The sequence below is a fragment of the Jaculus jaculus genome, chromosome 8, assembly GCF_020740685.1.
Source record: "Jaculus jaculus isolate mJacJac1 chromosome 8, mJacJac1.mat.Y.cur, whole genome shotgun sequence".
Classification (NCBI taxonomy): domain Eukaryota; kingdom Metazoa; phylum Chordata; class Mammalia; order Rodentia; family Dipodidae; genus Jaculus; species Jaculus jaculus.
In genome coordinates, this window is record NC_059109.1 from 110,114,558 (window position 1) to 110,186,646 (window position 72,089).

Below are 72,089 nucleotides of genomic sequence, written 5' to 3' on the forward strand. Positions count from 1 at the left end.
TTCAAAGAACCAACTCATTTTTAATTGTTTTTTTAAAAATATATTTTTATGTATTCATTTTGGAGAGAGAAAGAGATAGAGAGACAGAGAGAGAGGGAGGGAGAGAGAGGGAGAGAATGGGCCCATCAGGCACTCCAGCCACTGCAAACGAACTCCAGATGTATACATGCCCTTGTGCATCTGGCTTATGGGGGTCTTGGGGAATCAAACTTGGGTCCTTTGGCATTGCAGGCAAATGCCTTAACTGCTAAGCCATCTCTCCAGCCTTTTAAAAAATATTTTTATTTTGTTCATTTCTTCCCTGATCTTGGTTCTTTCTTTCCATGTGGTACTTTTAGGTTTCATTGGTTCTTGTTTTTCCAAACCCTATAGGTTTATGTGATTTATTGGGGATGTCTCTATTTTTGTGAGATAGGCATTTAGAGCTATAAACTGTCTTCTTAGGACTGCTTTTAATGTTTCCAGTAAGTTTTGGTATGCTGTATTTTCATTGTCATTCAACTCTAGAAATTTTCTTCTTTCTTTTTTGATGTTTTAATAGCCTTTTTATTGCTCAATAGTGTGTTGTTCCATATCCAGGAGTTAGTGTATTTTTTGTAACTTGTCTTGTTAATTTCTAGCTTTATTTCACTGTGGTCAGGTAGAATAAAAGGAGGTATTTCAATCTCCCCAAATTTGTTGAGGCTTGCTTTGGGTCCTAATATGTGATCTATTTTAGAGAAAGTTCCATAGGATTCTGAGAAGAAAATGTATTCTATAGTGCTTTGATTGGATGCTTTGTAAATATGTTAGGACTGTTCGATCTATCGTGTCCTTTAACTCAACATCTCTGTTTATTTTCTGTCTAGGTGGTCTGTCTTTGGTGATAGTGGGGTTTTTGAGTAGCCTACTATTATTGGGTTGGGATTTATCTCTCTATCTATCTAGTGGGTTGCATTTCTCAAAATTAGGTGCACTTATTTTTGATGTGTATATATTCAAAATAATAATGTCCTCTTCATAAATTTGATTGGTATGAAGAACTTAAAAAAATCTCTTCTGAAAAGGAGATATAAAGGGAAGAGAAAGGAAGGGAGGAGGGTACTTAATAGGTTGATATTGTATATATGTAAGTACAATGATTGAGATGGGGAGGTAATATGATGGAGAATGGAATTTCAAAGGGGAAAGTGTGTGTGTGGGGTGAAGCGGGGAATTACCATGGGATTCTTTTTATAATCATGGAAAATGTTAAATAAAAATTTTAAAAAGAAAGAGGAAACGAAGAAGAAAAAAATATCTCTCCTGATTAATTTAGGTTTTAAGTATATTTTGTCAGATATTAGAATAGCCATATCTGCTTTTTTCATAGTTGCTTGTTTAGAACAACTTTTTCCATCCTTTTACCCTAAGGTAGTGTCTCTCTTTGACAGTGAGTGAGTTTCTTGAAGGCAACACAAGGACACATCCTATATTCTGATCTAGCCTGTTAGTCTGTGTCTTTTTTTTTTTCATTAACAAAGAAAACAATATTTTTGTCCCAAGGACATACATGTCCCCCAAGTTCAGCAGTAGTGAAGTCTAAGGCTAGATGGTTTTGAAGTACCACACCCATGAAAAAGTTCATTGTCTCTGGAGAGATTCGAGGCTGCTGGTCACTGGAGGCATCCAGAGACAGTGTCAATGCCCAGGCCCACCAGCAGAGGGATGACGATCTCTTTCAGTTGGTGCAGGCAGTTGACGCACGGGGAGTTTGTAGATTTTTTTCCTGTAGAGATACACCTGTGAAGCAATCAAGACTGGGGAACAATAAGTGGGAGAGGAAATGTTTATGTATGGGGTAGTTACTCCTTTTGCACAAAAGGAGAGCTGATGTCTTGACAAAGCTGGTCCTGATTGTGGAAATATTGAGCAGGCATTCAGCTCTGGTTGGCTTAGAGCTGGACAGGCAGAAAGACATAACTTGACTGGTATCAAAGAGGGCAAGGCCTGTCCTTTGCAGAGCCAGGGACTCAGAGCACACATGGAAAAACAGTTCTTTGGAACTGGGCAAGAGATAAGAAAATTTTTCTTCTCCTTTTTTTTTACCTTCAGGGGTTCAGTCACCCTAGTTCTATCCCCCTGCATTTCTCTCTGTCATGAGAAGACACTCTAACTGCTATTAGATGGCAAAGGATGAAGACTTCAGATCCTTACTACTTCCTGCTGAATGGGACACAAAGTGGTGACTTGTTGCAGTTAGAGAGTCTCTCCCAGAGAGGGGAACTATTCTAATGGACCCCAGAGTGTAGGAAGATAGTCTTGCAAAAGAACATTGGGGAGAAAAAGTAAGGAGTGAATGAGAAGTGAGCACACAGCAAACTGGTCCTTTTTGACATTGAAGGAATCCAGGTAGATAAGTTTGGATTGTCTCAGGACCATATGAGTATGAGCTAGCTGAGATTTTCTTCCAGAACTGTTCATTAAATGGGACAGTAATATTTGATGTAGCTTGTGAAACAGATGAGATATTAGCAGAGTCATCAGAAACATATACACAACATTTAACCTTGATAATAGAGAGCCATTGGGTGTCATTAAAGGCTGTATTAACATAGTTTTTTGGTCTCAGGATTTATTTATATATTCTAGATTTGAAAATAAATAACCCTTTTGACATCTATAGGTGCTTTTCTTTATTATAGAATTAAAATTATGGGGAAAAGATATCTTAATGTCTTCTTTGTTTCCCCTCTTAGAAAGCATTTGTTGTATTTCTTAATAGGCCATTTATATATTTAAGGTATTTTTTAAATCTTTGGTTATACATTTCTCTCTGAGTGTTTAAGACCATGCAAATAGCCAATATTTAATTAAGGATTAATTTTGGAGGTCACTAATGGCTCTCCAAAGAGGTTTTAGGGAACCAGGAGTAACCATATAGCTTACTGATGCTTTCTGGCTGTTTGGAGGAGTCAGGGCTGTGCTGGCCAAGTAGTTTTTCCTTCTCTGGGAAGTCAGGAGGGTTTGATTGCTCCTCAGTTGTGAGTGTTTCAGACTTTACACCAATTTTGTTTGGGTCTCTGTATCCTCGCTGCTCAGGAAGACAGGTGACTTCACAGGGGCCCAGTGTAGACATGTCCCATCATCTCTAGTGGCCTCATGACCTGGAAGCACAGGCTAAAATATTGGCCTTTCTGTTCCCATGATTCCAGTTGATTTTGGCTTCTATGTAGGTGATTAACCCACGTAGAAAGGAAGTTACACCAGCCGGGATGTATGTACATATAGAGCACATTTGATCACTGAAGTAGAATTAGAGAAAGGCACAAGAGCTTCTAAAATCATTTTGTCCAATCCTTTAAATTTTTGTTGTGCTGTGGCAGCATAAGCCATATATCTGAGTCATAGGCATTAGGCACATTTCACACTTTAAATACCTAACATTTATAAATATAGGCAGAACCTGTTATCAGTCTTGAATAAAAAGGTACCAATTGATTTATAAACTAATTAATTTAAACTAGAATTTGTCAGAAAAGGACAAGTAAAAGAGTATAAAGTCTTAGCACTTGTGTTTGAAAACATCTTTGATCAGTTCAGGTACCTGTGTGGGTACCAATTACCCAGAGAACATTGGAAACCGAACCAGAGCTTGAATATTATTTTTCTCAGATGAGGACCACTGTTTGAGCATGAGACTATACCTTAAAGGAGGGAATATGTCTTAAGAGTTAATTTTGTTATAAGCACTGGACTTAAGAGGTCAAAAATTGAACAGTTACTTTACATTCAACAGCGAAGAATCTGGTCTTTTTTGAGCCAAAACAGCTAGATAAATTCTAATATAACCCTTGATAAAATTTGATAAAGCTTAAGCAAGCTATTCCAACATATTTTAGCCTGAAAATTAGTTTTTTGTTCCTGAAGATTTTGTAAACAGTTGAAAAATCTCTAACTTTAGGCATGGTATTTAGGTTTAGCCTGAAAATTCTTTCCTAGACACACACATCTTTATACACATACTTTAACATTCTGATCTAAGAACCACTGAAAAAGCATTTTTAACGAGCATTCCCTACATTGAAAATTACCTTCCCAGTTCCTTCAATCAACTCATTTTACCCAATAATTAGCCATCTTTTTTATAAGACTATTAAAAGAAACTACACCAAATTTATTAATCCCATTTCTCATTGACAAGCAAGTAAAGACAATTTTATGTCATTAATACCAATAAGACACTTGGAAGTGATTTTATTAGGAGTATCTAAGGCAAATTTTGTTGCTATCTTGTGGCAGGCTGGCCTAGAAGTCAGGTCAGTTGCTTCTTCCTTTTAAGTAACAGGACATTACAGTCTTTTTTTCTTATACCTGACAAATTATAAGTCACCACTTCAGAGAGAATTCTGTTGTTTTCAATAATCCTTTATGTAAGTTGCAGTTGACCTGGAACATAAACTCAGTAATTATAGTTATGATATCATGTAACAAAGTATGGCATTGTTTACATAAATCTTCAGTTCACCAAGGCTTTAGTTAAACGTGACCTTTCTACTTTTCTTTCTTGTCGCTTGTGCCTTGGTGCTGGTGCTATGGCAGCAGAGCCAGGATGGCATACACCTTTAGATCAGCCCTGCCCTGCTCCCAGGCTCTCTCCCAGGCTCAGGTCTAGTACACGTGCAGGGAACGGCCGAGACTGGCTGAGATGACTGCCGGAGTCCAAGTCTGGCTACCCAAAGGGAGGGGCATCCCAGGGACCACCGGGGAGCTGCTGGGAAAGGAGGGCCCCTACATGGGGGTTGAAAGGAGGGGAAGGGGGTCCCAGGACTGCCTGGGCTGCTGGAGCAGGAGGCCGAGACATGGCGCCTGCACTGGCCGAGGCACCACTGTCTGGGCAAGCCTGCAGTTTTGCCACTTAAAGGGAGTGAGGGGAAATTTCCTTCCTGAACTTTTTATTTCCTAGTGTCTGGGCCACATGGATGCCCAGAAATCATCCAGGGGGCAAACCGGAGGATTTCCCAAAAGGAGCCGGCCTTCCTCTGAGGGTGCTTAATTCCCTTAAATTTTAGTAGAGCCTGTGATCTACGAATCTGTGATTCCTTTTGATAGGAGACAATATTAAGGGAGGAAAAGAGAAAAATAGCTTCCATCTGATGGCGGAAAGAGAAATGGATAGAGGGTTTTTGCCGACCCCCAACAGGCTATTGGGGTCTAGGCAGAGGATGGCTGCTCTTCAGTCAATACCGAAGAGTGGCCTCGGCCAAGAGACATCAGTTGCCAGTGTCTGGTCCCACACGATAGCACAAACTGAAAATAAAGGAGGATAAGGAGAAACCTGCCAGCCCCCCAAAACGTGGAGGCAAGGCCACATGGGCTGATGTGTCCCAGTGCCTCTGGGAGAACCCTCACCTACCTTGTCCCTCTCTTAGGGCCCCTGTTCAGGTTCCAGCTGTGGGTTCCTGGGTTCTTGCTCTGGGGCTAGCCACGGTCCCCCAAAGATGCCCAGGCAACCTGAGTGGGTGAGTGGGCAAAAGTAAAGGATTTTGGGAGGAGTTTCAGTGTGAACAGCTCTCTCAGTCTGTGTCTTTGAATTGGGGAGTCGAGACCCTTCATATTTAGACTTATTATCGAACAATGTGTGTTAATCCATGTCACATGGATGATTTGGTGGTGTTTGGTGTCTCCTCGGTCTTTCTTTGCTCAACAAGTGCTCTAGCTTTGGTTACCTTTTTTCCTCCTTGAATATGCTTATTCCTCTCTTTGGTGTGTAATATTCCATTTAGTATTATCCAGCGAGCTGGTTTAGTGCTCATAAATTCTCTTAGTCTATTTTCATGATGGAACATTTTCTTTTCTCCTATTATGAGTGATAGTTTTTCTGGGCACAGTAGTTTGGACTGGCATCTTTGGTCTTTTGGTTCTTGAAATACAACATTTTATGCCCTTACAGCTTTTAGTGTTTTCATTAAAATATCAGCTGTTATTCTGATGGGTCTGCCTTTGTATGTGACAAGATGTTTCTTTCTTGCAGCTTTCAGTATCTTTTCTTTGTCCTGAGTATTTATCATTTGGACTGTAATATGGTGTGGATATGACATGTTGATAAGACATCAAGCAAGAAAAATAAGCTTGAAGGTCAGAAATGTATGAGGATCAACCTAGCATGATTATATTTTATTTCTGAAGGTGGATGAAAAATTTCTGCTATTTATTTTATTTCTTTATATATCTACATTGCTTCTTAAAAATTAGTCCTTACATTTTAACAAATTGGATGAACACAGAGAAAGAAATGAGCCCAAAAGGGCTGGGGAGGTGACTCACTGGGTCAAAGTGCTTGCTGTATAAGCATGAGGACCTGAGCTCTATCTCCAACACTCATGTAAGAACCTGGGCAAAGTCTTGGAGCCATGGCTTAGCAGTTAAGGTACTTGCCTGGGAAGCCAAGGGACCCAGGTGAAATTTACCAGTAGTCTTGAAAGCCAGATGCACAAGGTGTCTGGAGTTGTTTGCAGTGGCTAAAGGCCCTCTTTCTCCCTCAAATAAAAATAAATAAATAAAATATCACGCGCGCACACACACACACACACACACACACACACACACATACATTTGAAGAAGCTGGGCATGGCTGTGCATGCCTGTAACCCCTGCACTGAATATGCAGAGATGGGAGGCTCACTGGGGCTCTCTGGTCGACAAGTCTAACTGAAACAGGGAAAATCTGCCTCAGTGAGAGGTTCTGTCTTGGGGAAGTAAGGCAGAAGAGTGATAGAGGAGAACACCTGACATGTTCCTCTGGCCTCCATGCACATGCACATGAGTACACACATCTGCATGCACACATGCACACACCACCAAAAAAATAAGCCTAATAAAGACATTTGTTATATCTTTTAAATTTTATTTTATTTATTTGCAAGTGAAGAAACAGAGAACAGAGAAAATGAGCATGCCAGTGTCTCCAGCCACTGCAAATGAACTCCAGATGCATGTGCCAATTTGTGCATCTGACTTTTCGTAGGTACTAGGGAATCAAACTGGGTTGTTGGGCTTTGCAGGCAAGCACTCTAACTGTTAAGCAATCTCCCCAGTCCTGTCATATCTTTTATAGATTTCTAACTTAAAGTAAACTCTTGGTTGTGTCTTGGCCAAATGGCTCTGTCCATCCCATGGTTATCCAATTGCTGATGGAGATTGGATTGGGAGAATTAGCTGTGTGGTTATTATTTCCAGCTGTATTTCTGGTGATCCAGACACACAAGGAGACATTAATTAGGTCAAGGGATTGCTGTTTTAGAACCCTCAGTAGTTGTCGGTATAGGCATCTCGGTAGTTTCTTGAACTGTTGAGCCATGGCCTGTTGAGCCTGGTACACCTGATACACGTGGGACACCTGATACACCTGTGACACCTGGGACACGTGATACACCTGGGACACCTGATACACCTGTGACACCTGGGACACGTGATACACCTGGGACACCTGTTACATTTGGGACGCCTGATACACCTGGTACACCTGTTACATTTGGGACACCTGATACACCTGGGACACGTGATACACGTGATACACCTGGGACACGTGATACACCTGGGACACCTGTTACATTTGGGACACCTGATACACCTGGTACACCTGTTACATTGGGGACACCTGATACACCTGGTACACCTGTTACATTTGGGACACCTGATACACCTGGGACACCTGGTGAACCAGGTTGTTGAGGATGTACTTTTGAATATGTGTCCGTTATGCAGCATGACTTCTTGTTCTCACAAAGCAAGATGTACCTCTCCTTATCCAGACAGCGAACTCTGCAGTATCCTACATTATTGTCCCAGCATCTACGTTGGAAAAGGCCAGCTGCAGGGAAAAAAAGATGGCCAATTTTTTAACTTTATTATCAATAAAACATTTGATTCAGTTAAAAAATTTAGGGACTGGAGGCATGGCTTAGCAGTTCAGGCACATGCCTGCAAAGCCAAAGGACCTAAGTTCAATCCCCAGTACCCATGTAAGCAGGATACACAAGGTGGTGCATGCGTCTGGGTTTATTAGACATGGCTGAAGATCATGGCGTGCCCACTCTCCTTAACTCTGACTCTCTCTTTCTCTCAAATAAATAAAAATTTTGAATAACTTCTGCCATCTAGATGAATATGGTGACAAATTTTAAAAATCACCCAGGGAGACAAAAAAGAAAACACGAGGAAAATGTTAAAATTGTGGCAGACGCCCTAACATACTGTGAGGGAAAGGGAAGAAGGGGAGGGAAAAGAGTGAGAGAGCACACACATAGAGCTGATAGGTAAGGCTAAATTCTTATGAAGGATGAAAGGGAGCCAGGAGTTCGAAGCTACCCTGCGACTACATAGTGAAATCCAGGTCAGCCTGAGCTAGAGCAAGATCCTACCTCAAAAAACCAAGAAATGAAAAAAAGCAAAAAGAACAAACTTGTTTGTTCCAGGCAATGAGCAGCAATGTCTAGTCTCTGGGCTTCAGAAACTGCTGCGAGTATTTGAGAGGCTTCAGGCAGGTGGACAAGTCTAAAGTGTGACAGACAAGGAGCAAAGGCTCACGAGATGAAAAGTCACCTCAAGGAGCAGAGCCAGACCTCACAGTCCCTTTGGGTCATGAGTGATTTAATGTTTGTTTTCAGAATGTGATGTGAGCTCTGTGACTTCACTGTGTTAAGCCTGTCAGGATTCAGCAGCTGAGCTGAAGGGCTGGGGAGGGAACTTGGATGTTCTAGAGTGACTGGGGCCAGGGACGTCAGTGCAGAAGGGACAACATGGACTCAGAGTCATGTTTACATAGAAGACAGAGAAATAGGAGAAGTTAGATCAAATACTCGATTTCTGAATGGAGGGGGAGGTCAATAGAGACACATGCCATTCACAAAATGAGTGAGACTTGGGGGCAAGGGGAAACAGTGGGCTCAAATGTTTGCATTGGGCATGTCACATGATCATCCTGGGATGCGAAGAAGGCAGTTGAATGAGTATGGGATCTCAGAAGAGAGGTTCCACTACAGATATATTTTTTTGGTGGGTGGTGGTTGCGGGAAGAGATGGCTTAGCAGGTAGGACTGGTTGTCATATAAGAATGAGGACTGGAGTTTGGTATCTATCACATACACAAAAAGCCAGATATGGCCACACATGCATGTCACCCCCAGTTCTGAGGAGCGGCGGGGGCGTAGGGGGAGTGCAGTGCGTGAGGACAGGAAGATCACAGGAAGTCTCTGGTCAGGCAGTCTGCCTGAAAAGTAGCAGTTTCAGGTTCGGTGAGAGGCTCTGCCTCAAGGAAACAAAGTGAAAGAGAGATAGAAGACACTCAGCTATCTTCTCTGACCTCCATATGTGTGCATACCCGATGTGCCCACCTCCACACAAATGGCATGAACACACACACACACACACACACACACGCACATTGGAGTCATTGTTTATATGCATTCATTTAATTTATTTTTATTTTTATTTTTTTTAATTTATTTTTTTTTTTAGAGAGAAAGAGCCAGAGACAGAGAGAGGGAGACAGAGAGACAGAGGGAATGGGCATGCCAGGGCCTCAGTCACTGCAATTGAACTGCAGACGCTTGAGCCACCTAGTGGGTGCGCGCAGCCCTGCACTTGCCTCACCTTTGGGCTTAGTGCAATTGGAGAGTTGAACATGGGTCCTTAGGCTTCACAGGCAAGCACCTTAACTGCTAAGCCATCTCTTCAGCCCTGCTTATACATATTAATGCTACAAAACTATGGAATAAGATGAGAAAAAGAGAATGGCAGGATTAAATTCTAGTGAGTTTCAATATCAAGAGGTCAGAGAGGAGAAAACACATTCTACACAACCAGATAAATCAGAACAAAACTGAGGTGTTAGAGTCTTGGTTATCCTAAATTAGACCCTGGGTAAAGAATTGAGCGTCACAGTATTTCAGTTGAGAGACATTCCCCCTCTGCCTGCAACCGCTGTAGAAATGGGGACGCCAGGCATGAAGAGGAGGTGAGCTATAGGACCAGGTGTGTTGTCGGAGCACAAAGAACCCCTTGCGGAACTCAGCCGCCATGCTGCGGAACAAGCCAATCATCCTGTGGAGGTCATAGGAACTGGAGTGTGCATCCGTTATCCTGTTACCAGCCCTGACAGGTGATCCCAGGCTGAGCTCATTTCCTGCCACTTCCAGAATGTTCCATACAAGAACATTTCACAGGCATCTGGCAGAGAACTGAGGATGCTGAAAATTCTGGTCAGGTACATTGAGTGATGTAGGGAATGGGTGGGGTTAGGGGTGTGTTTTGTATAATAAAAAGTATTAGGGAGCTGGGAAATAGTAAAGTGATTGCCTTACAAGATTTTGATGCTTGATGCTCAGAACCCATGTGAAAATGCCAGGCATGTTATACATGCTTGTATCTTCAGTACTGGGGAAAGGGAGGCAGGCAGAACCCTGGGGCTCACTGGGCATCTAGTCTTGCCTAACTGGTGACTTTTAGGCCAATGGGAGACCCTGTCTCATTAAAAGTGAACAGAGCTCCAAAGAAACAACACCCATGGCGGTTTCATTACATTTAAAGCAAACAATATGCTTCCTATACAACAATAATTTTACTATAACCCCAGTTCTCGGGAGGCTGAGGTAGGAGGATCACTGTGAGTTTTGAAGCCTGGGCTATAGATTGAGTTCCAGATAAGCCTGGGCTAGAGTGAGATCCTGTACCTTGCCTGTGTTCTCAAGAGGCTGAAACAAGAAGACTTCAAATTCAAGGTCAGCTTGGGTAACACAGTGAGACCCTTTCCGAAGGAAAAGTCTCTAAGGCATATTGCTCATACATTGCTGACCATGGCTCATTTATAACTGAATTAAAGCGTCTAAGAGTAGCCAGGTGTGGTGGCATGTGCCTTTAATCGCAGCATTCAGGAGGCAGAGGTAGGAGGATTGTCATGAGTTCGAGGCCACCCTGAGACTAAATAGTGAATTCCAGGTCAACCTGAGCTAGAGTGAGACCCTGCCTTAAAAAACCAAAATGAATAAAACAAACAAACAAACCAACCACAAAACAAAACAAAAACAAAAATGTCTAAGAGACACAAACCCATATATATATTCCTATACACAAGGGTATTGAAGAGATGGGTAGCACTGATTTGCAGAGTGAACAAGTCTTTTCCAGCAGAAAAGCAATTTTTTTCTCTAAAACTTATTTAATCATAGCAATTTTTGATGCATAAGTCAATGGCAAATATTAATTTTCAATAGCACAGGTAATTTTCAAAACTATCGTTATTAAAATGAAAGAATAGCTGGGGGGTTGGAGAAATGGCTTAGTGTTGAAGTGCTTGCCTGTGATGCCTAAGGACCCTGGTTTGAAGCTTGAATCCCCAAGACCCAAGTAAGCCAGATACACAAGGTGGCACATGCATCTGGAGTAAGTTTGCAGTGGCTGGAGGCCCTGGCGTGCCCATTCTCTCTCTCTCTATCTGCCTCTTTCTTTCTCTGTCTGTTGCTCTCAAATAAATAAATAAACAAAAATATTTTTTAAAAAATGGAGGAATAGCTGGGTGTGGTGGTGTACACCTTTAGTCCCAGCACTTGGGAGGCAGAGGTAGGAGGATCACCATGAGTTTGAAGCTAGCCTGGGACTCCAGAGTGAATTCCAGTTGATCCTGGGCTACCTCGAAATAAAGAAAACAAAAAAGGGGGAGTAAGCTTTTATAGCGACCTAAAGTCAGAAGCTCCTCATTGATGACTTGTCTTTCTACACACACTCACTCTCCTAGCCTTTCTTCCACCCAAACTTATGTCTCTTCCACAGTGGCTCTGCAGAATACAGTGAAGACTTGTGTGACATTCTTAAGACAATGAACTAAGGCTTCCCTCTGAGGTACTTCTGGGACTCAGAATTTAAGATGGTAAAAAGATTTAGACTAATGTGATAAGATAATGAATAGCTAAAAGTAGAAGGAGGCCCAGGGAACACCAGGCAGTTGTTCAGAGACATTTGGAGCGGCTCAGAGCACAGTGGAGACTATGGCCTTTGGAGAAACATCTCAGAGGATGCTTTAAATCATTAGATGCCCACAACAAAAGAATCCCAGGGAATGGAACAGGGGCTCCAGAATAAGACCATTTCTGCTGCTCTGTATTGGCCCGGAATGTTTCCTGCATCATGACTTTTTTCCACTACAGACCCTTGCAGCCCATGTGTAACAACTCACTCTAAGTCCATTATCCCTCCTGTAGAAAGTCCCATTACCTTCGGTCATCTGAGTCAGCAACCCACAGAAAATGAAGGTCAGCGTTGGGAGAGTCATTGCTCCTGGATGAGGGGAAGCTCTCTGTCCCAAGGAACCCAAAATGCTTTATGCAGCAAAAACCACAAATTTCTACATTTATGGGCCTTATCATGGGTGATGAACCAGAGATGGGGAGAATGCCATGCCATCTGGATCAACAAACCATTCATTTGCATCATCGAGTGTGCATGACACTGTAACATCCATTTCTAGAAATTATTAGCTGAAACTGCAGCCTTGTGAGACAGTGCATCACCCGGTAGGACTGTGTGGTCTGATGGGAAGAACCTCCAAAAGGAACTTTTTCTTTTTTATAATTAACAACTTCCAGGATTGTAAACAATATCCCGTGGTAATACCTCCCCCCACACTTTCCCCTTTGAAACTCCACTCTCCATCATATCCCCTCCCCCTGTGAATCAGTCTCTCTTTTATTTTGATGTCATGATCTTTTCCTCCTATTATGAGGTTCTTGTGTAGGTAGTGTCAGGTACCTTGAGGTCATGAATATGCAGGCCATTTTGTGTCTGGAGGAGCACGTCGTAAGGAGTCCTACCCTTCCTTTGGCTCTTACATTCTTTCCACCACCTCTTCCCCAATGGACCTTGAGCCTTGGAAGGTGTGATAGAGATATTGCAGTGCTGAGCACTCCTCTGTCACTTCTCAGCACCATGATGCCTTCTGAGTCATCCCAAGGTCACTGCCACCTGAAAAGAGAAAGTTCTCTAACAAAAAAGTGAGAGTAGCATTAATATATGTGTATAAGCATTAAGAGAAGTGCTTACTGGGCAGTCTTGTAAACATAGTATATACATTTAGCCAGACATCAGCAGACATTATACCTCTAGGACTCATGACTACCCCTGTTGTAGGTTTTCAGTATCAGGGATGTATTCCTTCCCATGGAACATGCCTCCAGTCCAATTAGAGGGCAGTTGGTTTCCACCATGATTGATATGCCACTATTGCATCTGTTGGCTCATTTGGCTTTTTTTGGCCAAATATAAGGCTTGCAGTGTCCACAGTGGAGATTCTTCACTGGTGACTTTTCTTTCTCCCATTGAGCTGCATGCAGTATAGCTTTTTCCAGCTTTCGGTCAGCAGGTCTACATGGAGGTGGTTTTCAGCTCAGTTCCAGCAGGATTTCTCAGTGGCCTTGCAGCCCAAGTATGTGGAGTCTTCAGCAATAGTGTGTTACCATCTATTCCTGGTGGGAAGCCAAGGGCCTCGGCAATGGCCCATAATGTTTTGGGGGCATCAGGGACCTCCTTGGCCAACAATTCATTGGAAGGTATCCCATCCCTGGCACTGAAAATTTTCTGGTAACAATCTGTGGCTCCTGAGTGTTTCATTGTCCAAAAATGTAGGTTTCTCTATGATTTGTTTATATCCTCTTACATTTTGATTAGCCCTCCCTCCAACATTTCTTTGCTCAGTCTTCCCCTGACCTCACTTAGGCCTTTTCAGCCCTGTTAGTCTGTTCTTCTACTTACATATATACAGTACCATCCTATTAAGTACCCCCTGCCTGCGTTTTTTTTTTTCCCCTTTATATCACCTTTCTAGCTTGCTGGCATCTGCTACTGAGTTTTCTTCCTACTTACACAGAAGTGCAATCATTTGAAGCTAGGATCCACATATGAGAGAGAACATGTGATGTTTGGCTTTCTGGGCCTGGATTACCTCACTGCATATAATCCTTTCCAGATCCATCCATTTTTTTTTTTCCTGCAAACTTCACAACTTCATTTTTCTTTACCACTGAATAGAACTCCATGTATAAATGTGTCACGTCTTCATTATCCACTCATCAGTTGAGGGACATCTAGGCTGGTTCCATTTCCCAGCTATTGTGAATACAGCAGCAGTAAACATGGTTGAGCAAGTATCTCTAAGGTAGTGAGATGAATCCTTAGGATATATGCTTAGGAGTGCTATAGCTGTGTCATATGGTAAATCTATTTTTAGCTGTCTCAGGAACCTCCACACTGATTTCCACAGTGGCTGGACCGGATTGCATTCCCACCAAAAATGTAGAAGGGTTCCTCTTTTTCTGCATCCTTGCCAGCACTTATGGTCATTTGTTTTCATGATGGTAGCCAATCTGACAGGAGTGAGATGGAATCTGCATGTAGTTTTAATCTGCATTTCCCTGATGACTAGGGATATAGAACATTTTTTAAAAAGATTTTTATATGCCATGTGTATTTCTTCTGTTGCGAATTGTCTATTTAGTTCCATAGCACATTTTTCAATTGGGTTGTTTGATTTCTTATTACTTAGTTTTTTGAGTTCTTTGTATATTCTGGATATTAGTCCTCTGTCAGATGTATAACTGGCAAAGACTTTTTCCCATTCTGTAGGTTGCCTCTTTGCTTTATCCAGTGTCCTTTGCTGTACAAAAGCTTTGTAACATCATGAAATCCCAGTAGTTAATCTGTGGCTTTATTGCCTGAGAAATTGGGGTTATATTCAAAAAGTCTTTGCCAAGACCAATATGTTGAAGGGTTTCCCCTTTTTCCTCTAGCAGTTTCAGAGTTTCAGGTCTGATATTAAGGTCTTTTATCCATTTGGTTTTATTTCTTGTACATGGAGAGAGAGAAGGATCTATTTTCATCCTTCTACAGATTCATATCTAGTTTTGCCACCACCATTTGCTGAAGAAGCTGTCTTTTCTTCAATGAGTATTTTTGTCATTTTTGTCAAATATCAGGTGGCTATAGCTACCTGGGCTTACATCTGGGTCCTATTCTGTTCCATTGATCTATATGTCTGTTTTTGTGCCAGTACCATGCTGCTTTTGTTACTATGGCTCTGTAGTATAGGTTAAAATCAGATATGGTGATACCACCAGCCTTATTTTTGTTTCTCAGTATTATTTTAGATATTTGAATTTTTCTGTGCTTCCAAATGAAGTTTGGATTGTTTTTCCTATTTCCATTGAAAATGCCATTGGAATTTTGATGGGGATTGCATTAAATGTGTTGATTGCTTTTGGAAAGATTGCTATTTTCCCAATATTGATTCTTCCTATCCAAGAACAAGGGTTGTTTTTCCATTTCCTAGTGTCTTCTGCAATTTCTTGCTTCAGTGTTTTAAAATTTTCATTTTAGAGATCTTTCACTTCCTTGGTTAGGTTTATTCCAAGGTATTTTATTGATTGATTGATTGACTGATTGATGCAATTGTGAATGGGAGTGATTCTCCGATTTCATTCTCTGTGTGTTTGTTATTAGCATATAGGAAGGCTACTGATTTCTGAGTTTTTATTTTGTATCCTGTTACATGGCTATAGGTGTTTATCAGCTCCAACCATTTGCTGGTAAAGTCTTTATAGTCTTTTTGTGGCTTTTATGTGCAGAATCATATCATCTGCAAAGAATGATAACTTGACCTGTTCCTTTCCAATTTGTAACCCTTTTATGCCTGTCTTGCTTTATTGTGATGGCTAAGACTTCCATACTCTATTAAATAAAAGTGAGGACAGTGGACACCCTTGTCTTGTTCCTGATTTTAGTGGAAAAGATTCCAGTTTTTCTCCATTTAGTAATATGTTGGCTTTAGGCCTGTCATAGATAGTTTTTATTATATTGTGATATGACCCTTCTATTCCCAGCCTCTGTAGGACTTTTACCATAAAGGTATGTTGGATTTTGTCAAATGCTTTTTCTGCATCTAATGAGATGATCATGTGATTTTTGTCCTTTAGTCCATTTATATAATGTATTACATTTATCTTTTTGTGTATGTTGAACCATCCTTGCATCTCTAGGATAAAGGCTACTTGGTTGGGGTGGATGATCTTTCTGATATCTTCTTATATTCTGTTTGCTAATATTTTGTTGAGAAATTTTGAATCTATGTTCATGAGGGAGATTGGTCTGTAATTTTCTTTTTTTGTCCTATCTTTACCTGGTTTTGGTATCAGGGTGATGCTGGCTCTATAGAGGAGTTTTGTAGGATTCCTTCTTTTTCTATATTTTGAAAAAATTTAAGAAGCATTGGTGTTAGTTCTTCCATGAAGGTCTGGTAGAATTCACCAGTGAATCCATCTAGGCCTGAACTATTTTTAGTTGGGAGATTTTTGATAACTGCTTGGATCTCCATACTTTTTATAGGTCTATTTAAGTGATTAATATCATCTTGATTTAACTTAGGTAGGTCATATAAATCAAGGAAATCATCTATTACTTTCAGATTTTCAAACTTTATCAGAACTGAAAGAAAGATTATCACTACCAATCCTGTTGACATTAAAAGGGAAATCATTGAATTCAATAATATACTCACAATATTTATTCAGTAGATGAGATGAACCAATTCTTTAAAAGATATCCATGCCAGTGAAGGTCCAGCCTTGCTAAGGAGGACACCAGTTTTAAAGTTACCCTGAGGCAACTAGGAAAGAGAAGTCAGCAGGTAGTATTTTTTGTAAATGATTTGATATTTTCTGAGAACAAATTTAATTTGAGATATACAATAGTAGAGAAATTTAGAAAAACAATAGAAGGTTTTGAAGTACTACACACATGAAAAAGTTCATTGTCTCTGGAGAGATTCGAGGCTGCTGGTCACTGGAGGCATCCAGAGACAGTGTCAATGCCCAGGCCCACCAGCAGAGGGATGACGATCTCTTTCAGTTGGTGCAGGCAGTTGACGCACGGGGAGTTTGTAGATTTTTTTCCTGTAGAGATACACCTGTGAAGCAATCAAGACTGGGGAACAATAAGTGGGAAAGGAAATGTTTATGTATGGGGTAGTTACTCCTTTTGCACAAAAGGAGAGCTGATGTCTTGACACAACTGGTCCTGATTGTGGAAATAATGAGCAGGCATTCAGCTCTGGTTGGCTTAGAGCTGGACAGGCAGAAAGACATAACTTGACTGGTATCAAAGAGGGCAAGGCCTGTCCTTTGCAGAGCCAGGGACTCAGAGCACACATGGAAAAACAGTTCTTTGGAATGGGGCAAGAGATAAGAAAATTTTTCTTCTCCTTTTTTTTTACCTTCAGGGGTTCAGTCACCCTAGTTCTATCCCCTTCATTTCTCTCTGTCATGAGAAGACACTCTAACTGCTATTAGATGGCAAAGGATGAAGACTTCAGATCCTTACTACTTCCTGCTGAATGGGACACAAAGTGGTGACTTGTTGCAGTTAGAGAGTCTCTCCCAGAGAGGGGAACTATTCTAACGGACCCCAGAGTGTAGGAAGATAGTCTTGCAAAAGAACATTGGGGGGAAAAAGTAAGGAGTGAATGAGAAGTGAGCACACAGCAAACTGGTCCTTTGTGACATTGAAGGAATCCAGGTAGATAAGTTTGGCTTGTCTCAGGACCATATGAGTATGAGCTAGCTGAGATTTTCTTCCAGAACTGTTCATTAAATGGGACAGTAATATTTGATGTAGCTTGTGAAACAGATGAGATATTAGCAGAGTCATCAGAAACATATACACAACATTTAACCTTGATAATAGAGAGCCATTGGGTGTCATTAAAGGCTGTATTAACATAGTTTTTTGGTCTCAGGATTTATTTATATATTCTAGATTTGAAAATAAATAACCCTTTTGACATCTATAGGTGCTTTTCTTTATTATAGAATTAGAATTATGGGGAAAAGATATCTTAATGTCTTCCTTGTTTCCCCTCTTAGAAAGCATTTGTTGTATTACTTAATAGGCTATTTATATATTTAAGGTATTTTTTAAATCTTTGGTTATACATTTCTCTCTGAGTGTTTAAGACCATGCAAATAGCCAATATTTAATTAAGGATTAATTTTGGAGGTCACTAATGGCTCTCCAAAGAGATTTTAGGGAACCAGGAGTAGCCATATAGCTTACTGATGCTTTCTGGCTGTTAGGAGGAGTCAGGGCTGTGATGGCCAAGTAGTTTTTCCTTCTCTGGGAAGTCAGGAGGGTTTGATTGCTTCTCAGTTGTGAGTGTTTCAGACTGTACACCAATTTTGTTTGGGTCTCTGTATCCTCGCTGCTCAGGAAGACAGGTGACTTCACAGGGGCCCAGTGTAGACATGTCCCATCATCTCTAGTGGCCTCATGACCTGGAAGCACAGGCTAAAATATTGGCTTTTCTGTTCCCATGATTCCAGTTGATTTTGGCTTCTATGTAGGTGATTAACCCAGGTAGAAAGGAAGTTACACCAGCCGGGATGTATGTACATATAAAGCACATTTGATTACTGAAGTAGAATTAGAGAAAGGCACAAGAGCTTCTAAAATCATTTTGTCCAATCCTTTAAATTTTTGTTGTGCTGTGGCAGCATAAGCCATATATCCGGGTCATAGGAATTAGGCACATTTCACACTTTAAATACCTAACATTTATAAATATAGGCAGAACCTGTTATCAGTCTTGAGTAAAACAGTACCAATTGATTTATAAACTAATTAATTTAAACTAGAATTTTTTTTAAATTTTTTTGTTCATTTTTTATTTATTTACTTGAGAGCGACAGACATAGAGAGAAAGACAGATAGAGGGAGAGAGAGAGAATGGGCGCGCCAGGCTTCCAGCCACTGCAAACGAACTCCAGACGCGTGCGCCCCCTTGTGCATCTGGCTAACGTGGGACCTGGGGAACCGAGCCTTGAACTGGGGTCCTTAGTCTTCACAGGCAAGCACTCAACCGCGAAGCCATCTCTCCAGCCCTTAATCTAGAATTTGTCAGAAAAGGACAAGTAAAAGAGTATAAAGTTTTAGCACTTGTGTTTGAAAACATCTTTGATCAGTTCAGGTACCTGTGTGGGTACCAATTACCCAGAGAACATTGGAAACCGAACCAGAGCTTGAATATTATTTTTCTCAGATGAGGACCACTGTTTGAGCATGAGACTATACCTTAAAGTAGGGAATATGTCTTAAGAGTTAATTTTGTTATAAGCACTGGACTTAAGAGGTCAAAAATTGAACAGTTACTTTACATACAACAGCGAAGAATCTGGTCTTTTTTGAGCCAAAACAGCTAGATAAATTCTAATATAACCCTTGATAAAATTTGATAAAGCTTAAGCAAGCTATCCCAACATATTTTAGCCTGAAAATTAGTTTTTTGTTCCTGAAGATTTGTAAGCAGTTGAAAAATCTCTAACTTTAGGCATGGTATTTAGGTTTAGCCTGAAAATTATTTCCTAAACACACACCTTTATCCACATACTTTAACATTCTCATATAAGAACCACTGAAAAAGCATTTTTTTTTTTCAAGGTAGGTTCTCACTCTGGTCCAGGCTGACCTGGAATCAACTCTGTAGTCTCAGGGTAGCCTTGAACTCACAGCGATCCTCCTACCTCTGCCTCCCGAGTGATGGGATTAAAGGTGTGCACCACCATGACCGGCTTTGAAAAAGCATTTTTAACGAGCATTCCCAACATTGAAAAATTCCTTCCCAGTTCCTTCAATCAACTCATTTTACCCAATAATTAGCCATCTTTTTTTTTAAAGTTGCTGTTTCATTTATTTTTATTTAACTAGCTCAACTGGTACTTATTTATCATGACACAGTCAAGTATAAACTATCTTTCTACAAATATGAATGAACAACATAGTGGTCATAGTGAAGCAGAGCCTTGAAGGGGTAGAAAATCAACAAAGCTAATTATAGCTTCACCCTTTACCTGAACAACCTACTTTTACCATGTAAAGTCTCTCAACTGCCAAAATAGGAATACTTCCTTAACATATTTTTGCTTTTGCTTGTATTTTGTTTGTTTGTTGTTTTCTGAGACATTTAGTCCAGACTGGCCTCAAACTTCCTACATAGTCAAAGATGACTTTGGATTTTGTTTCATTTTTATTTGAGAGAGAGAAAAGTCAGATAGAGAATGGGTGTGCCAGTGTCTCCAGCTGGTGCAAACAAACTCCAGATGCATGCATGCCCTTGTGCATCTGGCTTAGGTAGGCCCTGGGGAATTGAATCTGGGTCCCTTGGCTTTGCAGGCAAGTGCCTTAAGCACTAAGCCATCTCTCCAACCCTCTTGTTTTTGTGAGGTAGGGTCTCACTCTAGCCTAGTCTGACCTGGAATTCACTACAGTCTCAGGCTGGCCTTGAATTCACAGCAAACCTCCTACCTTTCCCAAGTGCTGGGGTTGAAGGCATGTGACACCACGCCCCATTAACTCTGAACTTTTGATCCTCTTGCTTCCATCTACTAGTACAGGATTACAGGCTTGTATCACCACACCTGGCACCATATAACTTTCTAGGTTTTTGTTTTGTTTTCCAGGTAGGGTCTTGCTCTCACCCAAGGCAACCTGGAATTCCTTATGTAGTCTCAATTAGCCATCTTTTTTATAAGACTATTAAAAGAAACTACACCAAATTTATTAATCCCATTTCTCATTGACTAGCAAGTAAAGATAATTTTATGTCATTAATACCAATAAGACACTTGGAAGTGATTTTATTAGGAGTATCTAAGGCAAATTTTGTTGCTATCTTGTGGCCAGCTGGCCTAGAAGTCAGGTCAGTTGCTTCTTCCTTTTAAGTAACAGGACATTACAGTCTTTTTTTCTTATACCTGACAAATTATAAGTCACCACTTCAGAGAGAATTCTGTTGTTTTCAATAATCCTTTATGTAAGTTGCAGTTGACCTGGAACATAAACTCAGTAATTATAGTTATGATATCATGTAACAAAGTATGGCATTGTTTACATAAATCTTCAGTTCACCAAGGCTTTAGTTAAACGTGACCTTTCTACTTTTCTTTCTTGTCGCTTGTGCCTTGGTGCTGGTGCTATGGCAGCAGAGCCGGGATGGCATACACCTTTAGATCAGCCCTGCCCTGCTCCCAGGCTCTCACCCAGGCTCAGGTCTAGTACACGTGCAGGGAACGGCCGAGACTGGCTGAGATGACTGCCGGAGTCCAAGTCTGGCTACCCAAAGGGAGGGGCATCCCAGGGACCACCGGGGAGCTGCTGGGAAAGGAGGGCCCCTACATGGGGGTTGAAAGGAGGGGAAGGGGGTCCCAGGACTGCCTGGGCTGCTGGAGCAGGAGGCCGAGACATGGCGCCTGCACTGGCCGAGGCACCACTGTCTGGGCAAGCCTGCAGTTTTGCCACTTAAAGGGAGTGAGGGGAAATTTCCTTCCTGAACTTTTTATTTCCTAGTGTCTGGGCCACATGGATGCCCAGAAATCATCCAGGGGGCAAACCGGAGGATTTCCCAAAAGGAGCCGGCCTTCCTCTGAGGGTGCTTAATTCCCTTAAATTTTAGTAGAGCCTGTGATCTACGAATCTGTGATTCCTTTTGATAGGAGACAATATTAAGGGAGGAAAAGAGAAAAATAGCTTCCATCTGATGGCGGAAAGAGAAATGGATAGAGGGTTTTTGCCGACCCCCAACAGGCTATTGGGGTCTAGGCAGAGGATGGCTGCTCTTCAGTCAATACCGAAGAGTGGCCTCGGCCAAGAGACATCAGTTGCCAGTGTCTGGTCCCACACGATAGCACAAACTGAAAATAAAGGAGGATAAGGAGAAACCTGCCAGCCCCCCAAAACGTGGAGGCAAGGCCACATGGGCTGATGTGTCCCAGTGCCTCTGGGAGAACCCTCACCTACCTTGTCCCTCTCTTAGGGCCCCTGTTCAGGTTCCAGCTGTGGGTTCCTGGGTTCTTGCTCTGGGGCTAGCCACGGTCCCCCAAAGATGCCCAGGCAACCTGAGTGGGTGAGTGGGCAAAAGTAAAGGATTTTGGGAGGAGTTTCAGTGTGAACAGCTCTCTCAGTCTGTGTCTTTGAATTGGGGAGTCGAGACCCTTCATATTTAGACTTATTATCGAACAATGTGTGTTAATCCATGTCACATGGATGATTTGGTGGTGTTTGGTGTCTCCTCGGTCTTTCTTTGCTCAACAAGTGCTCTAGCTTTGGTTACTTTTTTTCCTCCTTGAATATGCTTATTCCTCTCTTTGGTGTGTAATATTCCATTTAGTATTATCCAACGAGCTGGCTTAGTGCTCATAAATTCTCTTAGTCTATTTTCATGATGGAACATTTTCTTTTCTCCTATTATGAGTGATAGTTTTTCTGGGCACAGTAGTTTGGACTGGCATCTTTGGTCTTTTGGTTCTTGAAATACAACATTTTATGCCCTTACAGCTTTTAGTGTTTTCATTAAAATATCAGCTGTTATTCTGATGGGTCTGCCTTTGTATGTGACAAGATGTTTCTTTCTTGCAGCTTTCAGTATCCTTTCTTTGTCCTGAGTATTTATCTTTTGGACTGTAATATGATGTGGATGATCTATTTTCTGGTCTAGTCCACTTGGTATATTCTGTGTGCCTCTTATAACTGGATGGGTATCTTTTTTTAGATTGGAATATTTTCTTTTATAATTGTATTAAATGTATTTTCTGTGCCATCTAACTGAAGCTCTTCTCCTTGGATTGTCATCAGTTTGACATTTGGTCTTTGCAAGGTGTTCCATATTTCTCTCATGTTCTGCTCCTAGGTTATTTTTTTTTTCATCATAGCATTTGTTTTTTTTCAAACTTTTATTAACAACTTCCATGATTATAAAAAATACCCCATGGTAATAACCCCCGCCCACTTTCCCCTTTGAAACCCCATTCTCCATCATATCCCCTCCCTTTCTCAATCAGTCTCTCTTTTATTTTGATTTCATGATCTTTTCCTCCTCTTATGATGGTCTTGTGTAGGTAGTGTCAGGCACTGTGAGGTCATGGATATCCAGACCATTTTGTGTCTGGAGGGAACACATTGTAAGGAGTCCTAACCTTCCCTTGGCTCTTACCTTCTTTCCATCACCTCTTCCGCATTAGACCCTGAGCCTTGGAAGGTGTGATAGAGATCTTGCAGTACTGAGCACTGCAGTCACTTCTTTCCAGCACTATGATACCTTCTGAGTCATCCTAAGCTCACTGTATCTGAAAAGAGAAGATTCTCTATCAAAATTGAGAGTAGAATTAATATTTAAGGATATGAACATTAAGAGAAGTGCTTACTGGTCAGTTTGATAAGCATAGTATATACATAGTATATACAGACAGCAAGAGACGTTACACCCCTAGGGCTCATGACTACCCCTGTTTTAAGTTTTCAGTATCAGGGATGTATTCCCTCCCATGGAGCAGTCCTCCAGTCCAACTAGAGGGCAGTTGGTTTCCACCGTGATAGACGTGCCACTATTGCATCTGTTGGCTCATTTGGCCTTTTTGGCCAAATATAAGGCTTGCAGTATCCACTGTTGAGTATTTTCACTGGTGATTTCTCTTTCTCCCATTGAACTGCATGCAGAATGGCTTCTTCCCGCTTTCTGTCAGCTGGTCTACATGGAAGAGGTTATCAGTTCAGTTCCAGCAGGACTTCTCAGTGGCCTTGTAGCCCAAGTATGTGGAATCTTCAGCAATAGGGTCTTACCATTGATTCCTGGTGGGAAACCAAGGGCCTAGGCAATGGCCTATAATGTTTTGGGGGCATCAGGGACCTTCCTGGCCAATAACTCACTGGAAGGTATCCCATCCCTGACACTGAAGATTTTCTAGCAACAATCTATGGCTCCTGAGTATTCCATTGTCCAAAAAAGTAGGATTCCATATGATTTATTTATATCCTCTTAGATTTTGATTAGCCCTCCCTCCACCTTTCCTTTACTCAATCTCTTTCCCTGAACTCACTTCGGGCCTTTTCATCCCCATTAATCTGTTCTACTTACATATATACAATACCATCCAATTAAGTACCCCCTCCCTTCCTTTTTCTTCCCTTTATGACTCTTTTCTAGCTTACTGGCCTTTGCTACTGAGTTTTTTCCTTCTTACACAGAAGTCCAACCATTTGTAGCTAGGATCCACATATGAGAGAGAACATGTGGAGCTTGGCTTTCTGGGCCTGGGTTACCTCACTTAGTATAATCCTTTCCAGATCCATCCATTTTCCTGCCAATTTCATAACTTCATTTTTCTTTACAGCTGAGTAGAACTCCATTGTATAAAATGTGCCACATCTTCATTATCCACTCATCAGTTGAAGGGCATATAGTCTGGTTCCATTTCCCAGCTATTGTGAATAGAGCAGCAATAAACATGGTTGAGCAAGTATTTCTAAGGCAATGCATGAGTCCTTAGGATACATGCCTAGGAGTGCTATAGCTGGGTCATATGGTAGATCAATTTTTAGCTGTCTTAGGAACCTCCATACTGATTTCCACAATGGCTGGACCAGCTTGCATTCCCACCAACAGTGTAGAAGGGTTCCTCTTTTTCTGCATCCTCGCCAGGATTTATGGTCATTTGTTTTCATCATGGTAGCCAATCTGATAGAAGTGAGATGGAATTTCAACATAGTTTTAATTTGCATTTCCCTGATGACTAGGGATGTAGAACTTTTTTGAGATGCTTATATGCCATCTGCATTTCTTCTTTTAAGAACTCTCTATTTAGTTCTATGGCCCATTTTTTTTTAATTTTTTTTTTTTTTTATTCGAGAGCAACAGACAGAGAGAGAAAGACAGATGGAGGGAGAGAGAGAATGGGCGCGCCAGGGCTTCCAGCCTCTGCAAACGAACTCCAGACGCGTGCACCCTCTTATGCATCTGGCTAACATGGGACCTGGAGAACCGAGCCTCGAACGGGGGTCCTTAGGCTTCACAGGCAAGCGCTTAACCGCTAAGCCATCTCTCCAGCCCTCTATGGCCCATTTTTAATTGGCTTGTTTGATTTCTTATTATTTAATTTTTTTGAGTTCTTTGTATATCCTAGATATTAATCCTCTATCAGATGTATAGCTGGCAAAGATTTTTTCCCATTCTGTAGGTTGCCTCTTTGCTTTATTCACAGTGTCCTTTGCCATACAAAATCTTTGTAATTTCATGAGGTGCCAGTGGTTAATCTGTGGTTTTATTGCCTGAGCAATTGGGGTTATATTCAGGAAGTCTTTGCCAAGACCAATATGTTGAAGGGTTTCCCCTACTTTTTCCTCTAACCGTTTCATACTTTCAGGTCTGATGTTAAGGTCTTTAATCCATTTGGACTTGATTCTTGGGAATGGAGAGAGAGAAGAATCTATTTTCATCCTTCTACAGATAAATATCCAGTTTTATCAGCACCATTTGTTGAACAGGTTGTCTTTTCTCCAATGAGTATTTTTGGCATTTTTATCAAATATTTGGTGGCTATAGTTATTCGGACTTACATCCGGGTCCTCTATTCTGTTCCATTGACCTACATGTCTGCTTTTGTGCCAATACTATGCTATTTTTGTTACTATGGCTCTGTATTACAGGTTAAAATCAGGTATGTTGATACCACCAGCCTTATTTTTGTTGCTCAGTATTATTTTAGATATTCGAGGTTTTTGTGATTCCAAATGAATTTTTGGTTTGTTTTTTCTATTTCTGTGAAGAATGCCATTGGAATTTTGATGGGGATTGCATTAAATGTATAGGTTGCTTTTGGTAAGATTGCCATTTTCACAATATTGATTCTTCTGATCCAGGAAAAAGGGATGTTTTTCCATTTCCTAGTGTCTTCTGCAATTTCTTGCTTGAGTGTTTTAAAGTTTTCATTGTTCATAGGGTTTTTGAGGTTCTCATTGGTCTTTATTAATTGAGCCAATTCCTCTTCTTTGTTTTCAAGGCTTGATATTCTGTCTCCTACTTGGTTCATTCTATTAGTGAGACTGTCCATGGAGCTTTTTATTTTTCGTTTATGTTTGGTTTTTCTTCACAATTTCTCTTTACTGAATTCCATTTTCATATTCTAGCTAGGCTTCCTCCTTTAATCTAGCAGCTTATTGAGTCCTGTTTGGATTTCAGAATTTTATTCATCTGTTTATCTGTGTCTTCCTTGAGTCCTTTGTAGATATTTGCAATCAGTCTTTTGAGCTCTTTGTCTGGATTTCCCTCCAGACAGCTCTCATGAGTGTCCTCTGCCCTGGGCTTGGTATTTCTTGGAGAGGGGAGCATATTAGTATTGTGTGTGTTATGCTGAAATTACCCAAATGGAGACAGTGTACTGGTTGGGTTTTTCTGGCACACTTGTGTTGAGTACTTGGATGGGTATTTGGTGTTTTTTGTTGTTCACTGTTCTTTGTTCTGCTTTCTGGTACTTGAGGGTTGGTTTTGGAATACTTGGTACTGATTCTTAGGCAAGATAGATAAAGTAGTCTCCAATTCAGTTTCCATAGAGATCAAATATACCCTTAGGGCTCTGCCCAAACAAACATTGTTAGTGAACCCTTTGTATATGTGTGTGAAGGAGAAGGTTGCTGAAAGGGAACTGGGTGCTGAAACACAACGTAGGACCTAGCCCCGGTGTCTTCACATGAAAGTGTGGTGGAGGATTCTTGAGAAGGTTCTGAGTGCTATAATCGAATGCTGGATCACATTCCTAGGTCACCTTACATGATGAGTCAATTAGGTCCAGATCACAATGGCTGGGTGTGTAAGGTGCATAAGATTCTCACTTGATCTGGCCCTGTGTGTTCCACCTTGTCACAATGGTCGGTGTATGGGATTGTGCAGCCCTAGGTAGAGGGATGAAGAGGTGGAAGGTAGATTGGAGAGAATTCACATTCTTCAGAAATCTTTCTGATCTCAGTATCCTAATGGTGGAGGGGAGGGTGCACTTTGGGGCAGGGGTCAGGTGGAGAGAATTCATCCCTCATAAACCTGTCTGTCATTCTCCAAACCACCTTTTACTTCCTTTTTAAAATAGAATCAATACAATCCATTTACTTAATTCTATGCCAGCCTAAATCCCGAGTCATCTAATACATCACCTGATTTTTATCAAATGAGATTTTAAATAAATATCAGCTTTATCATGACTCCTAAATCATTATTCATGCTGCCAGTGACATGGGCCACACATTTCAGGAAACCTTCATTTATCCCAAATGCTTTACTTTTCAGCTGGAGAAAATGAAGCCTCACAGATGAAAATGAACTCTCAGAAACATCACTCACAATGTAACCCTACATTCCTCATCCCAGTTTGAATAACTCCTGGCCTTTACTAAGGCCTGTGAGGCCTGCCAAGGAGAGGCTCTGCCTGTTCCTCGGAGTTCAGTTTCTTTTACTCATTTTCTCATTGACTCTGCTCCAGCTGCACTTGACTTCAGGCTGTTTTGAGGATACCTGGCACTTTCCTGTTTTGGGGCTTGGCTCTTGCTGTTCTCTCTGCGTGGAAGATTCTAGATATCCAGATGGCTGAAGTTCTCAGTACATTCAGAATCTACGTAATGTCACTTCCTCATAGATTCCTTCCTTGATTCCCTTGCTCAAAATAGTTAAACACACACACACACACACACACACACACACACACACACACACACACACAGTATATCTTATTATTTTCCATCTCTCCTACCCTGCTTTATTTTTCTTTATAACATTCATCTGCTGTTTGGGATTTGTTATCTCTCTACCTGATTTGAATGGCGAGACTTTTCTTTTCTTACGTTCAGACATATTTGTGCAACTCAAGTCTTTCCCCCTGTAGCACATAAGGGAAGTCATTTGCAACCTTAGGATGAAGGGAGCCCTCATCACTCCCAGGAAGTCCAACCCTTTTCTGGATGGCTTCAGTCACCATTGGTCTTCCCAACCAGTTTACACGGGGCCCCTTGCGTTCTCCATGTTTCTGCCCTCTGGGCCTAAACAGAACATGCCTTTCAAAAGCTTGAAGATGGCCATTGCAACTCCTCAGCTTTTCTGGCTAGATTCCTCCTTCCATCATGACAAATATAACCCTCTAGGATAGCAAGATTGTGTGTTGTGTGGTGAAATCTAAGTTCAGACCTGTGTAACCCTAAGCAAATCCCATCTGCAGGGCAGGATCATGTGAAGAGCCCAGAGGAGCATGTGTGTACATGCAGTGCTTAGCATAGGTACTGACAGGTGGGAAAGTTCAGTTTCTGGTATCTTTGCCTACTTTTTTCCTAGAGTGGGTCCTTCCCAGATCTTAAGGACGATGCATACTTCCTGTGCCTCATCAGGCTTTCACTGCTGCTGCCTGCCTATAGGAAGAAAAGGGGAGAGCAATAGATTGGATCTATTAAAAGGTATATAAAGGACCATGAGACAAAATGGAGGCCCCTTCCCACTCACCCAAAAGACAATCCCATGGCCCCACAGATAGCCTTCACAGAGGAGCCAGATGGTGCTTCCCCTGCACTGGAAAACTTACAGGAAATATTGTGCTGTATTTGAGGGGCTGGAGTCCAAGAAAAAAGCTGTAAAAAGCCAAAATTAAAGATTTGGAATCGGAACTGGAGATTAAAACAGACTGTTAAAAAGAGCAGGACTTGGGCTGGAGAGATGGCTTGGTGGTTAAGTGCTTGCCTGTGAAGCCTAAGGATCCCGGTTCCAGGTTTGATTCCCCAGGACCCACGTTAGCTAGATGCACAAGGGGACGCACGCATCTGGAGTTCGTTTGCAGTGGCTGGAGGCCCTGGCATGCCCATCCTCTCTCTCTCTCTCTCTCACTCTTTCTCTCTCTGTTGCTCTCAAATAAATAAAAATAAACAAAAAAAATTTTTAAAGCAGCAGGACTTGGCACGATGTACTTGGGCCTCAGTGAGTAATCAGTAGCTTTCTGATTGGCTAAGAGATCCCCTCAGTGTAACGGAACCTATATCTGGAATTGAGAACAGATCAGAATCCTATGGAGACAAAGGTTATGCTCTCCTGTGTCAAGCTCTCACTAGACTTTGGCTAAAAGAGGGGTTATATCATCAAATTCTCCCTAAATTAATAATGCTTATCCCATTTAAACTATGCTGACTTCACTCTCCGTCGGAGAATCTGTTCTTTTTTCAGAAGGTGGTGAGACCCGAGGAGATAAACCACCCCTCACACTTCAGTCAAGCCCCAGCTGAACCCACAGAGGAAGATGGGGAGATGAGCAAGAGTGCTGCTTTCCTGCTGAACCTGATAATCAGCACCAGGGTGAAGGAGACAGACCCTGAGGATACTCAACACCTACCAAAGCAGAGATCCAGAGACTCCTAAGAGCTTATCACTGAAGTAGACTTAAAATGCACCCATCACGGCTCAGGGAATTTTGTGGAAGAGGGGGCAGAACGATTGTAAGACCCTCAGGTTGAGACATTATGCCCAGAGGCATTCCCTCCCCCCCCCAAAATAAGTGACTGCTGCTCCCACAATGCATAAACCACAACCCCATGGGAAATACCTGCAACCTCACTGAGGATTGTCCCTAGTGGAATGGGGGAAGGGACAAGGGAAAAGGAGGTACCAACACATTATGTATACATATGCAGCATCTTGTTAATAATAATATCTTTTTAAAAAGCAGGACTGGGGCTTGAGAGATGGCTTAGCGGTTAAGCGCTTGCCTGTGAAGCGCAAGGACCCCCGTTCGAGGCTCGATTCCCCAGGACCCACGTTAGCCAGATGCACAAGGGGGCGCACGCGTCTGGAATTCGTCTGCAGTGGCTGGAGGCCCTGGCGCGCCCATTCTCTCTCTCTCTCTCTCTCTCTCTCTGCCTCTTTCTCTGTCTGTTGCTCTCAAATAAATAAGTAAAAATAAACCAAAAAATTTTTTGAAAAAAAGCAGGATTGTTTTGAGGAGGACCACCCAGCTCATTTCTGTCCTGCTCACTATGTGGCCCTATGGGATTCTCTTCACATAATTGAGAAATGCCCAGCCCAAGATCTAAGGGGATCCCTGTCACACAGGTGCTCTTCACACATGTTTTCAACACACATGTTCTGCATGCTCTACACGTACAAAGATGAGAGCCTGTCTGGACGTTTAGACACTCATGGAACTGGGAGGATGAATTAGAAAAGACTTGGTTTGAATAAATCATGGTAAACATGGGACAGAAATAGGCAGAGAGGGATGGGGAGATGGCCCAGTCAGTGAAGTGCTTGCCATGCAAGCCTGAGGACCCGAGTTCACATCCAGCACGTTCAAATAAAAGCTAGATATAGTGACATCTGTAACCCCAATGCTGAGAGGTGGAGACAAGAGGGTTCCTGGGACTTGTTGAAGAGCCAAATTGGAGAGGTCTGGGTTCAGTAAGAGATCTTGTCTCAAAAACAAAAAGATAGTGTGCAGAGCAATTCAGAAGACATCAAATCGTGTGGCCTCTGTGTACACACGAGCAGGCACAGCACACCCACATGAGCATGCATGAACCTGAGCATGCACACACAGCATACATGCATGCACATATAGGAAGGGAAGGAGGGAGGGAATAAAAGAAGGAAGGAAGGAAAAAAGAAATGAAGGGAGGAAAAAACATGCAGAGAGGCTGCGAGAATAGAGGGTGTTGCAGTCAGGTTCGCATTGCTGGTAAAAATCACCCAACCAAGAGCAGCTTGTGGGAAAAAGAGGTTTATTTTGGCTTACAGGCTCGAGGGGAAGCTCCATGATGGCAGGGGAAAACGATGGCATGAGCAGAGGGTGGGCATCACCCCCTGGCCAACATAAGGTAGAAAAGAGCAACAGAAGAATGTGCCAAACACTGGCTTGGGGAAAATGGCTATAATACCCATAAGCCCGCCCCCAGCAATACACTCCTTCCAGGAGACATTAATTCCCAAATCTCCATCCACTGGGAACCTAGCATTCAGAACACCTAAGTTTATAGGGGACACCTGAATCAAACCACCACAGAGGGAGTGGATGAAGTGCTCATGGAGAGGGGAGAGAGAGGATTGCTTGGGGACTGGATTTGCTCATCGACAAAACCCACAGGCTTGGGTAGCACACGTGTGTGCTCCACTAACACCGTCTCTTTCAGAGAGGGTTCTAGAGCTGACCTTAATCACTGGGTGCTCATCTTTCAGCACTGACCTGCAGAAGGCCGCTTGGGGTGGTGTAAGCCTTGACCTTTGTTTTATTGCGCGTGACTTGGCCCTACCCAAGTCATTAAAACCTGAGTGCAGACTCAGCTTCCCCAGCACATTCAGCATGCCACCAAATCGCTCCACAGCCTGCCTAGGTCACATTAAGCTTGTGTTCCTGGTCTTAGCTGTCTTGGTGGTCCTGGTGCAGACGTCCCCAAGTCACCATACTGTGGTGAGAAGGGGAAATGGCATAAGAAGTGATAGCCTACCCATAGGACTGCTAGGAAAGTGCACATGCATAGGAATAGGAACAGTCCACAGGGATGGCTGAGGTCTGACAAGAAGCTTTAAAGCTATGTCTCTGGGGCTAGGGCCGTAGCCCGGTGGTAGAGTGCTGTGTAAAGGGTGTGAGTTTGGTCTCTGCGCTGGGAAGAAGAAGGGAGGAGGTGAGGGGGAGAGACAGAGTTACGGGATTCCCCCAGGCGGCCTGTCCCCTATGGTCATGATGCTGTCTCTCACTGAGGAACCTGGAGAAATAGCTGCAGGACCAGGTACCTATACATAGTCCCTTCCGCAGGCGGTAGTTGTACCTTCATCCCACAGCCTCATCCCACAGCTCTCTCATGTCCAGCCCCTCCATGGGTGCCCTGCTCTGCAGGAACCAGTGTCTCTAGCTCAATGCTGCACTGCTGGCTTGGAAGGCTCCCTTGAAGCGAGCACAGGAGGCGCCTTGCTCTTGTCTTACCACACGTGCTGGTGAATCTGTAGAGCGACGGTGGGTGTCTACCAGCACAGGAAAGTAGGGTCAGCGTATGGAGCTGCCAGGGCTGAGGATTCTGGGGTTTCAGATCGAACGTGGTCTAAGCTCTTTAGTTACAGCAGGACTCACTGTGGGCTGGAGAATAGCTTATGAAAGGAGATGCTTCCCCCCGGGCTTCTTGAGGGCTCCAGTGTTTATTTTTTTTTAATTTGTATGCGTGTGTGTGTGTTCATGTGTGAGCAGGTACATGCGTGCCACAGCATGAGTGTGGAGGTCAGAGCACAACCTTTGGGTTCACGTTTACCTGTCCACTTCCTCTGAGGCAGGGTTTCCCACTCTGGATTCTCCTCTGCTGTTCTTGGCTGAGCTCACCAAGAGCTTCAGGGAAATTCCCTGGCCTTCCCCCACTCCCCTCCCCCATCTTACTCAGCATCTGTTTGCTGGAATTACAGAGGACATCCCAGGCTTCTGGCTTTTTAGGAAGGGCCCTGGGATGGCACTGGGGTATTTCCGCAGGAGCAGAGATGACTTTATCCACTGAGCCATCTTTCCAGGCTACATCTGTGGTGCATCATGCCCTGTTGGTACACTGCTGCTGGAGACCACATCCTGTGTTGGATCAGTCTGGCAAGCTGAAAGTCTTTCCAATTAATCCTTCAGCTGTTCAAGAAGAGGAAGAGGAGGAGCAAGAGGAAGAGGAGGGTTAATCTACCTAAAACTCTGGAGGGCAATCAGGACATGGGGTGGGGGCTGCAGTTGTGAGGGGGGGTGTAATGGGGAAATGTGGGGTTCTAAGGTGCTTCCTAGAACCCCAAGCCCTGAGTTTGTATCTGCCAACTAACCAAAGAATTGGCAATTCCAGACTCAAGAAAATGATTTTTTAAAATAACACATTTTATTCAGATACAACAAAAATGTGAGGGCAGGAGAAAACTGAGGGCTGAGGAGGAGAAGGTAAAGTGAGGAGAAGGGAGCCCAGGAGCCCATGAAAATGGACATTGGTCTTAGATTTTAAAAAGAAAGAAAGAATGAATGAAAGAATGAAAAGAAAAGGCTTTTAAAAAACATGCACTTTGCCAAGCATGGTGATGCACACCTTTAATCCCAGCACTCAGAAGGCAGATGTAGGAGGATTGACATGAGTTCGAGGCCACCCTGAGACTACATAGTGAATTCCAGGTTAGTCTGCGCTAGAGTGAGACCCTACCTCAAATAAAAAATAAATAAATAAATAAAAAATAAAAAAAAAAGACAGTAATAAAAAGTAGAAAGTTGGGGCTGGAGAAGATAAGGCTTAGTGGTTAAGCACTTGCCTATGAAGCCTAAGGACCCATGTTTGACTCCCCAGTACCAACCTAAGACTGATGCACAGGATGATGCATGCATCTGGAGTTCATTTGCAGTGGCTAGAGGCCACTACATAGTTTTTCAAGGTAGGGTCTCACTCTAGCTCAGGCTGATCTGGACTTACTATGTATTCTCAGGGTGGCCTTGAACTCACAGTGATCCCCCTACCTTGGGAATCCTGAAAACTAGGATTAAAGGCATGTACCACCATACCTGTTTTTTTTTTTTCTTTTTTCTTGTTCTTTTGGTTTGTCAAGGTAGGGTCTCACTCTAGCCCAAGCTGACCTGGAATTCACTATATAGTCTCAGGGTGGCCTCAAACTCACAGCGATCCTCCTACCTCTGCCTCCGAAGTGCTAGGATTAAAGGCGTGCGCCACCATGCATGGCTAGAATGTTTTTTAAAAAGTAAAAGGTGGGGCTGGAGAGATGGCTTAGCGGTTAGGGCATTTGCTTACAAAGCCAATGACCTAGTTTCCACTCCCCAGGACCCACATAAACCAGATGCACAAGGGGGCACACACATCTGGAGTTCTTTTGCTGTGGCTGGAGGCCCTGGAACACCCATTCTCTCTCTACCTGCCTATTTCTGTATCTCTCTTTTTAATAAATAAATAAGTAAATGTATTTAAAAATACATATTTTTAAAAAAGTAAAATGTCTCTTCTCACCTGGGCTGCCTGCTGCGGTGGGAGAGAGATCAAGGAGGACCCAAGAGTGTTGTGCACCCCCCCTTCCCCCATGGGTCAGAGAAGATATACTTAGAATTCCTGTGCCAGGACACCTGGACACACCTACCCCAGGCATCCCAGTCAATTGGCCTGGGTTTAGAGGACAGATCCACCCATACTTGGGCAGGGTGCTCAAAAGCGATCTGATTGGATGAGAAGGGCAAGCCCTCAATCCCGCTACAGAAGCAGATGGGGAGAGGCTAGCTCGGATGGGTGTGGGGGGAGTTGACTAAGATTTCTTTCCTTTGCCTACCCAGATCTGCCTCTTCTGGAACCCTCCACAGGGGGACAATTGAGAGAGATAATGAGCATTGGCTCAAGGAATTTGGAATAGAAAAGTAAGAGTCAATATGATTTTTTTTAAATTTTTCAGTTGAGAAATGGGAATTGTCTTCTAGGAGAAGATTTTGGAAGAAGACAAGAGAGAATTTGTCATTCTAAACAATATAGCAATGTTTCCTACTTGGACCCAAGTGCTTGGGTCTGCCGTGTTTTAAATAGACCTCAGTAGTGCTGAGGAACAGATAATGAATTGGAGGAGGGCAAAGGATTATTACCCCACGCAGGGTGACAGCCTGCAGGCCAGCGCTCCAAATCCATCACCCAGTGTTGAGTCCTGCTCTGGGCATCCTCTGTGACAAGTACCTTGCCCGGTGCCTGGCACTCAACAGGTACTCAGCAAGCTGCTGTGGAATGAGTATGGAATGGGGGGGGGGGAATGCATAATTGAAGTCATGGGAGAATAGAGTTAGTGACCCCGTGAAAACTGGCAACAATGGCAACATTCTGAGCGTGGGGTCAAAGTCAGAGCTGGTTGGAGGAGGGAGAGACATCCTCCTGTCTACCACATGGCGCCACCAGCAGCAGGAGCTCCACATCCACGAATCTGTGGCATTTCCAAGAGAGCTAGCAGGGGTCAAGTTCGATGTTCTCTGTAACCAGTATTATTGCTAGCTTCCTCCTTCATGCATTTCATCTGTTTATTTTGCTAGATGGGTGGCTCAGAACATGTGGCTATGGGTTGGGAAAAATGCAGAAAGGTGTGCTTAGAAAATGAGAAGAGGAAAGAAAGCTGTGGGGGTAAATACCAACGCTGCATCAAAAAGAAGAAAAAGTCTATCCCATCACTCACACCACAAATTAAGGTGAGCATTTGTGTCTCCTGGAGACAACTGGCTTCAGAATTTTAATAGCTGTTAGCTGGGGATTACACTGCTCATGGGTCGATATTGGTGTTCCATGGGGCTCAATAGCAATTATTTTTTAGAAGGCCTGGGAAGCAGAGGAGTGGTAGGACTTTTGCCTAAGCAAGAGCAAGCAATGGTTTGGATCCCCAGCACTGAAGGAAAAAACATTTAAATCCAGCTTTTGGCTCATCTCCTTAGATGTCTAGCATTCGTTATCCTTCTAGGTTGGACTAGGCAATGTGACCAATAATATCAGTTCTCATGGCAAGACATCTTTATGGGATCTAGACCTTGTATTTCTGAGCCTATGACCAGCTAGCTGTCAGAAGGACCCTGAGTAGAGAATCTTCCAGCCCATTGTAACTTGCACCTTGGCCACAGATGTTTATGCATTGTCTCATCCTAGGGAGTGGAAATGGGCCAATAGACCCTCTGGACTCTAGGTGAGTGTTTAACTCTAGGCTCTGCTTTCATGGAATGTTTTCCTTACCTCAAATCCCCAAGTCCTAATCACACTGGGCTATCTGAAGATGGGCATGGCCTTTGACCAGGAAGGGAGCACTCCTGCCCCAACCAAATGGGAGGCAAAAAAAAGTGAAACCAAACAAATAGCTGAACATATACCAAAATTCTATTATGAGCTAGGAACTAACCTTGTGTCCCTTTGCCTGAAGGGGATATTAGATTCCAGAGTTTTAAGGGGACTTGCCTCTTATGTCTCAGGTAGCTAACTCAGGAGCAGGACTTTGGGGCTCCAAGGGGTAGGTTCAGACATTGCTTCCTCCACATTGGATAAGAAGAGTTACACTTTACTCTTCCTATCCAGAGCCCACCCTAGTGAGGACTGTGTGGGGAAGGAGAGCTTTATCACCCTCTTATGGTTAAAAAGAAGTAACAAGGGGCTGGAGGGATAGCTTAGCAGTTAAGGCGCTTGCCTGCAAAGCCAAAGGACACAGATTTGATTCCCCAGGACCCACATTAGCCAGATGCACAAGGAGGCACACACATCTCGAGTTCATTTGCAGTGGCTGGAGGCCCTGGCATGCCCATTCTCTCTCTTTCCCTTTCTCTGTCAAATAAATAAATAAATAAAATTAAATATTTAAAAAAGTAACGAACCAGGTATTAACTGTTACCAGGCCCAAGTGGAGGTTTCCTGGGCTGCGCTGAAGGGCGGAGGGGCTTCCACTGCGCAGACTGTCTCAGTTCGGAGGCCAGCGACAGGCAGGTCTGCAGTGGGGACTCATCCCTTGCCTCTGCGCAGTTCCGAGCGGCGGGCAGCGTGAGCGCAGACGCAGCTCGCGGAGACAGCGGCTGCTCAGCGCTCCGACCGCTTCTCGTGCGCGGTCCGCTCTCTGCTCCCTCCCCCACCGAGCGCCCGGGCGGCGTCCGTGAACCCGAGGACGTCCTTGCATGTGCGGAGAGCGGAGAAGAGGCCGCGTCTTCGATCACCGGGTGATTCCAGTCACTATTTCAGGTTCAGTGCATGTTACCCCAGCGATGGCAGGAAATTCTGAGAAGCCATATGTCCCAGTGTCAAGAGTTTGTAGATTTTTGGCTTGAGAAGTTCTGCCCCCACACAAAAGCAGTAGGCTTAGGGAGTGATTGTCTTGTCCACAGCCCAGTTGGGATTGGAAAGTGGAGTAGGTTGTCAACATACCAAAAAAAAAAAAAAAAAAAAATACTCAGAGGTACCATGTGACACAGTAGCTTTATGGAAGCTCGACAGGGACTGGTAACCTTGCCAGAGAGTCAGTGGCAGCATGATGGACGGGTGACACTGGGCAGGACAGAGTGAGCGTTATGGGCTGGTGCATGCAAGCGCTGACTATCAGCTGGCCTGGTTTCACTGCAGATCCAGCATGCAAGGAACACAGCACACGTTCACTCAGTTTTCACTGCCATACTGGGAAATTACTTTTTTAAAAAATAAATAACATTTACTGAGGTATAGATCCACCTCCATTATCCCTCCTTACTTGGTTTTTTTGTTTGTTTGTTTGGGTTTTTTTTGGAACATAAAGGAATGTTTTAGACACACAGCACTGGATATCTTACTTTTGCCAGGAACACGCACTTGTGGAAACATGCTCCCAGCCCCATGGTCCCACAGAAGTGAGGAGGGTGCAGAGGAAGTTCAGATGTGCTAATAGGACGTGGCTGAGTCCCACCTCACCACTCTGGCCTCTGTTTGATCATCACCCAAATGGTAGCATTGGGCTGGACTCTTAGTAGTTTCATGTGCCTTTCAACCTTTAAGACCTTCAGTTTTCAAATTATGGTGAACACCCCTCTATCTCTGCCATATTAAGAAGTAAAGGGAGGGGCCATAGAGGTGGCTTAATGGTTAAGGCGCTTGCCTGCAAAGCCAAAGGACCCAGGTTCGATTTCTCAGTACCCAACTAAGACAGATGCGTAAGGTGGCACATGCGTCAGGAGTTCGTTTGCAGTGGCTGGAGGCCATGGCACTCCCATTCTCTCTTTCTTTATCTTTAAAATAAATAAATAAATATTTAAAAAAAAAACAATGTAAAAAAGAAGTAAAGGGAGGAGAGAGAGAGCGAGGGCATGGGAAAGCAGCCCTCAGTCTATGTATGCACATCACAACCCTAACCTGCAAAGAACCTTCTTGTTCTTCAGTGCCCACCCACCATGCAGCTCAAATCCGTGACCTTCCATGTCTGCCCCAGGGCACCTGCTCGCCATCCCTGCCTCCACTATTCTAGTTCAGCCATTGCCCTCCCTTACCCAGTCACCCTCTACCCAAAACTTACACACTGATACCCAAACCCAGAGTTCCCCAGGGAGTGCATTTGGAGATGTGATCTTTCAAGAGGTAACTGAGGTGAAATGGGATCATTAGTGTGGACTCTAACCACATGACTGATGTTCATGTCAGAGAGATTTTGCAAAAAACTTGTCACCCACAGCTAAAGAGTCATATAAATGCTCAAAAAGATGATGACCATTTGCAAGCCAAGGACAGACGCTCAGGTAGGCAGCACTTCTGATATTCTGATCTGGACTTTGAATCTCTAGGATTGTGAGAAAATAAATTTTTCTTACTTATTTCACCAAGTCTGTGGTACTTGGTTGTCGGGAGCCATAGAGCAAAAGCCTCTCCATTTTGCCTGGGCCTGCTCATAAACTGACTCATTACTCAGAAAGCTGGTCCATCCAGCTTTCTGTTAGGTACTTCTGGAACTGGTCAGCAGACTACTTACAGAATCTTATCTTTTGCAAAAAGCCAGTTTATGGTCAGGATGTGAAACCTGGTGCAGTCAGGATGTTAAGCCAGTTGGGCAAGATTAGATGAACACCTAATTACATCCCCTCTAGGTTTCCTGACAAGTCCTTGCCCTGGCCATGTCCCCTTCCCCCTACAACCCCATATAAACCTATGTGTAAGAATAAACTCTCGAGGCCGTGACAAATGTCTAGCATGGTCTCCTTCTTGTGTCTGTTTGCCTACTTTCATTCAGGTTGATTTTCACCTCGCTTCTTTGTTCAATTCCCCGCTGGCCGGGGCAAATGGCGCCCGAATGTGAGGCTGAGGTACGAAGAAAGACCTGAACGTCGCTCAAGTGGACGGCCGTCCCAGCCATTAGACCGCCACCCCACCGGAGGGGTGAGTGAAGGTCTGCATAGAGGTCACTACAGGCAATTCCCCTGTAGAACAGACCCGCACCGTGATCGACACAGAAAAGCCCACCTGCGAAACTGATCCATTTGAGGTAAGCGATGAATTTTAGGCAATTAAAGTAAGGACTATTGAGTCATTTTTTTCAAGGCACAAGAACTGCGGGACTTCCTTTTACACTTCTCTTCCTCCTTTTACTTTCGGTTGGTGCCATCGTGTGGAATTGCAACATAGCGACAGGGCAACTGAAGCCTCTTGACCAGGGCTACCCTCTGGCTTTGGCTGAAGGCCCCTAGCTCCCTGTGCGAATCCCGACAGCCCATTCAGGAATTGGCAAAGACCTATCTAGCCTCTCTTCCTATCAACAAAACTGGGTACGCAGCAGCCAGTAAATGCTCTTAGAGTGGCTGCCAGCTCTTAACATTGCGGTTAGGCTCACGGTAGGCCCACCGGGAAACCCCCCGTGCCGGTTCCCTGACCGGGAATGTTGCCCTCTGGTCTTGCCGTTTCTCCTCTTTCCTTTTCTATCATGGGACAGAACCTAAGTAAGCATAACTTGTTGAAAGGCTTAAAACTTCCCTAAAGGCATAAGGAACACAGGTTAAAGAAAAAAAAAATTTAACAAAGAGTAAAAAGGAGCTAATTGCCATAGTAAGATATTTTAAAAACACAAGGAATTGAGATTGCTTCAAGTTCTTTTTAATTTTATCAGGAGATTTGTTCTTTTTATGTGTGTGTATATGTGTTTATGTGTGCTCATTGTGCTTGCTAGTCGTGTCATGTTTGTGACTGTTTGTAACTAAAGAGATGAGATGGACGCAGGTGACATTCCTTTCTCTTCTAGAGAACGATTTCAAGGAAATCAAAGACCTAAGCATAGAAATTAAAAAGGAAAAGTTAAATGTCTTTTAAGGAGTGAATTTTCCAGATTATTTGTTCTAGGTCAAGTTCACCTTACATACAGGATCATTAAAAACAACAAAACTTCCTCTAAAGAGGTAACTTATGGACTTCCGGTTAAGATGGCGGCGTAGGTACCACGCCAAAGCAGCCTAGGGGGGAAAAAGACCATAAAAACTCAGCAAAATACACACTTTTACTAAAAAGTGAGGTGTATAGGAAATTGAAGCGGCAGCAGGGAAGTAGAAGAGTTATAAGGCATCCAGAGCCCGCACAGGCGGGAAAAGCGGCTCCGACAGCTTGCCCAACCGCCGCGGCCGCGGCGCAGCAGAAAGCCGCCAGACTCAGCTCGAGCTGCAGGAAAAGCCAGGTACGGGAGCTTCCCCTCACACCACGCTCTCCGCAACTCGGGAAACGTGAGGGGAGAGCGGCAGCGAGCAGCAGAGGAGCAGACCGCGAGGTAGAAGAACGCTTGGAGCAGCGAGAGAACCAGAGCAGCTGCAGCTCCCTCCCCTCCCCCACCGCCTGAGCCCAGCTCCAGCGAACAGAGCAGCGGCCTGGGACCCGGCCACGTCAACTTGGCCTGACAACGGGACCCAAGCAGGAGCAGAGTTGAGCAGCAACATCAGCAGCACCGGCACCGGTAACAGCGACCCCAGCAGCAGCAGACCCAGGAGTGGCAGCAGCGGTAGACTTGGCGGCAGCAGCTTCAGGGGGAGCAGCGGCAGTGGACACAGCAGCAGCAGCTTCAGCAGTGGCAGCTACAGCAGCAGCAGAGGCAGCAGCAGCGGCTCAGTTTGCCCCATAGGAAAAGCAAGTGCCCAGCTCCAGAAATCAGAACAGCAGCCCGACGACCCAGACAGCAACTTGACTGAGACCAAAATCACCCAAGGTAACTGGGATTGCACCACGGAAGGGTCTCACTTGGTCACAAGCTGACTTGGATCCCTCATCAGACCAGAAATCTAAACCTCTTTGTTGATAGAGGATCTGGTCATTATAATAACTACTCTTGCATACATACTCGGGGCTGTTTTTGATTGAATGTGTACAGTGTTTAGTTAAATTTTAGAATCTACCCGTATTTTATTCCACTCAGCCTGCTTGAATACTCCTATAGCAGGGAAACTCAACCCCTAAGAACATCTTTGTAGATACTCAGAGAGTCTTAAGAGCCACACCTAACACCTTAAGGTCCTCCCCTGAAAATATATTACACCAAATCAATTGATACAGCTAATAATACACAGCTAGCTAGAAAATCCAAGCATTAACTTAATCCAAGATGCAAAAATATATACATTATAACACAAGAAACACTAAAAAGCAAGATGATATAAATACACCTAAAGATATTAATGCATCAGAAATGACCTCCAGTGAGAACGAGTTAGAGGAAATGCCTGAAAAAGATTTCAAAAGAATGATTGTAAATATGGTCAAAGAAGGTCAGAGAACAAATCAAAGGAGTCAAAGAGGAACTTAAAGAGGAAATAAAAGGAATCAAAGAAGATGCAGGACACGAATTTCATGAAATAAAGAAGGCAATTCAAGACATAAATAGGGAAATAGAAATAATAAAGAAAAACCAGTCAGAATTACTAGCAATGAAGAACACAGTTAATGAAATAAAAAACTCTGTAGAAAATCTCACCAGTAGGATGGCTGAGGGAGAGGACAGAATATCTAAGCTAGAAGACCAGGTGGCAGACCTAATGCAGTCCAACAAAGAGAAAGACAAACTTATAGAAAAGTATGAGTGGGAATTTCAAGATATTCGGGACACTATGAAAAGATCCAATATAAGAATTCAGGGCATAGTAGAAGGAGAAGAACTCCACTCCAGTGGCATAGTAGGCATCTTCAACAAAATCATAGAGGAAAATTTCCCCCAAATTGGGAAAGAGGTGCCAATACAGATACAGGAAGCCTTTAGAACCCCAGCCAGACAAAACCCAGAAAGAACCTCTCCTCGCCATATTATAATCAAACTTCCAAACACACACACCAAAGAAAAAATATTGAAAGCAGATAGAGAGAAAAATCAAGTTACCTACAAAAGCAAGCCCATCAGGATTACAGCAGATTATTCAACACAAACTTTTAAAGCCAGAAGGGCTTGGAGTGATATATTCCAAGTTCTGAAAGATAACAACTGTCAACAAAGGTTACATTATCCTGCAAAGTTATCCATTCAAATAGATGGAGATATAAAGACATTCCATGACAAAAGCAGGTTAAAGGAGTATTTGAAGACAAAACCAGCTCTACAGAAAATACTTGAGAGAATCCTCCATGCTGAACAAAAGGAAAAGCACACATATAAGGAACCTAGAAAAAACAAGCTATACTCAAATACCAGTTAACAGAAGAGACCACAGATAGAACCAGAAACACACACACACACACACAAATGGCAAACATAAATACACACCTTTCAATAATATCTCTTAATATCAACGGTCTCAATGCCCCAACGAAAAGACATAGATTTGCAGACTGGGTTAAAAAGCAGGATCCTACAATTTGTTGTCTCCAAGAAACTCACCTTTCTACAAAGGATAGACATTATCTTAGGGTGAAAGGTTGGAAGACGGTGTTTCAAGCAAATGGGCCTAGAAAACAAGCAGGGGTTGCTATCCTAATATCAGACAGGGTAGACTTTAGTCCGACGTTAGTCAAGAAAGATAAGGAAGGTCACTTTATATTGATTAAGGCCACACTCCAACAGGAGGACATTACAATCCTAAACATATATGCACCTAACATGGGGGCTCCCAAATTCGTCAAACAAACACTATTAGAACGAAGGTCACAGATACCACCAAACACAGTGGTGGTGGGTGACTTTAACACCCCACTCTCATCAATTGACAGGTCATCCAGGGAAAGAATAAACAGAGAGACATCTGGACAAAATGAGGTCATAGAAGGAATGGACCTAACAGATATATACAGGACATTTCATCCAAAGGCTGCAGAATATACATTCTTTTCAGCAGCACATGGAACATTCTCTAAAATAGACCATATATTAGGACACAAAGCAAATCTTAACAAATTTAGGAAAATTGAAATAGTCCCTTGCATTCTATCTGACCACAATGGAATTAAACTACAAATCAGTAGCAAGAAAGGCTATAGAGCATACACAAAATCATGGAAACTAAACAATACACTACTAAATGATGAATGGGTCAATGAAGAAATCAAAAAGGAAATCAAAAAATTTATAGAGTCAAATGATAATGAGAACACAACATACCAAAATCTCTGGGACACAATGAAGGCAGTTCTAAGAGGTAAATTTATAGCCTTAAGTGCCTATATTAAGAAATTAGAAAGGTCGCAAGTAAACGACCTAATGCTTCGCCTTAAAGCCTTGGAAAAAGAAGAACAAGGCAAACCAAAAATCAGTAGGCGGGAAGAAATAATAAAGATTAGGGCAGAAATTAATAAAATAGAAACAAAAAGAACAATCCAAAGAATTAATGAAACAAAGAGTTGGTTCTTTGAAAGGATAAACAAGATTGATAAACCCTTAGCAAATCTGACCAAAAGAAAGAGAGAAGAGACACAAATTAATAAAATCAGAGATGAACAAGGTAACATCACAACAGATTCCAGAGAAATTCAAAAAAATCATAGGGACATACTATAAAAGCATATACTCCACAAAGTATGAAAATCTGAAAGAAATGGATGATTTCCTTGATCTATATGACCTACCTAAATTAAATCAAAATGAGATTAATCACTTAAATAGACCTATAACAAACATGGAGATCCGAACAGTTATCAAAAATCTCCCAACTAAAAAAAGCCCAGGCCCGGATGGATTCACTGCTGAATTTTACCAGACCTTCAGGGAAGGACTAACGCCATTTCTTCTTAAGCTTTTCCATAAAATAGAAAAGGAAAGAATCCTACCAAATTCCTTCTATGAAGCCAGCATCACCATGATACCAAAACCAGGCAAAGATAGAAAAAAAAAGAAAATTACAGACCAATCTCCCTCATGAACATAGATGCAAAAATTCTCAACAAAATATTGGCAAACAGAATACAAGAGTATATCAAAAAGATCATTCACCCTGACCAAGTAGGCTTTATCCCAGAGATGCAGGGTTGGTTTAACATACGCAAATCTATAAATGTAATACATTACATAAACGGGTTGAAGGACAAAAATCACATGATCATCTCATTAGACGCAGAGAAAGCATTTGACAAAATCCAACATCCCTTCATGATAAAAGTCCTACAGAGACTGGGAATAGAAGGAACATATCTCAATATAATAAAGGCTATTTATGACAAGTCTACAGCCAACATATTCCTAAATGGGGAAAAACTGGAAGCTTTTCCACTAAAAACAGGAACAAGACAAGGGTGTCCACTGTCCCCACTTTTATTTAATATAGTTTTGGAAGTCTTAGCCATAGCAATAAGGCAAGAGACACACATAAAAGGGATACAAATTGGAAAGGAAGAAATCAAGTTATCATTATTTGCAGATGACATGATTCTATACATAAAGGACCCTAAAGACTCTACTAGCAAGCTGTTAGAGCTCATCAAAACCTACAGCCATGTAGCAGGATACAAAATAAATACACAGAAATCAGTAGCCTTCATATATGCTAACAACAAACACACAGAGGATGAAATCAGAGAATCACTCCCATTCACAATTGCATCAAAAAAAATAAAATACCTTGGAATAAACCTAACCAAAGAAGTAAAGAATCTATACAATGAGAACTTTAAAACACTCAAGCGAGAAATTGCAGAAGACACTAGAAAGTGGAGAAACATCCCTTGTTCCTGGCTTGGAAGAATCAATATCGTGAAAATGGCAATCTTACCAAAAGCAATCTACACATTTAATGCAATCCCTATCAAAATTCCAAAGGCATTCTTCATGGAAATAGAAAAAACAATCCAAAAATTCATTTGGAATCACAAAAAACCTCGAATATCTAAAATAATACTGAGCAACAAAAAAGAGGCTGTTGGTATCACCATACCTGATTTTAACCTATACTACAGAGCCATAGTAACAAAAACAGCATGGTACTGGCACAAAAACAGACATGTAGATCAGTGGAACAGAATAGAGGACCCAGATGTAAGCCCAAGTAGCTATAGCCACCTGATATTCGATAAAAATGCCAAAAATACTCATTGGAGAAGAGACAGCCTCTTCAGCAAATGGTGTTTTGAAAACTGGATATATATCTGCAGAAGGATGAAAATAGATTCTTCTCTCTCGCCATGCACAAGAATTAAGTCCAAATGGATTAAAGACCTTAACATCAGACCGGAAACTTTGAAACTGCTAGAGGAAAAAGTAGGGGAAACCCTTCAACATATTGGTCTTGGCAAAGACTTTCTGAATACAACCCCAATTGCTCAGGCAATAAAACCACAGATTAACCACTGGGACCTAATGAAATTACAAAGATTTTGCACCGCAAAGGACACATTGAAAAAAGCAAAGAGGCAACCTACAGAATGGGAAAAAATCTTCGCCAGCTATATATCTGATAGAGGATTAATATCTAGGATATACAAAGGACTCAAAAAGTTAAATAATAAGGAATCAAACAAGCCAATCAAAAAATGGGCTATGTAGCTAAATAGAGAGTTCTCAAAGGAAGAAATACGAATGGCATATAAGCATCTAAAAAAGTGTTCTACGTCACTAGTCATCAGGGAAATGCAGATTAAAACTACACTGAGATTCCATCTCACTCCTGTCAGAATGGCCACCATCATGAAAACAAATGATCATAAATGCTGGCAGGGATGTGGAAAAAAAGGAACCCTTCTGCACTGCTGGTGGGAATGCAATCTGGTCCAGCCATTGTGAAAAACAGTGTGGAGGTTCCTAAAACAGCTAGAGATTGATCTACCATATGACCCAGCTATAGCACTCCTAGGCATATATCCAAAGGACTCATCTCATTTCCTTAGAAGTACATGCTCAACCATATTTATTGCTGCTCCATTTATAATAGCTGGGAAATGGAACCAGCCAAATGTCCCTCAACTGATGAGTGGATAATGAAGATGTGGCACATTTATACAATGGAGTTCTACTCAGCGGTAAAGAAAAATGAAGTTATGAAATTTGCAGAAAAATGGATGGACCTGGAAATGATTATACTAAGTGAGGTAACCCAGGCCCAGAAAGCCAAGTGCCACATGTTCTCTCTCATATGTGGATCCTAGCTACAGATGACTGGGCTTCTGCGTGAGAATGAAAATACTTAGTATCAGAGGCCAGTAAGTTAAAAAGGAGACATAAAGTGTAGAGAAAGGAAGGGAGGAGGGTACTTAATAGTTTGATATTGTATATATGTAATTACAATGATTGTAATGGGGAGGTAATATGATGGAGAATGGAATTTCAAATGGGAAAGTGTGGGGGTGGGGAGGGAGGGAATTACCATGGGATATGTTTTATAATCATGGAAAATGTTAATAAAAATAAAAAAAGAGGTAACTTATAATTTGTCAGATATTTTTTAAAAAGCTTGTAATGTCCTCTTACTTAAAAGGAGGAGGTAACTGACCTGACTTCTAGGTCAGCCTGCCTCAAGATAACAACAATATTTGCCTTAATTTAGTGTCTTATTGATATTAATGTCATAAAATTTTGTTAGACTACTCACTTGTTAGTGAGTAATAGGATTAATTTGGTGTAATTTTTTAATAGACTTATAAGAAAGATAATCGCTTCTCGGCCTTTTGGCTAAGATCACATGTAGTATCTATTCTTATCAGTTTAATATCTGATATGTCTTCTATCTGAGGACAGTATATTAAATGGATTTTTGGAGCTTGGAGTTGGAATAGGAGCTTACTCCGTCCACTCCACACATCCACCTGGTATTGCAGTACTTCCAGGAATGGTGCACTCCCTCGGGGGAGTAAAAGAGAGAGAGAGAGAGAGAGAGAGAGAGAGAGAGAGAGAGAGAGAGAGAGAGGGAAGACAATTAATGATGGGGTGAGATGAATTGTCTGAAGGAACTGGAAAAAGATTTTTCAATATTGGGACATAGAATGCTCATTAAAAATGCTTTTTGAGTGGTACTGAGAATGTTAAAGTATGTGGATACAGATGTGCGTATGTAGGAAAGAATTTTCAGGCTAAACCTAAATTCCATGCCTAAAGTTAGAGATTCTTCAGCTGTTTACAGACTCTTAAGAATACTCTAAAAGTTTTATATAGGGAGATAGTCTTAATCTAAATTCACCTTACATTAGACACAGGTGATGCCTATGTTAGGTGGGTCACAAAGTCATAGGTACAGATGTAATTGGAGGTTTAACCAGGTTAAACATAGATAAGAGTCTATCACCTTGTGTTTTGCAAATGGGTCAATTTGCTATGTAAAAACAAACAACTTCAGAATAGAAAAGAAATGTCAGGATGCTTATCTCTCTGCTCTGTAATTTCATTTTGCTCTTGCTTTCCAACATATGCTACTTAATTCATGGAAGGCTGGACTCTAAAAAAAAAAAAAAAAAAAAAAAAACAGGTGGAACCCCCTTTATCTCAAGCCCCATGCAAGTTTAAGCCATGTGTCCCCCAGACTCTGACTAGAGACAAAAATGGCCAGTTGTCTCTTGACAAGGAAAAAGGAATACAGCATATAACTGGTTCTCTTTAGTTCATCTCTTATGAACACCTAAAGTCACATTTGTTAGATAAAGTCTCTCACTAGACAAAATGTTAAATAGATAAACTGAGTCTTATGATAAGGCCTCTCTCATTAACAGGTTATTGATGCTAATTTGTTATGATTTAAGGGTTATAAAACTGGCTTTAAGACTCAGTAAAGTAAATTAGGTTCCTCTTTTCATCAAGGTTTTAACTATTCTAAAGATAAAGGCTCACATAGAAATGGTTAATTTCCAAAGGTGAAGTACTCATACCTAAAGACATTGTGACTTTACAGATAGCTTCTGTCTTATTTATGCTAATTTTATTAAATGGTCATAACTAAGTTTAATCACTTAGGTTTAAGTGATTTAATTTCAGTAATAATAACTTTCATCTTCCTGGGATTTGTTAGGTGTTATGAGCATGTAAGGACCAGCATATGGTCCAGGGCCAGTTTAGGATAAACAAGTTTGTTGTGAGAGTAAAAAGTGCAAAGTCAAAGCTTGTAAGCAAAACTAAGACTAAGCTGTGTGCGGTGACATAGTAGAGATTAGCAGATGTGTGTGTGTGTGGAACTCTAGATAAGTAGTGGAAGGTATAAAAACCCCAGCTGCTCAGCAACCGTTGGCTCAGTCTTCCCGACACTATGACTGACTGAAAGGTTACTCAGCAGTCCGGACCGAGACCTCCACGAGACGCATCACCGATCCGAATTCATCTGCCCGACACGCTGTCCGAATGATCAAGACTCGGCTTGAAACACCGCGAACCGAGAAAACACCGCGAACCGAGAGAAAATGTCACAGCACGGACCCCGTGTTGCCAGGTTGTAAAGCGTCAGAAACGTCGCAACTCAAGTCTCGCGTTATCAGGTCGTATACATGTTAGACTCGTTAGAAATATTCTTGTGTTAGTAGTGATGAATATAATTTGGTTATATATTATATTAGCTATAATATTAGTTGTGATAGTTTGGACTTGCTTGTGTGTGACTTTCATCCCAGTAAACTCCTTTGCAAGTATACCAGTGTCTGAGTATCATTGACCTTCGTGGGCGGAATCCTCTCAACCAATCATCTTTGAGAGTGCTCTCGACAGTTAGGATAGCTTACTTAAACTTTATCAAATTTAAGTCATGGGTAAAACATAAAATTTATGTTTATAAAAATTTCTGTGGTACATAAAAATCAATAGCTATCAAGTTTAAGCTAAAATCATTGGTTGTCAAATAATGTTTTTTCTTTCAAAAAAAATTTTATCAAGGGTTATATTAATATTTAGCTAGCTATTTTGGCTCAGGAAAAACCAAATTCTACTCTATTGTATGTAAAGTAACTGTCTCAATTTTTGCATCTTAAGTTCAGTGCTTATAACAAAATTAACTCTTAAGACATATTCCCTACTTTAGGGCACAGCCTCATGCTCAAACAATGGTTCTCTTCTAATATATATATATATAAAATTCAAGCTCCATGGTTCTGTTTCCAATGTTTTCTGGGTAATTTGTACCCACACAGGTATCTGAACTAATCAAAGATGTTTACACACAGGTGCTAAGACCTTATACTGTCTTACTAGTTCTTTTCTGATAATCTCTAGGCTAAATTAGTTAAGTTTATAAATCAATTGGTACTGTTTTCAAGACTGGTAACAGGCTCTGCCTATATTTATAAACGTTAGATATTTAAAATGTGAGATGTGCCTACTTTCTATGCCTCAGATATATGGCTTATGCTGCCACAGTACAACAAAAATTTTTAAAGATAGGACAAAATGATTTTAGAAGCCCTTGTGCCATTCTTTAACTAAGTCTATTTCAGTAATCAAATGTGCTCTATATGTACATACATCCAGGCTGATGTAACCTCCTTTCTGATTGTGTTAATCACCTATGTATAAGCCAAAGCTAACTGGAATCATTAAAGTAAAAAGTGTCAATATTTGGGACTGTACTCCCATGTCATGAGGCCACTGGAGATGATGGGACACTTCTACACTGGCCCCCTGGTAAGTCACCTGTCTTCCTGAGCAGGGAGGATATGAAGAACCAAACAAAATTGGTGTACAGTCTAAAACAGAAGAGTCACAATTGAGGAACAATCGGCCCTCCTGACTTCCCAAAGAAGGGAAAATTACTTGGCCAGCATGGCCCTGACTCATCCTAACAGGCAAGACACCAGTAAACTATGCGGCTACTCCTGTGTCCCTAAAGTCTCTTTTGGAGAGCCATTAATGACCTCTAAAATTAATCCTTAATTAACTTTTGACTATCTACATGGTCTTAAACACTCAGAGAGAAATCTGTAACCAAAGGTAAATAAATAAATAAATAAATATATATATATATGTATATATATATGTATGTATATATATATATATATATATATATATATATATATATATATATATATTTATATTTATATTTATATATATATACCTTAAATGTATAAATGGCCCTTAACTTCTGAAATTAGCTACAGCCACGATGTTAGTACAGGAACAACTTTCTGCAGGCCATATTGGACCTACCACCTCTCCCTGGAATACTCCTATCTTTGTATTGCTCCAGGACCTTAGAGAAATTAATAAGGTAATGGTACCTATGGGGGCCCTACAACCAGGCCTCCCCACTCCAGTAGCAATTCCTGCAGGATATTGTAAAATCATTATTGACCTAAAGGATTGCTTTTTTATAATTCCCTTACACTCCTCGTCAGCATTTTACATTTAGTTTACCTGTGGTAAATTTTAGAGGCCCTGAAGATAGTGGAGGCTACGATTCTGAGCCAAAGAGTCACTTATAAAAAGCCTCTTCTCCTGGTCATTTGTGCCACTGACTTTACACCCACCGGGGTGTTCTGGCAGGAGGGGCCCCTCTTCTGGATCCATTTACCCTCCAAAAGTTAAAAATGGGGGATTTATATCCCATAAAAGGCTCTCCAAGACATATCCTTCATCATGCATTGTTTGTCCTAAACTTTTTAACCCTTGATACTCAGGGAAATTCAGCAGCTGATCACTTTTGGCACACAAATACAAAAAATACCTTTGTCAAAGCCATGTGGAAAGATCTGTTAATCTTAAAATGCAATGGCCTAGACCCAGTACGCATTTGGGGCCAAGGATCAGTATGCTTGTCTAACCAGAGAGACTTGTAAAACAAGCTGATGATCCTCCAGTGACATCTCACATATCCAGGGAAGAAACACTTCCCTGAGAGAATCTCCCCTTCTTCCCTCACAGGACAAAGCTGGAAGGACCTCTACTTATCTTAATCCTCTCACTCACAATTGGACCCGTTATTATAATTAAAATCATGTCTTTTATATGTCAACAGATTAAAGCCATTAAGGTGCAGCCTTTACAGGTCCATTATCACAGACTGAAGCTGGCGGATTGAGGCGTTGCCACTGAAGACCTACCACCTGCAGCTGTCACTCTCCCTTGATCTTACATTCTGTACTCATTTACTATACTGTGTACATTATGTACTCATTTACTATACTGCTGTCCTCTACACCTCTGCTATTGCTGCGGTCTACCTGTCATGGCCAAATAGCTACCCCTCCTATGGGAGCTGCATAGGATTCAGACCTATGCATATCAACTCACAATAAAGTGAGTGTGATATGGACACCAATGTGGGTGCGAGGCAAAGCACCACAAGGGAAGGTCCTGATCTGACCACTTCTGGATTCCCTGAGAGGAATACCTGGTTTGCATGGAGGTTGGTACCATAACTGTCATCACTAAGGCCGTGCCTCACTCTCCGGCCACATAGGCCCTGCCTCCCCTCCCCAAAAGGTACCAAGGGCCAAAGATTGTGGGAAAAAGACATCCCACGGGAGGAGTCGGGTCCCTACTCCCCCAGTTGGTTAATGCCCACCGCTGCAAAGCGGGCCTATCCCAAGGAGATGTTGGGAGCTATGAATCAAACCTGGGCCATGTTAACAGAAACCGCCATATACCAAGTTAAGTTTCTACTTCCTCACCTAATATTCAACTACCAGGGGATAGTACGCTTGGCTGAATACTCCCTCATCCTACCGGTAGCTGATGAAGAAACAAAGGCATTGCAGCCCACCGCTGAATAGCAGGCCACTCCCTCTTTTGTATAAAAGAAGGGAGGAGATATCGAGAGCCATAGAGCAAAAGCCTCTCCATTTTGCCTGGGCCTGCTCATAAACTGACTCATTACTCAGAAAGCTGGTCCATCCAGCTTTCTGCTAGATACTTCTGGAACTGGTCAGCAGACTACTTACAGAATCTTATCTTTTGCAAAAAGCCAGTTTATGGTCAGGATGTGAAACCTGGTGCAGTCAGGATGTTAAGCCAGTTGGGCAAGATTAGATAAACACCTAATTACATCCCCTCTAGGTTTCCTGACAAGTCCTTGCCCTGGCCATGTCCCCTTCCCCCTCAACTCCTTGCCCTGACCACGTCCCCTTCCCCCTACAACCCTATATAAACCTATGTGTAAGAATAAACTCTCGACTTCTGGTTAAGATGGCGGCATAGGTACCATGCCAAAGCAGCCTGGGGGAAAAAGACCAAAAAACCTCAGCAAAATACACACTTTTACTAAAAAGTGAGGTGTATAGGAAACTGAAGTGGCAGCGGAGAAGTAGGAGAGATCCAGAGCATCCAGAGCCTGCACAGGCCGGCAAAAGTGGCCCTGGCAGCTCCGCCAACCGTGGCGGCAGCGGGGCACCAGAAAGCCGCCAGACTCAGCTCCAGCCACAGGAAAAGCCAGATTTGGGATCTTCCCCTCACACCGTGCTCTCCGCAACTCAGGAAACGTGAAGGGAGAGTGGCAGCGAGCAACGGAGGAGCAGACCACGAGGTAGAAGAACACGTGGAGCAGCGAGAGAACCGGAGCAGCTGCGGCTCCCTCCACTCCCACACCGCCTGAGCCCAGCTCCAGCGAACAGAGCAGCGTCCCGGGACCTGGCCACGCCAACTTGAGCCGACAGCGGGACCCATGCAGGAGCAGAGTTCGGCAGCAATATCAGCAGCTCCAGAACCGGTACCAGCGGCCCCAGCAGCGGCAGACCCAGGAGCGGCAACAACAGCAGACCCAGAAGCAGCAGCAGTTCCAGCAGTGGGGGTGCTGATCTGCAGGGCCACAGTAGCCAGGCTTGGTTTGCCCCGCAGGAAAAGCCAGTGCCCAGCTCCAGAAATCACAACAGCAGCCTGACGACCCAGGCTGCGGCGAACCCCCTGACCAGCAGGAGAAGAACGACCAGCAAACGAAGATCCTTCTTGATCACACTTTATTGGAGAGCCTCTTGGTTAACAGGAAAGCTGATGGCGAGGGGCGAGGGGTGCAGGAGTGTAGCTGCTTTTATAGGGCAGAATACTATGGGGCGCCTGCTGATTGGCTGCCATAGGCTCACCCACCCAAACAGGAGCCATGGGATAGGCTCAGGACAAGGTGCTGCCCAAATAAGGAATTGTTTACCTCAAGACTGGCAGGAAGCTAGCGCCATTTTTGTAATGGCGTCTGCATTAGCCCCCTGCAGTGGAGTTGTTTACTTAAAGACTGGCAGGAAGCCAGCGCCATTTTGTAATGGCGTCTGCATTGGCTCCCTACAGATCCCCCTTTTTTATTAACTTATGGCATAGCTCAGAAAAATAGCCATCTTCCCGATCAGGTCCGCACCTCATGATGTGTTGACCGATCAAGGGAAGAAGTTCAACCTCCCCTTCCTCAGTGCAATGGGACAGGTCCCCTGAGAGTGCAAAGGCGGCGGTCAAACGAAAGCTACCAGATCCCTGCCCATCCTCGTGCAATGGGTACTCTGAGACCCTGAGGGTGCAAGGGCCAGGGGGGCTATTTGCCTTTTAAAGCTGACAGCCAAATTTGGGGGGAGGAACCACTTTCTAAGGCAGCGAGCGCTTGAGAAATGACCATCTTGTCTCTCTTGGTCTGGGTTCGCAGGCAGCAAATCAACCAGAGGCAAAGTACGCATCCTCCCAGGCAGCACACTAGGAACATTCCCACTCCTACCCCTTCCTTAAAATGACAGATAGCAGGAAGCATTGGTGTAATTACTAAAAGAGAAGTTACTAAGAACGAACAGAAACGGTGGATGAACACACACCGGCGCAGGGGCAAAGGAAGTATTCCTCCCACAGCCATGTCCAATGTCATTAACACCCTCTTCTACTTGATTCTCCGTATGGAGGGTCCCGGACACATTATTGTAAGCTACAAGTCCTCCTTGTAACAGTACAAAGGGTGTAAAGTCCGTGCAGCTGCCATTTTTCCCACACAAAATCCACTTTGAAAATGGAGTTGTAAAGAAGCGAGGGAAGACCGTGGCAGAATGGAGCACCGGCATAGGTTTGGGAAAGGTTGACAGAATACCCCAACGTGGCTCTCCTTCAATGGATTCCAGGCACAGGAGGAAGATTATCCACAAGACCTTCATCATCTCCGCCCTGATGGACATCACTGTCTCCTGGACCCTCCTCCGGAGATCGCTTGACTGTCCTCACCATCCGGGCTGGAACCCAATGAGGGGAATCTTGTTCCTGTGGAAAAACACAAACAGCTCCCCTGGATCTTATTACAACAAGATCCGGTCCTTTCCATTTATTATCTAAGACATCCTTCCACATCACCATCTCACTGGATGATTGAATCACATGTTGACTGTGCCTGTCAGCTGCAGATTTATTATTATTATCCAAGATTAAAAAATTAAGGGTAAAAAGGGCTAAAGACACTCTTTCCTTGGGAGTTGCATTTTCCGCTATACCCCCTTTTTGTTTAAATAAAAGAGCTTTTAGACTTTTATTTGCTCTTTCTACTATACCTTGACCTTGTGGGTTGTAAGGAAGGCCGGTGGTATGAGCAACCTGCATTTGGGCACAGAAGGCTTGAAAGCCACCAGATGAGTACGCTGGGCCATTATCAGTTTTTAGGCAGTGTGGCTTTCCCCAAGCAGCCCAGGCCTCTAGGCAGTGAGTTTTGACATGAGAGACCTTCTCACCTGCCAATGGTGAGGCAAAAATAATACCTGAGCACGTGTCCACTGAGACATGTAGGTATTTTACTTTCCCAAACTCTGGAAGATGTGTCACATCCATTTGCCAAAGGTCTCCAGGACGTAGGCCCCGAGGGTTAACACCCACATGTGGGGAGGGTAGAAAGGTAACACAAGACTGACAAGATTTTACAATGTCTCGTGCTTCATTTCTAGAAATAGAAAATTTCTTCCTCAAGGTGTTTGTAGGAACATGATATAGTCTATGGAATTCAGTAGCTGAAGCTTTTGTATCTTCCAGAGAAATCATGGCGAGCCTAGTGGCCAGGTCCATGAGGTCATTAGCCTGTGATAAGGGGCCAGGCAGTAGTGAATGCGCCCGAATATGAGTTACATAAAAAGGGCAAGTTCGCTGCAAAATTAAAGACTGAAGTTGTAAAAGAATATTAGACACTATACTAGCAGAGCGAACCGAAGCGGCAATCTCTAGGCCAGCAACCGCATTAGCTACATATAGGGAATCCGTGAACAAGTTAAAAGAAGTAGAGAATGTCCGAAAGACCTCCAAAACAATTAGGCATTCAACAATTTGAGGGGAATCAGGTCTAAACATTCTTACAACAGGCTCCGAGCCCTGTACCAAGTAGGCCCCACGACCAGACTTTGAACCATCAGTAAAGATGGCAGGGGCTGATGTAATAGGCTCTTGAGCAGTGATTTTAGGAAAATACACCAAATTATTTCTAACAAAAGACAAAATAGGGCTCTTTGGATAATGATTATCTATGACATTTGGGAAAGCACACATGAGAATGCTCCAGTCATCCACAGTGCCAGACAAGACCTCTACTTGTTCCTTAGTATAAGGAATGATAAGTTTGTCAGGCAGCTTTGCAAAGTGTAATAAACAATACTTAAGCCCCAAACAAGCCTGTCGGGCTACCAGCTGTGGAAAATATTGGAGAGTGCGGGCTCCCAAGGAGTTTCCATGAAGCCATAATAGAGGTCCCTCCTGCCAGATCACTCCTGTAGGGACATCTTTAGTTTTTAGGATGCATAAAAGAAGTGGTTTAGAAGGATCAAACCGATCAAGTTGTGCTTTACTAAGTGCCTCTTCAATCTTATTAAGTGCCTCACGGGCAGGTTGTGTAAGCGTGCGAGGAGACAGAACATCGGGGTTGCCTTCAAGAATGGAGAAGAGCGGCAACAGCTCTGATCGAGGCACATGAAGGAATCCTCGCAACCAATTAATATCTCCCAGTAACTTTTGAAAATCATTTAGAGTATGTAAATGGGAGGTGCGAATGCACATCTTTTGTGGCCCCACAGAACAAGGGCTAATGACAGACCCCAGAAAAGTAACAGTATCTGTCTGTTGAATCTTTTCAGGGGCAATGGTCAAGCCATAATTCTCTAAGGCCTGAATAACTCTTTGAAAAGAGGAATGTAGGGTAGCCAATATGGGGGCTGTTAACAAAATGTCATCCATATAATGAATCATGCGAAGAGAAGGGAACTCCTGGCGAACAGAGGCCAACGCAGCATCTACAAAGAGCTGACAGATAGTAGGGCTGTTAGCCATTCCTTGTGGCAACACACGCCACTGGAAACGAGCATCCGGCCTCTCATGATTAACTGAGGGAAGAGTAAAAGCAAAACGTTCTCTATCTTGAGGGCAAAGCGGTATAGAGAAAAAACAGTCCTTAACATCTAGAACTATGATAGGCCATCCCTTGGGCAGGGCAGAAAGGGCTGGGAGGCCTCTTTGAACAGGCCCCAGAATCTGCATTTGGGCATTAACCGCTCTCAAATCATGGAGCAATCTCCATTTGCCTGATTGTTTTTTAATCACAAATATTGGTGTGTTCCAGGGGGACACAGAAGGCTCTAGATGGCCAAGATTCAACTGTTCTTGGACTAAGACTTTTGCTGCTTCCAGTTTTTCCTGTGATAGGGGCCATTGAGGAACCCATATGGCTTTGTTAATTAACCAAGGAATGGGCACCTGGACTCTCTCGGAAGCGGCGTTTTCAACAGCCCCTAGGAAAAACCCAATCCAGAGCGGCCCAACTTTTCTTTTGGGATGATTGGGTCTGGACGTCCCTGGAGGAATTTTCCCAGTCCCTGTTCTGGGACAAAGCCTTGTATTTTCATCATATTTTTACTAGCCTCCGAATAGTCATTAGTCAGACGGAGGCGCAACTGGGACTGAATGTCCCGACCCCACAAATTGATTGGTACTGCCAATACAAAAGGCTGTATTTTTCCCTTCTGTCCCTCATCGGTGTACCAGGTTAGTTCTTTTGCACTCATCTGGGGTGTTTCTGCATATCCCAGTCCTTGAAGGGTCTGAGAAGATTTCTGCAGGGGCCAAGACTTGGGCCAAGAATTCATTTGAATTATACTTCTATCTGCACCTGTATCAACCAGGCCTGAAAATGTCTTTCCCTCTATGGTCAACTGTAAAAGTGGTCTCTGATCTAATTCTAGTGATAAACAAGCCAAGTCTATCCCAGTAGACCCAAGACATCCATCTCCCCTCTCTCTCTGCTGGGCCGGGAATGAGGAATGAGTAGAAGGCAAAATCAACAATTGAGCAATACGATCTCCTGGTGCAATAGACACAGCCCCATAAGGAGAATGACAGAGAATCTTTATTGTGCCCATATAATCAGGGTCAATGACTCCAGGGAAAACAAGCAATCCTTTTAAAGTTGATGATGAATGTCCTAAGAGGAGGCCCACGGTATCCTTTTGTACAGGTCTGCGGACATCAGTCTCTAAGGCTTGTACACCCATCTCAGGAGTCAGGACCAGTCCGGAGGTGGCACAGAGGTCCAGCCCTGCGGAGCCTGATGTGGCTCTTCTGAGTGGGAGGATGGCGGCGGGTCCAATGTTGGGACTGGCGCCTGGAGTGCCCCATAAATTTGTGGGCCCTGGGGACGGGGGCCCCTCATTCCGTTTTTTGACTCCTGAGCACGTTGAAGGGGAGGTATAAGTAGACCATTAATATCTTTCACTGACCTACACTCATTAGCCCAATGATTACCCTTCTTACATCTTGGGCAAGTACCAGGTGGTCGCTGCTTTGGTCCCTCCCTGACTAGGGGGGCAGATTCCCCGGCCTGAGGGCATTGACGCTTAAAATGCCCAAGCTGTCCACATTTAAAACATCCTTTTGAATTTTGAGTCTGTTGAGACTTTGTGGCAGCAAGAACTGCAGCGGCCAGGCCTGCATTAGACAGTGGCCCGCCAATTTCGCGACATGCTTTGATCCAGGCCTCAATTCCCATTTTTCTGACTGGGTTGATAGCTCTCTGACATTCCTTTGTGCTTTGCTCATATATCAACTGGAGCACAAAGGGCATGGTATGATCTGCAGTACCTATAGTTTTCTCAGCAGCCTCCATCAATCTGGCAGCGAAATCTGCAAAAGGTTCTGTTGAGCCTTGTATAATTTTTGTCAGGTTGCCAGCTACTTCCCCCTTATTGGGGACATCTCTCCATGCTCGATAGTGAATGTCATTAACCTGTTGATATACCTCTATGGGAAAATTTACTTGGTTAGCCATGTGAGGGCCGAGCCCCAGGAGCATGTCAGCTGTCCATCCCGGATGGCCATTCTGGATATTTTGTCTAGCCTGTGTCTGAGCATTATCTGTAACCAAAGATTTCCACTCAAGGAACTGGCCTTTCGAAAGACAAGCCTTTGCCAACTCTGTCCAATCTGTAGGAGTCAAAGGAGCTGTAATGATTCTGCGCAATAGCGCAACGGAATAATCTGCACCTGGTCCAAAATCCTTGACAGCCTGAACCAAATCCTTTAGTTGTTTATAGGGAACTGGTTCATGTCTCCTTTGTTGAGTTACTGGGTCCTCAAAAACGGGAAAAGCGGAGGCCAGCCGCAACCAGGTTTTTGTTTTAATGAAGCGGCATGTGTCCCCAGGGGAGTTATAGGGTGGGGGTGCGGAAGGCTCTATGTACTGTAAAGGACCACACCCTTGGCCTTGAGGCCCCTTTGTTAGCAGAGGGCGCCTAGGCGGGGACCTATATTGTTCCCTTTTATAACAGGCGGTGGCCTCCTTTAGTCCTTCCTCTTCCCCTTTAAATAATTCTTCTTCTTCCTCCTCTGTAGAATTGGAGCTAGCCTCCTCATCTGTGTTAAGTACATTTAAATGTGTAAGCTCCTTAATGGGAGGATAGAGCCTGTTAAAGGCTCCTCTTTCCCCCTCAGGGGGGGGGCAATTATAGATTTCACCTGTTTCTCTGAGCTCATCTTGTAAACCTTTTTCTTCATTTAATCCCTTCTTTTTTATTTTTTTTCTTTTTCTAGGCCTAGTTTTTGACTCCCCCTTTGAATCTGACTCAGAAAGGCTATCCTGATGTCTTGCGAGAATTTCTCGTCCCCTTCTCATAAGTTCCATGTGGTTTTTTTGAGAATTGCCCATGTTGCGCTCACAGCAAACGACAAGGACAATAAACCACACAGGAATGAAAATAAGAAGGATCAGGTAGGGATCTAAGTGAAAAAACATTATGACTGGGGATGACTTACCGACGTCTTCCTTACCGACGTCTTCCTCTCCGTGTGTCAAGTTCTGGATCCTCTTCGGCCCCTCGCCTGGTGACCACAAAGCACCCGGCGTCCCGGGGTTTCGGCACCACTTTGCGGCGAACCCCCTGACCAGCAGGAGAAGAACGACCAGCAAACGAAGATCCTTCTTGATCACACTTTATTGGAGAGCCTCTTGGTTAACAGGAAAGCTGATGGCGAGGGGCGAGGGGTGCAGGAGTGTAGCTGCTTTTATAGGGCAGAATACTATGGGGCGCCTGCTGATTGGCTGCCATAGGCTCACCCACCCAAACAGGAGCCACGGGATAGGCTCAGGACAAGGTGCTGCCCAAATAAGGAATTGTTTACCTCAAGACTGGCAGGAAGCTAGCGCCATTTTTGTAATGGCGTCTGCATTAGCCCCCTGCAGTGGAGTTGTTTACTTAAAGACTGGCAGGAAGCCAGCGCCATTTTGTAATGGCGTCTGCATTGGCTCCCTACACCAGGCAGCAACTTGACTAAGACCAAACTCATCCAAGGTAACTGGGTTTGCACGAGGGAAGGGTCTCACTTGGTCACAAGCTGACTGGGATCCTTCAACAGACCAGAAATCTTAACCTCTGTGTTGATAGAGGATCTGGTTGTTATAATAACTACTCTGGCATACATACTTGGGGCTGTTTTTGACTGAATGGGTACAGTGTTTAGTTAACTTTTAGAATCTACCTGTGTTTTATTCCACTCAGCCTGCTTGAATACTCCCATAGCAGGGAAACTCAACCCCTAGGAGCACCTTTGTAGATACTCTGAGAGTCTTAAGAGCCACACCTAACACCTTAAGCTCCTACCCTGAAGATATATAACATCAAATCAATTGATACAGCTAAGAATACCCAGCTAGCTAGAAAATCCAAGCATTAACTTAATCCAAGATGCAAAAAGATATGCATTATAACACAAGAAACACTAAAAAGCAAGATGATATAAATACACCTAAAAATATTAATGCATCAGAAATGACCTCCAGTGAGAACGAGTTAGAGGAAATGCCTGAAAAAGATTTCAAAAGAATGATTGTAAATATGGTCAAAGAAGTCAGAGAACAAATCAAAGGAGTCAAAGAGGAATTTAAGAGGAAATCAAAGGAATCAAAGAAGATGCAGGACACGAATTTCATGAAATAAAGAAGGCAATTCAAGACATAAATAAGGAAATAGAAATAATAAAGAAAAAGCAGTCAGAATTACTAGCAATGAAGAACACAGTTAATGAAATAAAAAACACTGTAGAAAATCTCACCAGTAGAATGGATGAAGGAGAGGACAGAATATCTAAGCTAGAAGACCAGGTGGCAGATCTAATACAGGCCAACAAAGAGAAAGACAAACTTATAGAAAAGTATGAGTGGGAATTTCAAGATATTCGGGACACTATGAAAAGATCCAATATGAGAATTCAGGGCATAGTAGAGGAGAAGAATTTCACTCAAAAGGCATAGTAGGTGTCTTCAACAAAATCATAGAAGAAAATTTCCCCAAATTGGGAAAGAGGTGCCAATACAGATACATGAAGCCTATAGAACCCCAGCCAGACAAAACCCAGAAAGAACCTCTCCTCGCCATATTATAATCAAACTTCCAAACACACACACCAAAGAAAAAATATTGAAAGCAGTTAGAGAGAAAAATCAAGTAACCTACAAAAGTAAGCCCATCAGGATTACAGCAGATTATTCAACACAAAATTTTAAAGCCAGAAGGGCTTGGGGTGATAAATTCCAAGTTCTGAAAGATAACAACTGTCAACCAAGGTTACTTTATCCTGCAAAGTTATCCATTCAGATAGATGGAGAAATAAGGATATTCCATGACAAAAGCAGGTTAAAGGAGTATTTGAAGACAAAACCAGCTCTACAGAAAATACTTGATAGAATCTTCCATGCTGAAGAAAAGGAAAAGCACTCATATAAGGAACCTAGAAAAAACAAGCAATACTAAAATACTAGTTAACAGAAGAGAGCACAGGTAGAACCAGAACCACAAAAAAAAAAAAAATGGCAAACATAAATACACACCTTTCCATAATATCTCTTAATATCAACGGCCTCAATGCCCCAACGAAAAGACATAGATTCGCAGACTGGGTTAAAAAGCAGGATCCTACAATTTGTTGTCTCCAAGAAACTCACCTTTCTACAAAGGATAGACATTACCTTAGGGTGAAAGGTTGGAAGATGGTGTTTCAAGCAAATGGGCCTAGAAAACAAGCAGGGGTTGCTATACTAATATCGGACAGGGTAGACTTTACTCCAACGTTATCAAGAAAGATAAGGAGGGCCACTTTATATTGATTAAGGGCACACTCCAACAGGAGGACATTACAATCCTAAACATATATGCACCTAACATGGGGGCTCCCAAATTCATCAAACAAACACTATTAGAACTAAGATCACAGATAACACCAAACACAGTGGTGGTGGGTGACTTTAACACCCCACTCTCATCAATTGACAGGTCATCCCAGGAAAAAATAAACAGAGACGCATCTGGACTAAATGAGGTCATAGAAGTAATGGACTTAACAGATATATACAGGACATTTCATCCAAAGGCTGCAGAATATACATTCTTTTCAGCAGCACATATAACATTCTCTAAAATAGACCATATATTAGGACACAAAGCAAATCTTAACAAATTCAGGAAAATTGAAATAATTCCTTGCATTCTATCTGACCACAATGGAATTAAACTACAAATGAGTAGCAAGAAAGGCTATAGAGCATACACAAAATCATGGAAACTAAAAAATACACTACTAAATGATGAATGGGTCAATGAAGAAATCAAAAAGGAAATCAAAAATTTATAGAGTCAAATGATAATGAGAACACAACATACCAAAATCTCTGGGACACAATGAAGGCAGTTCTAAGAGGTAAATTTATACCTTTAAGTGCCTATATTAAGAAATTAGAAAGGTCGCAAGTAAATGACCTAATGCTTCGCCTTAAAGCCTTGGAAAAAGAAGAACAAGGCAAACCAAAAATCAGTAGATGGGAAGAAATAATAAAGATTAGGGCAGAAATTAATGAAATAGAAACAAAAAGAACAATCCAAAGAATTAATGAAACAAAGAGTTGGTTCTTTGAAAGGATAAACAAGATTGATAAACCCTTAGCAAATCTGACCAAAAGAAAGAGAGAAGAGACACAAATTAATAAAATCAGAGATGAACAAGGTAACATCACAACAGATTCCAGAGAAATTCAAAAAAATCATAGGGACATACTATAAAAGCATATACTCCACAAAGTATGAAAATCTGAAAGAAATGGATGATTTCCTTGATCTATATGACCTACCTAAATTAAATCAAAATGAGATTAATCACTTAAATATACCTATAACAAACATGGAGATCCGAACAGTTATCAAAAATCTCCCAACTAAAAAAAGCCCAGGCCCGGATGGATTCACTGCTGAATTTTACCAGACTTTTAAGGAAGAGCCAACACCATTGCTTCTTAAGCTTTTCCAGGAAATAGAAAAAGAAGGAATTCTACCAAACTCCTTTTATGAGGCCAGCATCACCCTGATACCAAAACCAGGCAAAGATAGAACAAAAAAAGAAAATTACAGACCAATCTCCCTCATGAACATAGATGCAAAAATTCTCAACAAAATATTGGCAAACAGAATACAAGAATATATCAAAAAGATCATTCACCATGACCAAGTAGGCTTTATCCTAGAGATGCAGGGATGGTTCAATATATGCAAATGTATAAATGTAATATATTACATAAAAGGGTTAAAGGACAAAAATCACATGATCATCTCATTAGACGCAGAGAAAGCATTTGTCAAAATCCAACATCCCTTCATGATAAAAGTCCTACAGAGACTGGGAATAGAAGGAACATATCTCAATATAATAAAGGCTATTTATGACGAGCCTACAGCCAACATATTACTAAATGGGGAAAAACTGGAAGCTTTTCCACTAAAATCAGGAACAAGACAAGGGTGTCCACTGTCCCCACTTTTATTTAATATAGTTTTGGAAGTCTTAGCCATAGCAATAAGGCAAGAGACACACATAAAAGGGATACAAATTGGAAAGGAAGAGATCAAGTTATCATTATTTGCAGATGACATGATTCTATATATACAGGACCCTAAAGACTCTACTAGCAAACTGTTAGAGCTGATCAAAACCTAGAGCAATGTTGCAGGATACAAAATAAATACACAGAAATCAGTAGCCTTCATATATGCTAACAACAAACACACAGAGGATGAAATCAGAGAATCACTCCCGTTCACAATTGCGTCAAAAAAAACAAAGTACCTTGGAATAAACCTAACCAAGGAAGTATAGAATCTCTACAATGAGAACTTTAAAACACTCAAGCGAGAAATTGCAGAAGACACTAGAAAGTGGAGAAACATCCCTTGTTCCTGGATTGGAAGAATCAATATTGTGGAAATGGCTATCTTACCTAAAGCACTCTACACATTTAATGCAATCCCTATCAAAATTCCAAAGGCATTCTTCATGGAAATAGAAAAAAACAATCCAAAAATTCATTTGGAATCACAAAAAACCTCAAATATCTAAAATAATACTGAGCAACAAAAATGAGGCTGGCGGTATCACCATACCTGATTTTAACCTATACTACAGAGTCATAGTAACAAAAACAGCATGGGAACTTCTGGTTAATATGGCGGCGTAGGTACCACGCCAAAGCAGCCTAGGGGGGAAAAAGACCCAAAAAACTCAGCAAAATACACACTTTTACTAAAAACTGAGGTGTATAGGAAATTGAAGCGGCAGTGGAGAAGTAGAATAGTTATAGAGCATCCAGAGCCCGCACAGGCGGGAAAAGCGGCTCCGGCAGCTCGGCCAACCGCCCGCGGCCCCAGCGCAGCAGAAAACCGCCAGACTCGGCTCAAGCCGCAGGAAAAGCCAGGTGTGGGATTTTCCCCTCACACCGCACTCTCCGCAACTTGGGACACTTGAGGGGAGAGCGGCAGCAAGCAGCGGAGGAGCAGACCGCGAGGTAGAAGAACACGTGGAGCAGCGAGACAACCAGAGCAGCCGCGGCTCCCTCCCCTCCCCCACTGCCTGAGCCCAGCTCCAGCGAACACCGCAGCGGCCCGGGACCCGGCCACGCCCACTTGGGCTGACAGCGGGACCCAAGCAGGAGCAGAGTTCGGCAGCAACTTCAGCGGCTCCAGCACCAGTACCAGCGGTCCCAGCAGCAGCGGACCCAGGAGCGGCAGCGGCAGCAGATCCCGCAGCAGCGGCTTCGGGGGGAGCAGCAGTGGTGGACACGGCAACGGCAGCTTCTGCAGCGGTGGTGGCTCCAGTGGTGGCAGCTACGGCAGCAGCAGAGGCAGCAGCAGCGGCTCGGTTTGCCCCGTAGGAAAAGCAAGTGCCCAGCTCCAGAAATCAGAACAGCAGCCCGACGACCCAGGCAGCAACTTGACTGAGACCAAAATCACCCAAGGTAACTGGGATTACACCAGGGAAGGGTCTCACTTGGTCACAAGCTGACTTGGATCCCTCAACAGTCCAGAAATCTAAACCTCTTTGTTGATAGAGGATCTGGTCATTATAATAACTACTCTTGCATACATACTCAGGGCTGTTTTTGATTGCATGTGTACAGTGTTTAGTTAAATTTTAGAATTTACCTGTATTTTATTCCACTCAGCCTGCTTGAATACTCCTATAGCAGGGAAACTCAACCCCTAAGAACATCTTTGTAGATACTCTGAGAGTCTTAAGAGCCACACCTAATACCTTAAGGTCCTACCCTGAAAATATATTACATCAAATCAATTGATACAGCTAAGAATACACAGCTAGCTAGAAAATCCAAGCATTAACTTAATCCAAGATGCAAAAATATATACATTATAACACAAGAAACACTAAAAAGCAAGACGATATAAATCCACCTAAAAGTATTCATGCATCAGAAATGTCCTCCAGTGAGAAAGAGTTAGAGGAAATGCCTGAGAAAGAGTTCAAAAGAATAATTATAAATATGTTCAAAGAGGTCAAAGAACACATGAAAACAATCATAGAAGAAATCAAAGAGGAAAACAAAAACAGCATGGTACTGGCACAAAAACCGACATGTAGATCAGTGGAACAGAATAGAGGACCCAGATGTAAGTCCAGGTAGCTATAGCCACCTGATATTCGATAAAAATGCCAAAAATACTCATTGGAGAAGAGACAGCCTCTTCAGCAAATGGTGTTTTGAAAACTGGATATATATCTGCAGAAGGATGAAAATAGATTCTTCTCTCTCACCATGCACAAGAATTAAGTCCAAATGGATTAAAGACCTTAACATCAGACCTGAAACTCTGAACCTTCTAGAGGAAAAAGTAGGGGAAACCCTTCAACATATTGGTCTTGGCAAAGATTTTCTGAATACAACCCCAATTGCTCAGGCAATAAAACCACAGATTAATCACTGGGACCTCATGAAATTACAAAGATTTTGCACTGCAAAGGACACAGTGAAAAAAAAACAGAGGCAACCTACAGAATGGGAAAAAATTTTCACCAGCTATATATCTGATAGAGGATTAATATCTAGGATATACAAAGAACTCAAAAAGTTAAATAATAAGGAATCAAACAAGCCAATCAAAAAATGGGCTATGGAGCCAAATAGAGCATTCTCAAAGGAAGAAATATGAATGGCATATAAGCATCTAAAAAGATGTTCTGTGTCACTAGTCATCAGGGAAATACAGATTAAAACTACATTGAGATTCCATCTCACTCCTGTCAGATTGGCAACCATCATGAAAACAAATGATCATAAATGTTGGCAGGGATGTGGAAAAAAAGGAACCCTTCTGCACTGCTGGTGGGAATGCAATCTGGTCCAGCCATTGTGGAAAACAGTGTGGAGGTTCCTAAAACAGCTAAAGATTGATCTTCCATATGACCCAGCTATAGCACTCCTAGGCATATATCCAAAGGACTCATCTCATTTCCTTAGAAGTACATGCTCAACCATATTTATTGCTGCTCAATTTATAATAGCTGGGAAATGGAACCAGCCTAGATGTCCCTCAACTGATGAGTGGATAATGAAGATGTGGCACATTTATACAATGGAGTTCTACTCAGCGGTAAAGAAAAATGAAGTTATGAAATTTGCAGAAAAATGGATGGACCTGGAAAGGATTATACTAAGTGAGGTAACCCAGGCCCAGAAAGCCAAGTGCCACATGTTCTCTCTCATATGTGGATCCTAGCTACAGATGACTGGGCTTCTGCGTGAGAATGAAAATACTTAGTATCAGAGGCCAGTAAGTTAAAAAGGAGACATAAAGTGTAGAGAAAGGAAGGGAGGAGGATACTTAATAGTTTGATATTGTATATATGTAATTACAATGATTGTAATGGGGAGGTAATATGATGGAGAATGGAATTTCAAATGGGAAAGTGTGGGGGTGGGCAGGGAGGGAATTACCATGGGATATGTTTTATAATCATGGAAAATGTTAATAAAAATTAAAAAAAAATAAAAATAAAAAGTTAAAAAAAAAAAAGAATAAACTTTCGAGGCCGTGACAAATGTCTAGCATGGTCTCCTTCTTGTGGCTGTTTGCCTACTTTCATTCAGGTTGATTTTCACCTCGCTTTTTTGTTCGATTCTCTGCTGGCCGGGGCACTTGGTTATAATGGCACACAAATGTACTATCCCATTTGCATCCTGTTATCCTGAATCCAAATTTGAAGGCTTTTAGTTATTTTTTTTTTTATGAGAGAGAGAGAGAGATTGAGAATTGGCATGCCAGAGCCCTAGCCACTTCAGTCAAACTCCAGATGTATGTGTCATCTTGTGTACATGTGTGACCTTGGGCATCTAGTGTACTTGGGTTCTGGAGAGTTGAACCTAGGCCTTTAGGCTTCTCAGGCAAGCACATTAACTGCTAAGCCAACTCTCCAGCCCTGGTTTTAGGTTTTTTTTAAATTTTTTAAAAAATTTTTGTTTGTTTATTTTATTTATTTGAGAGTGACAGACAGAGAAAGAAAGAGGCAAATAGAGAGAAAGAGAGAGAGAGAATGGGCATGCCAGGGTCTCCAGCCACTGCAAACGAACTCCAGATGCATGTGCTCCCTTGTGCATCTGGCTAACGTGGGTCCTGGGGAATTGAGCCTCGAACCAGGTTCCTTAGGCTTCACATGCAAGCGCTTAACTGCTAAGCCATCTCTCCAGCTCTGGTTTTAGTTTTGATCTCAAACCTTCCAAAAGCTGTCAGAATCAGTTCTAAACTCCCTTTAGGGGAATCCCTCCCTACTCTGGAATCTTCTCTATGGGCCATAGCCACTTTCACTTACTGTCATGGGTGTTACAAATAGCTGTGTCCTTGGGGTATTATTCATCTCATCTTCTCTTTCTTTCCTTTCTGCCTGTAGAGTTCTCTTACAAATGTTTCAATGTTTGGCCTCTGTTCAAGGGTTACACAGAAGGTGGCCAGCAAGACAGAATAATCACTAGGCAAGCAATGAACTGCATCTCCACCCAAACACTTGAGTCCTTACCACTTGTGCCTCTCCCAAATCCAGAGGATCTCTGTTTTTATCAGAATGATCACAAAATGAGATACCACACTGCAAATCATTGCAAAGTCACACTCAAGCTCCATGCACTCCATGACCTCACGATGCCTGACACTACCTACACAAGACCATCGTAAGAGGAGGAAAAGATGATGACATCAAAATAAAAAGGAGACTGATTGAGATGGGGAGGGGCTATGATGGAGAATGGCGTTTCAAAGGGGAAAGTGAGGGGGGAGGGACTTTTTTTATAAGCATGGAAGTTGTTAATAAAAATTTGAAATTAAAAAATTATGGGGGGCTGGAGAGATGGCTTAGCGGTTAAGTGCTTGCCTGTGAAGCCTAAGGACCCCGGTTCGAGGCTCAGTTCCCCAGGTCCCATGTTAGCCAGATGCACAAGGGGCGCACATGTCTGGAGTTTGTTTGCAGAGGCTGGAAGCCCTGGTGCACCCATTCTCTCTCTCCCTCTATCTGTCTTTGTCTCTGTGTCTGTCGCTCTCAAATAAATAAATAAATAATTTAAAAAAATTATAGGCCTGGAGAGATGGCTTAACCATTTAGGCACTTGCCTGCAAAGCAAAGGACCTAGGTTTGATTCCTCAGGACCCATATAAGCCAGATGCACAAGGTGGGACATGCATCTGGAGTTCATTTACAGTGGCTACAGGCTCTGGTGCACCCATATTCTCTCTCTCTCTCTCTCTCTCTCTTTCTCTTTACCCTCTTTTTCTCTCCCTTTCTCAAATAAATAAAGTATTTTTAAAAAATTAATGGAAGTTGGGCATGATAACACACTCTTATAAACCCAGCGCTCGGCAGGCTAAGGCAGGAGGATCACTGTATGTCCATCACACTGGGCTACAGAGTAAGACCCTGTCTCAATACAATAACAAAAATATTGTGGTGGAAAGATGTTGGCAATTTCTTTTTGTAACTTTCGCATTTCTAAATTTTATCTGGTTTAGTAAAATTGTATTTAATATAACCTTACAAAGTTATTGTAAGAACAGTGAGATAACATCGTGAAAACCCTTCATAATCTATGTCAGGTATTTTGTCACAGCAAAGAGAAATTGACTAATACAATACTTTCGAACTCTCAGTTATCTCAGTACCATGCTCTGTTGAACTTTAAGCATATAATGCATCAAGGACTATTATTTTCATTTGTTCTTTGTTTTATTCTCAATTTTATTAAACATTTTCCATGATTATAAAAAATTATAAAAAGCATCCCATGATAATACCCTCCCTCCCCCCTTTTCCCCTTTGTCATTCCCTTCTCCATCACATCCCCTCCCCATCTCAATAAGTCTCTCCTCTATTCAGATGCCATGATCCTTCCCTCCTCTTACGATGGTCTTGTGTAGGTAGAGTCAGGCACTATGAGGTCATGGATATCGAGGCCATTTTTTGTCTGGAGGAGCACATTGTAAGGATTCCTACCCTTCCTTTGGTTCTTACATTCTTTCTGCCACCTCTTCCACATTAGACCCTGAGCCGTGGAAGGTGTAATCAAGATGTTGCTTGGTACACTAGTCACTTCTTTCCAGCACCATGATACCTTCTGAGTCATCCCAAGGTCACTGCCATCTGAAAAGAGAAAATTCTCTACCCAAAGTGAGAGTAGCATTAATATAAGGGTATGAATATTAAGAGAAGTGCTTACTGGGCAGTTTGATAAGCATAGTGTATACACTTATCCAGACATCAGCAGACGTTACACCTCTAGGGCTCATGAATACCCCTGTTTAAAGTTTTCAGTATCAGGGATGTACTCCCCAACATCAGATGTGCCACCATTGCACCCGTTGGCTCATTTGGCCTGGCTGGCCAATTATAAGGCTTTCAGTGTCCACTGTTGAGTATCTTCACTGATGGTGTATCTTTCTCCCATTGAACTGCATGTAGAATGGCTTCTTCCCGCTTTCTGTCAGCTGGTCTACATGGAGGAGGTTATCAGCTCAGTTCTAACAGGATTTCTCAGTGGCCTTGCAGCTCAAGTATGTGGAGTCTTCAAAAATAGGGTCTTACCATCTATTCCTGGTAGGAAACCAAGGGCCTCGGCAATGGCCTATAATGTTTTGGGGGCATCAGGGACCTCTCTGGCCAACAACTCACTGGGTGGTATCCCATCCCTGGCACTGAAAATTTTCTAGCAACGGACTATGGCTCCTGGGTGTTCCATTGTTCCTAACTGAAGGATTCCATGTGATTTATTTATATCCTCTCAGATTTTGATTAGCCCTCCCCCCATGTTCTTTATTTCTATTCAACAAACATTATGGAGTGCCTGCTGGAATTACATATAGCTAGGACAGTGTTGCAGTCTGGGTCGCATTGCTGTTAGAAATCACCCAACCAAGAGCAGCTTCTGGGAAAAAGAGATTTATTTTGGCTTACAGGCTCAAGGGGAAGCTTCACGATGGCAGGGAAAAACGATGGCATGAGCAGAGGGTGGACATCACCCCCTGGCCAACAGAAGATGGACCACAGCAACAGGAGGGTGTGCCAAACACTGGCATGGGGAAACTGGCTATAAAGCCCATAAGCCCGCCCCCAACAATACACTCCCTCCAGGAGGCATTGATTCCCAAGTATCCATCAGCTGGGGACCTAGCATTCAGAACACCTAAGTTTATGGGGGACACCTGAATCAAACCACCACATTCCGCCCCTGGCCCCCATAAACTGATATCCATACATGATGTAAAATACAATGCTTTCATCTCATTTTAACAGTCCCCATAGTTTTTATCAATTCCAATGATGTTCATACATCCCCATAGTTCAAGATCTTTTAACTGAGCCATAATACCAAAATATAACCTCAAAAAAACCATAATGGCACAGAATAAATATTCACACTGCAAAAGATGGCATTGGGCATAACAAAGAAATATTCAACCAATACAAGATTTAAAACAATCAGGGCAAACATCAAACTCTATAGCTTCAAGTCCAGCAACTCTAGCCAGTGACAAATCTTCAAGTCTGATTATTCTAACCAGCAACAAGTCTCTGGCATTCCAATTCCGCCCCTCCAGCTAGGCTACTCACAGTCCTGGGAAACTTCATCGGGGCCGGCAGCTCCTCGGCAGCCATCTCATGGTCCCGGCATCTCCACTGGGTCTTCACTGCAAGCCACGGTTCATCCTCATGGCCCCATGGGGTCTCTATGCAGGCAACCAGCAAACCCGCTTCACACTGCCCATGGCCATTTCCAAAACACAAGACCGTGTTGCAAACTCAATGACCCTCTTTCCAGCATTTCTTATACTCCACGATACCAGGTAGGGTGCCAATTTGTTAATCCAGGGGGGAATAAAGCAGACTTTGAAGAACAAGACACTCCTTGAGCACTCAGGCTCCTTCAAAAGAGTTGACATTCTTTCTGTTGCCCCAGCACAGGTCAGCTAGCCCAGTCTCAAAGGTTGTAATCTCTCAATTGCAGCTGAACGGGAAAGAGTTCACCCAAAGATTTTTCTTTCTGTGCCATATCCCTCTGCACACACCAGTTCATTTCTACGCAAAGCAACCCTGCACAACTTCTCAGGACACGGGCACAAGAGCAAGCTTCTCACACAAACTGCTAGCCCAGTCCAGGCAAAGCTCTTTCTCACCCTCATAAGCCAAATCTCACAGTCCATAGTTCTTACTGCATTCAGGTCTTGGAGCTCAGACCAGAATAGTCCTTTAAGCTGTACTTACAGCACTGCAAAGCATCTCTTAGGCCAAGGTTTCAAATCCTCCCATAGTCCTCTTGAAAATCAGCTCCAAAAGGCCAAAGCCACACAGTCAGGTGTCTAGCAGCAATCCCACTCCTCGGTACCACTTTACTGTTGCAGTCTGGGTCGCACTGCTGTTAGAAATCACCCAACCAAGAGCAGCTTCTGGGAAAAAGAGATTTATTTTGGCTTACAGGCTCGAGGGGAAGCTTCATGATGGCAGGGAAAAACGATGGCATGAGCAGAGGGTGGACATCACCCCCTGGCCAACAGAAGATGGACCACAGCAACAGGAGGGTGTGCCAAACACTGGCATGGGGAAACTGGCTATAAAGCCCATAAGCCCGCCCCCAACAATACACTCCCTCCAGGAGGCATTGATTCCCAAGTATCCATCAGCTGGGGACCTCGCATTCAGAACACCTAAGTTTATGGGGGACACCTGAATCAAACCACCACAGACAGGCATCTTCCTGTCTTTTGGTAGGAATGTAGAAATGAATTCAAAACCTGGAATTGTTATATTCCAAACAGAATTTACTAGGTCTCTGTATTACTCTCTTCTGAATTAAAAAAAATACACATATATAAGTTAAGGGATTGGATCAAACTATCATTTTATTTTGCTCTTTTCTATGGATTTGGCCTGAGCTGACCCATCTGATCATGATCACTTCTGGGTTACGTGTGTATGTGTTCATCCAGGACAACTTCATTCACACTCCTAACATTCTATTTGTTGCTCTGGTGGACATCTTCATTCTCCTGTGTGACTTTCAACTTCCAGCAGCTATTTTGGATTCTTCCTCATGGTGATTTCAGGGCCCAGGGTGCAATGATAATGTGAAGTCTAACAGGTAAGCCATCTCCAAGCATATGTTGCATTAGTTTTGTTACAT

General features: G+C 42.7%; 1 non-coding gene across 1 annotated transcript; it reads left to right on the top strand.

Annotated features, from left to right (window-relative positions):
• The first annotated feature begins 46,373 nt into the window (after positions 1-46,373).
• On the top strand, positions 46,374-46,564 carry LOC123463284. Its single transcript, XR_006638864.1, has one exon. It is a non-coding gene; the product is annotated as a U2 spliceosomal RNA (small nuclear RNA).
• The last annotated feature ends 25,525 nt before the right edge of the window (positions 46,565-72,089 follow it).